Source organism: Amphiura filiformis, chromosome 4 (genome assembly GCF_039555335.1).
Source record: "Amphiura filiformis chromosome 4, Afil_fr2py, whole genome shotgun sequence".
NCBI lineage: Eukaryota > Metazoa > Echinodermata > Ophiuroidea > Amphilepidida > Amphiuridae > Amphiura > Amphiura filiformis.
The window spans coordinates 64,743,287-64,815,375 of NC_092631.1; the positions used below are offsets into that span (position 1 = coordinate 64,743,287).

The 72,089-nt window shown below is 36.2% G+C and overlaps 1 protein-coding gene across 1 annotated transcript; it reads right to left on the minus strand.

Moving 5' to 3' along the window:
• Positions 1 to 47,753: 47,753 nt before the first annotated feature.
• Positions 47,754 to 57,688, minus strand: LOC140150326 (squalene synthase-like). Its single transcript, XM_072172334.1, has 9 exons — positions 57,564 to 57,688; positions 55,574 to 55,671; positions 54,945 to 55,128; positions 53,851 to 53,979; positions 52,249 to 52,440; positions 50,139 to 50,264; positions 49,980 to 50,030; positions 48,878 to 49,030; positions 47,754 to 47,975 (listed from the first exon to the last, which is right to left on the minus strand). The coding sequence occupies exons 1-9, from the start codon at positions 57,666 to 57,668 to the stop codon at positions 47,754 to 47,756; spliced, it is 1,260 nt and encodes a 419-aa protein (XP_072028435.1). The 5' UTR covers positions 57,669 to 57,688.
• Positions 57,689 to 72,089: the final 14,401 nt, after the last annotated feature.

Consider the following 72,089-nt stretch of genomic DNA (forward strand, 5'->3'; position numbering starts at 1 on the left):
AACCAGGTTGGAATTGAAATAAATGCTAGATTCGGAATTTAATTTATTATTTAAGTCCCTTCTTAATTAAAGGGGGGGGTAACCCTATTGGTTTTGGATATGGATTGTCTTTAAAATTACATAATAATATCAAATATTGCCCCTTTATGCTGCTTTGTGAGAAAACGAGAGCATTTTCAGCGTAAATGTGAATAAATAGCCAAATTTGCAATCCAATACCTTGGTATACGTGAATTGCATTATGGGCAGGCAAGCAACAACAACAATAATACCCGTTCGTATGACGACAATGCTGTACAATGCCCGGCCCGTATTGAACGGAAAATATTTGTTTTTTTCGTTCCGTTTCAGAAAAAAAGGAAACAAAATATATTTCCCCTTGCAATATGTACATTTCAAATGAATATAAAAAAGTTTGGGTTAAAAATGGAGAGGAAAAAAAACCTTCCGATACCGGATTTTGAACCGGGTATCTCTCTGGTATAAAACACAACGCGCTAAGCGATTGAGCTAAAACGCCCACCTCGTCCATCTTGGAATTGTATAACTATATACAGCGTACCGTCTCCTCAGCAGTTAGTGTGGTTCGCTTTTTTCACAGAATGTGTATGACGCGAAACCAAAGTAGCTGTTGAGGGGACTGATGATTCGAAATTATTTCCGTCCCCAAAATTCCGACGAAGTTTTAGTATTTACAAACTGGTAACCTGTAAAAACCGCTGTGATTCATGATTTCTCCGGAAATACATCGACTTGGAGCGTCAAATTTCAGGTAGTAATGAGAAAAATAGTATCTATCATGTGATACCAAAACCTCATCAAAAATGAAAAATATCGGGGGGATGATGCTGTCGATCGGGTTACGGACCTTTAATGCGCAGTTTCTCCTTGCAACTTGAAGCAACAAACTGACAAAGAATACTTGGGATAGAGCGTGTTCGTCTTTAAAAATTCAACAATATCCCTTATCTGTAAACAAATACCATGTCAATACGCCCGCAATATGTATTGCTTTACCCACGCACTTGCGGACGCAAACCACGTATTAATGGCTTATTTATTTATTTATTTATTTATTATTAATGGCATTGTTGACACGAAACTGCAAGGAAACGTTGAAATGGTAAAATCGATTAAGTTATTGTTCTGTTTGATAATACATTAGGTTTTTGTCTAATATCACTTTGAATGTCTCAATTATCTTTCCACCTTAAATTTAGGACGTCGGAAATCCACACTGCAAACGTTAGGGAGTAACATAACCTCGTTGCTCGCGCGTTCACGTTATATAGATTTGTAACATAATAGAGCAAATGAGCTTCCTGTGGAAAATCTATTTCATGTATTTGTTTGCCCAATACAAGTGTGTTCATTGAAAGATTGTTTTGTACTTGTGATTTAATTGTGATCATTTTAAAATACTCATACCTTAGCTTATCTATCGTCTTCGGGCCCGGTTGCCCATAAGGCTAAAACCCTCCTCCTCCAGATCTCCCTGTCTATGGCTACAAGGTTGGCTTCATTTCATGACCGCCACTCCAGATTCGTCCATATTTCCATCTCCTCCTTTTTTGAAAACTAGTGCAAACAAAATAAATAATAATAATAATAATAATGGTAATAATAATAATAATAATAATAATAATAATAATAATAATAATTATTATAATTATTATTATTATTATTATTATTATTATTATTATTATTATTATTATTATTATTATTATTATTATTATTATTGACCTCAAACAAAGGATCGATCTACAGCGTCCCTGACCTAATACAACAGGAGCCAGTCTTGATACCTTCCTCGAGTCAGTAATTTAGATATTTTGCTTTTTATTCTCATCTCTAAATGTATTGATGAGAAGTATATAGAAGTATACATTTTCAGAAAGGAATCTAACTAGCAAAATATGAATAGTTTTTTAGAAAATCTCACAATTTGAAGTTACTTTACTGACTTGAGTAAGGTATACATAGACTATAGATCGGCGATGAATATTAAGTCCATAATTTTACGGTAGCGAATACGCTATCGCAAGTTAACGGAAGCATACATACGCGGTACGCATGATTTCGTAAAATTCGTCATGGCTGGCAATCGCATACGCTTTTTTATAATCCTCTATAATCCTGTAGACGTGGAAGTTTATGATTTTGAACCGAATTTCGCAAACTCTCTATTAATCTGTGCCATCAAAACTCGCCATTTGAACCGTGTACAACTTGAAACCTTTCGCCATTCACCTTTACGTGTTTAGATCATGCTTTATCTAACCTGAATATAGCCACTTGACCGGGAGGCAAATGCTTACTCTTTGGCCAGTTTTAAACTAAAATGGAATAGAGGTTGCTGTCACAGACATGTATCAAGGGGATACCCCTGGAGATATTCTCATTAAATAGCAACGTACGATTTCAAGTATAAGTTTATAACAAATGGACTTTAGCGCTTTGAATAAAGGGGCGGGGATAACAGATAGTTTTGACTTTTTCGGATATTCTCAGAGGATATTTATCTTTAAGATGCAACAGTTTGTTACATTTATTACATCATGCACTTAAATCATGACATCAACATGTCCGTGAATGCCGGTCGTAAATTTGTGTCATCAAATTTTCCCTTTTCTGCCCAATATATTAAGAATAAATATGAAAAAACATGAAAAACTTTGTTTCATTTGCTGCTGTGTGTGCAGCATTAGGTGTGAAGAGTCACTGATTGTGTGGCCGAGAAATGAAACTATTGGAACCAGTGAATGGCTCAGTTGCTGGTTTCTTTGTATGTTGTTGAAATTTGTTTATAAATGTATCGAAAAAACCCAACCCAACAACACTGAATAAGCATGAAATGAATCATTTGTGTTTGCCTGAAACGATTAACAGCTGAATTAGTCGAACTACTTGCATGGGGTGTAGAAACACATAATAAAGCAGTTGTTAAATGGCTTACATGTGACCGGTGCACTCGCGTAATAATTGTATTATACCAGGATGCTGAAAAGGTCGAAAACCTTAACAAAACAAGTGGTAAAATCCATTGCTATGAAAGTTGCTATGAAAATTGAAAACGTACTTCGTCCAGTTCGGACACTGACATTTTGAACTTATTGGCCAAAATTGGTGTAATCCAATACGTCTCACACTGGCTGGGACAATTTGATATAGTTCTGAGGAAGACTTGAAATCATGTATGGAACTTTCAAGAATTATATTATAGTGAACGGTGTTAATGAAACACTTTTGACAATGTTTGATATATCATGGTTTAAATGATGCCCAGGGAAATGATGTTATACTTTAAACCATCATGCATATCATGAATAAAAAATCTATTTACAACATGTACAAGTGAAACCAAGTATGAATCTTTATTCACAAAAATACTATAGTGCATGTATACAGTTCATTTAGGGCAAGTACGTGAAAGTAAGTACACATAAATCATTGCCAGTTTATAAATTGAGCCGAATCTCTGCAAGGCAAAGTTACCAAATTTAAATGGTAAAAAATGTTTGTTGGCTTTGGGTATGAGAGTATTGTATTTCTGTCATTACTTTGCTGTCACATCCTAAGTACCAATAACATTAATACAGATAAGAGTCAATGAACTGAGAACTCGGCAGGACCAATGAGATGCCTTGTTACATACTAAACAGAGGGTAATTGTCTCGGCTACATCTCCTAGCCTCCATGCACTTTCATGACTATTAAACCAAGCAACTTTTGACAACCTAGTGTACAAGAGACAGCATTTTACCTCTTAACAGTATCTTTCTCACACATATAATTCACGTTTCAAACAAATTCAATGGTCAATTTTGTTTTATTTCCTGTTTAGAAAATATATATCATAAGCTTTAAAATGGTATATCATTTGACTACAAACGATATCCAGAAGCGGTGTTATGGTATGTTGAACTCTGTTCCTTCAACAAAATTGTACCTTTTTCGGTTCTACGTGTGTCTCTTTTTCCACATTTCTGGTAATAAATATCAAACAGTCATAATTAGCGGTCATTTCAAATCATCCACAAGTCAACGAGGTTCAGGAATATCCTCTCATTGTTAATTGTTGGTTATACATACCTAGACAAAATACAATTGTACCCACCACATGAACAGGATTTAGCCAAAGCAAACAAAGACTAGAGCTATTTATCGATTCTATAGAAATAGGTAGAAGCTTATTATCCTCTTCAGCAATAGGATTATTGATTGGTTTAAACAGTGTTTAATGAGATGCTTGTCGCAACGAATTGAGATACCTATGAATACGACCTTCACGCACATTTTACACTGTAACTCAGAATACACTTTGTCATTCGTAGTGTCCAGTCACAAATATTGTTGTATTATTTTTTCAGTATAATTATTTTTTTAAAGCGTTCACCAGACTTTTATATAACCCGACATTTACAAAATGTTTCAACTAAGCCAAAACACATGATCATGTTTTAAAAATATTTTGGTTTTTGCTGGGTAGTACCCAAAGGCAAAACACTTTGACACCTGTTTAACGATATATAGCAATGCTGATCAACAACGTTACATGCACTATTGTTGCCCATCCAAACAGACAATTCGTTCTGCATACGGCGTAACGTCCGCTCCGAAGGACGAGTTTTAATGAACAATGGGCAGAGTGGTATATTGTTCAAACAGCAGTGAGAACCCTAACTTCTGTATGTGCCACGCTCTACCCATTCATTTTATTTTCATATAAGAATCTAAAGCACTTTTGCTTCAGGACACACTGAGTAGGGATAAATAATAATTATTATATTAAATTGCCCATCAAACCAAAAGGAAATTGGTATATAATTTTGACTACAGTGGTCCCCAGATGTCGAGAAATGTACATAAATACAATTAGCCCAAAATTGGGAGCCCCGTCATTTCCCACGGTCCCGGTATCTGGGGTTATAGGGAAGTAAGTACACGACTAGCCCATTATATCTGCTTAAACGGAAAATGTTGTAAATCTAACACATACGTTGCAAAGTCAAGTAGTTAGTAGTTTGTGTTAGCCTTGTCGGATATATTACATTTTACTATTCGTTGCTAAAGTGGGACACTTTTAGTTTAAAGAATTTCTTGAATGCCAAAGTTGTACATAAGCGTAATAAACGCATAAATTTGAGACGTCAAATTCCAACACACTTAGAATGTTATTTATGCTAACATTGGACCATATTTTTGAAGGATCACGCGATCAACCTAAAAAAGGTGTAGTCTAAGTAGTGCTATTTTAGGCACAACTCTTTTATATAGCAATAAATCCATATGAAGTACTTGTACAGAAGACGAAATCACTAGCTCCCGTGTTTATTACCTTGCGATAGCAGCGATATATTGGGTGTTATAAATAGGAATTCTTAACTTCAATGGCAAATCCATTGAAACCATGGATGTGTAATGTAACCCGACCTAAAAACCTATGCTTGAATAAAATCTTGTTAATATGTTTAAGTTATTTAAATTTGTCTTCGTTTTACTAATAATTATGCCATCAAACTTATTCATTCAATAGTAATAATTAAACAGAAATACTGTGTGTCTCTATAAGGTGCTGTAGTGTGGCACTAGACTATGTAGTTAGTTTGTTTTTCACATTTACGGGGTTGACATATACGGGGTTCAATCCAAATGTTTAAAATCTATGTTTAAACATCATCATGTAAAAGTAGACGAACTAACAAACGCCTCAGTGAATTGAATTTCTGTAGGACTTATCCCACTATCAACATTTCGGATACAAAGTTGGCGAAGTAAACATTTACCAAAAAGTAATTCCCCCTTTAAATAATGACCATTATTCCTAAACCAAAAAACTGGCAAAGAACACGTGGGCAAGAACGGGTTCATATTTAAAATACGTTTAAAAGCGTTTTATATAAGTTATATTCTGGCTTTTGGTTTAGGTAAATACGTTTTAATAACATTAAAATGTCGGGTTATATAAAGGTCATGAAAACGTAAAACGTTTTATATGAAAACACACTACAACAATATATTTAAAATGTTTTCAAAATATTATTGTAAACTATTTTGCAAACATTTTGTGCCATATATTTTGACAACACTTAAAGCCATATTATAACATTTTCATACAAAATAGATTAGCATTTCAGATTTCTTTGCCATAAAATTTTAGATTTTACTGTCAGATTTCCCCCCTTTCCTTTTTGAGCTGAACAACTAAGGCAAAGCAAAGAAAATTTGAATTTACTACCAGCGCCGATGTCGTCTTTCTTTCTTTCTTTCTTTCTTTCTTTCTTTCTTTCTTTCTTTCTTTCTTTCTTTCTTTCTTTCTTTCTTTCTTTCTTTCTTTCTTTCTTTCTTTCTTTCTTTCTTTCTTTCTTTATTTCTTTCTTTCTTTCTTTCTTTCTTTCTTGCTTGCTTTTTTTTGCCAACCTTTTATAACCTTTTGCGGATGATGTCGAAAACTTTTTTGTGTTTGCTGGGTACTTTACCTTCTATAGACTTCGGGGCCAACAGGCTCCTCCTTCAGCTCTCCCTGTCTTTGGCTACCAGGTTTGCAGCCAGACTATAGACTGAAATCATTATCGAAATCGGATCTAAAGACACTGAGATGCGACCATCTTCATATGTATGTAATAGAAAATACACAACAGAAACTTATTATTTTTTTTTTGCCATATTATCAGAATCTTGCTTGCAATATTTTGTACTTAATTAAGTTTGTATGTGCCGAGGGGGTTCAGGTGCACATATAAAACAGTAATCGAATATTCTATGGAATTAACAATGAAAGATTGCAGTGACAGTTACTTGTGCCATCTGCTTGTTACATTAATTTGTGTAGACTGACTTATAGATATTACTAGGAAAGTCAAGTATCCTAAAACGTGGCCCATAACAACTGAAAGTTTAATGTGTTAAAATGCACCTTTTATGGAATGTATGGAAAATCTGATGGTAAGTGAAACAAAAATAATGGGGAAATGATAAAAAAATGATGGGAAAAAAATTACCACAAAAACGAAATGTTCCATTTGCATAAATTTTGGATGGAGTGGTTGGTTTGAATGATATGATATGCATCATATTGGATGAATTGAATGCAGAGACAAAGTCACTATCTATAGTGAAGGCGGTATCTTACTATGAATGGCCAAGTGGACCAAAAACGTGTAAGATTATACGTGTAACCTCACACGTGTAAGATAGCATCTTACACGTGTAAGATTGCATCTTATACGTGTAAGATCGCATCTTATACGTCTTAGAATCTAGCGGGTTGCTTAAATTGACAAATATAAATAAACATAATAAAAAACCCACATTTAAACCACGAACAACCAATCATCTTACGCGTATTCATCTTCGACCAATGAAATCTCGAAAAAGTGCCTATTACTAGGGATGGACCGTATTCCAGTTTGACTAGTACATATAATACGACGAGCGTCGAATAATATCAGCCTCTCATATTTCGCAAACACGATCATTTTACTTTTACCTCTTGAATTTAATTGATATTGAGTACAAATTGACTCCCGATAACTGAGAAAAAAATAACCAGATAGTGAAATAAATCGGGCTGTGACCATGACGGTCCAACAATTTCTGACAGAGTTTTGGCATACAATACAGCACATTGTAGCACTCATACAAATTTAGAAAATGCCTTGTTTACGATGTTGGAGACGAGCTCTACGTACCCTCGGTACGCCGCCAATTATATCGCGTATCGTCCGTCACTAAATTCAAAATCTTTGTTTGTAATTTCTTACTCTGTGATTCGTCAACTTAAGAATCCCACTTCATTCTTACACGTGTAAGATGCAACCTTACACGTGTAAGATGCGATCTTACACGTGTAAGATGCGATCTTACACGTGTAATCTTACACGTTTGTCTTACACGTTTTTTGTACCACTTGGCCATTCATATCTTACTACCTATTGACGAGTAATGAGTGATGAGCTTACGTTTGTGAACAAAGCCGAAGGAACCTAAGATGCAGATGCAGTAATCCACCACTGAGTTAAAGCAAGATTCTAAGCTCCCAATCTGCAATGCAGAATAGCTTACAAACAACAGGAAAGAAAAACAGGCGGTGCTTTACATGAAAGCCAAATAAGCAGCAAATTCTACAGGTAACCTATCCACATAAAGTTTTGTCACTTGTCTGGTATATATATCACTATCTGGTAGTTCAGTTGAAAGTCAAATATAATAATTTCTTCAGTGGCTGAATAAGATATGTGGATGCAGATCGCAAGCTACCACATCCCTCAGTAAAAATATATATTGTTCAATTTGATTTTCAAACATTTCAAAACCTATGTTCGACAACATCTGGCAGTACAGAGAACAGCTACCTGATTGTACCTGATTTAATAAAGCTGCATTTACATTATGAAGAACTCCTAGCCCTGGTCCTCTACTCACGTGAACAACAAAGAGCAAGACTTAAAGTGTTTAATTGAGGCGTTTAAGCTTCTGAAAGGTACGAAAGTGGATAGTGACAAACTGTTAGCTACATGAACCAGTACTAGGGGTAATTCTTATGAAACTCTTTAGGGCAACCTCCACCACCCACTCTCATAAGCATGGATGGTGTCTGCATAAACGGCACGGGCTAAATATTACTTGGGATGTATATTATATTATAAAGAACGGCTTCTAGCCGTGGACCTCTATTCGCGAATTCAAAGAAAATCAAAATTATTTGTAGGACATTCTTCGTATACAAAATGCAATTCGATATGTCTGATGTGCTTTCAGGTCCCACGACATACGTGAAAACGTCGCTCTCCGATGTCTCATTTTAGGGCTTCTGGTACAACAATAGCCCCCTTTTCGTTCAAAACTAATTTGGACAAATATGTAATTTCAGATTCTCGAAATCACATCACATCACATCCGTGTCGAATACTGTAAAATTATTTCTGATAATTCATTATCTATACCATCACAAATCCTGGAAGGTGCCATCAAATTTCAACATTGAATCTGGCACAACTTGAAGCCATTCGCAATAATTCACACTAACGTGCTTGCTTAGATCATGCTCATCTAACCTTCACCCATTTGCTCCGGTGACAATGCTTATTCCTTAGATCGACAGTTTCAAGATATAAAGGAATAATTAAAGGGGATATTCTCCGGGGGATTTTTCATAACTAGCAACATAAAGTTACAATTTGAAACATTTCTACTATGAGTTTACATTCACATTGCCAGCACAGCCGTAATCAGCGAAATGGACTTCAGCGCTCGGTACGATTGAAGGGGTGGTGGGGCATTAGATAAGTTGGATTTGTTCGAATATTCCCAGAGGGCAAATAAATTACATCAATGGAAGCAACAGTTTCTTATATTTCTTTTAGATGTTGACTAAAACAGTCTCTGCACTCAGTACACTAACATTAGGACATCGACATCTGGGTAATTGCATTGATTTGCAAGAAGAATCTTTTATCTTGGAAAAATTTGACCCTGGATTTACTACATCAAATACTACATCATACCGTAGGGATTTATAAAGTGTTAACTGGATTGTTTAGATGCTTAGAAAAAGCAAACCATAACGAACCTACGTAGCTCTACTGTTACCTAGCTAATTCAATCTTTTTATCAGATGTTATAAACTGACGTTTTAGGTAATACTTATACTAGCGAGATACCCGCTATAGTTGAGTATTAAAAAGACAACGGTTAGTAAACGGTGGAGATAGTGATCATGTTATTTTTATTGTTAGCAGCTTATAGTGATACTGTACATGGCATATACAGCAAAACATTCCGGTGTTATATCCAAATTATAGCACAATGAAGTCATTTTTAATACTGGACCCAAGATGATATTTAACCTTTGATGACCCTCTCAGAATTTGAAGATGTTTTTTCTCATATTGAGCCCAAGTTTACGCCACTCAGAAGTATGAGATGATCGGGATAAGTTCACAATTTCACCCCATGACCTTTGACCTGATGACCTATAATCCTCTACAACCAAGATGCGCCAAATTTATCCAAACACTGAGAACTTCATGGTAATGTTTAAATGACAATAGCCAATATAAAGTAAGCCAAAGAATTAAGGTACCAGTTGTGTTCACCCCTGTATATCCTAAATAAAGACAAGTATGTCAAAATTTAAGCCTGATTTAAGACCATATTTGTTGAAATCGGTTGAGAATTAAGGAAACGGTGAGCTAAAACCTAATGAAGAAATATCAATGAAATCCTAATTCCCAAACGTACACTATAAATGTTTAGTTTGAAAATCTCACTGTTATGAGTGGCTTGGGAAACCAAATATAATTTTTCGAAATCACTCATGGGAAATCCCGCATTTTTTAATTTAACTTTGTCATCTTTGAGTGGTGTATGCGGAATTTCTGGAATATTCACATTTCTCTAATGACCCTCTAGATAGTATAAACAATGCCTGGCGTGGAGGGGCATGCTTCCAGGTTGAACTACTGATCGTAAATGATTCTTAGCTTTATCCTTTTCTTTCCGTTTCGTCTGGTTTTAGTGATTTTTGAGTACAAGAACAAAAACGCGCAAAAAAGAGGCACCAGAAAGCAATGCGCGCGAGCTACTCGAAAAAAAACTTGTTTCTTTTTGGTTTTATCATGCTAAATGTTATGCATAAGTGTTATCGCTTTAGAATTAGCAAGTTCAAATAAAATAAGTCTATTGTCAAATTAACTCAATATTCCATAAGCTGCCTGCGACACTTTGAAAATCCTTTTCAAATTAGATCTTCTTTTCCCGAGATATTGAGAGTTTCAGTTGACAGAAAACCATTAGAAATTCGTCACTTTTAAGCCATATCTTGAAGTCATTCCACATACAAGATACACTTGTTTTTCTCTCGCCCCATTTGCAAGTTAGATAACAGGAAAAATCCAACAGTGTTCACAATTAAAAAAAAAAAGAAAAACATGAAAAAGGTGATTAATTTAAAAATTAGATTTGCTTTCTCCATTTGCACCCATTTCTTGGTAAAAAAGAGAAACACCGAAAAGGCGATTAATTAAAAAAATCTTTTCCTTGCTCCACTTTATCATTGACAAATAATTCATAGAAATACAAGCAAGAATACAGAAAGAGACTAACAATAAACCAGGTACTTACCGTTAGTTAGTGTTCCTATCTGTTTTTATTTACTGTCAAAACGTTAAACGGCTGGTTATTGTTTTTCCCTTTTTTAAATGTAAGTGAAAAAACCCAGAAATTATGATATATGAAAAATGACATGTTCCGTTTTCTTAATTAAAAACGGGAAAGCGACGGGAAAAGGATAAACCAGAAAATACCCGACTTGTTACTGCTTTTCTTGTTTAGATAAAAAATAAAATGGATGTTAAGTTTCCATTCTAATCATAATTATCATAAAAGAATAAAACAAATTGTGACACAAGTTTTTACAAGAAATACAAACAGTGAAAAAACCGAACTAAAAACAAAAACAAGAAACGAACATTGTTGGCTTTTTCTTATTTCTTTGGTGCAACTGGAGAAAGAAAATCTAATTTTTTTAAATTATTCGCCTTTTCCATATTTATCTTTGTTATTGTTATACTGGTGTTAGAAAAACGAATACTTGAACATAGCCGGGTTTTTTTCTGTTATTTAACTTGGGAAATGGGACGAGAAAAAACAAAAGTATCTATCAATTGCTTTTCCACATTTCTCTTTGTTTGCGTTTCACACTTGTGGGTAAGGAAAAAGAAAAAAGTGCAAAATTCAGAATACAGAAACGACAGACTTGACAGAAACATCAAACAGAATTTTTCGAATGTCGAGGAATTTAAGTCCATTCATTTGAAGTCAATCAAAACATAATTTAGAGTGCCTTCTTTATAAGATGTTTCTCTCTTTGCCAAGATCATGGCAGAGATTGGACAAATCTACAAAGGTTTTTTGACAACACTGACCAGGTGAAAAGTTGAATTTTCTTGTTCAGATCAAATCAATCATAAGATAAGATACAGTATTATATGTATCCGCCTATAAATATTGCATTCGCTAGTCAGACTTGTCAGGTTTATTAAGAAATTTGACAAATAAAGCCATCTGACATGAAACTAAAAGCAAGGACTTCGGTGCAATATTTTTCTTAGCCATTGTTGTTACTGTTATCTATAGTCCGAATTCCTGCGAAAGACGAGGATATATAATAACAAGGTGTCGCTTCAATTTTGGTGATTTGACGACGTCATCATCTGGTCTAAGTCTATACAATAATGTGCCTCTATTATGTTTAGTGTTCAATGTCTGACGTGGCTTTACAGTGTCCACCTATGAACTATTTTGGCTACATCAGTCGTGCCACGGGGGAAGCAGTGGCAGGGGGGAGGCATTTGCCCTTCTTTCTTTGTGACCCAAAGTTTGCCAACTCCTCAGGAATAAAATCACAGAAAATCCAATGTTTTGTGCCAAATTCGCACTATCTTGGCTCATGTCAATAATGACAATAATACCCTTCTAGTCAAATAGGTGTTCATAAAATGAATCAATTCACTTCCAGACAGTGTGGTCATTGTAAAAAAAACTTTTTTTGGGAAGGTCCAAATAATTATGTTACATGTTCAGTGATATATCAGAGTCAGTTGCCTGAGAACGCAAAGGACAAACAACTACCTGTTGGGCATCATTTTAGCCCTGTGTTGTAGTGATGGTTGTGCGTGAATTGCGCTTTCTTGCCCAAAATAAATGTGAAACTTTGTGAATACCGTGCTAATTGAAATTTTATTTTTAGAGGGGGTTGAGTTGGTAATCCAACTCATTTGGGGGTTCAATCCACCCGGGCAAATGATGATTGCCTGCCTTTAGCCGGTTGGTTTTCAATTTTATATTATCATTATTTCTAGTTTGCCGCCAGAGGAATACCATATACCGGCCACAAAAATTCTTGAAGTAATAAAGCCAACAGTGTGGAAGTCATGCAGCCAAAAGTGCTCCATTTAACGATTTTGATTCAAATAGACAAATTATAATTATATAAAAATGTTCAGAATAGTCCGCTGAGGCTTTCCTGGCAATTTGCAACCCGCGAGTTACATTCCGTTTCCATGCCAATAGTTACGCTTTGCAAGGATTTCCCCATTTAGAACCTAAAAATAAATGTAGTAGAACGTTCATATTTGGTGTAGAATACATGCCACGACAGCTATGTAATATCTATGAAGATAATTGCATTCAATACATTCGTTTGTGCGGCAATTACCAAAAACTTGAAATGATAACGTGCGTAATGTGCCACTTTGTGCTTACCAAACCAAAGTGTACGTTGCCCCTAATTCTTCCTCATTGCAATTTGTTTTTAATGTGGTATCATACTGCAGCGTTTACATCATTTTTATTGATTTTGCTTATTCATGCCTTTTTTGAGGTGTTTATTTAATATATATCAACTTTTCAATTGCTAGAGGGAAGTGCCTAAATCAAACTCTAGCACCGTGTTTAAAGACGACATTAAAGCTTTAATGTACGATCTTTTTAAATTTTAGATTTTTTCGGTCTTGAAAAAATGAAGGTATATTCTGAAAAAAGATTGTACATTAAGTCTTTAATACTAAATGTAGCATATCAATTAGTGCATTCGCCGTAGAAGTGATGATGTAACCGGATTAACTACCATAGCACTAGGTTTTTTAAACATTTTTTGTTGTTGAAAATATCGCACTGCACTAAACAAAAAAACAAGCGCAGTGATTTATAGTGCGCTACGCACAGACACAACGCCTAGACGTTGATCCACAAGCCTCAGCACATGTTACAGGTTGTCGCTGACCACTATGGCCCACATCATTCCATAAACTATTTAACAACAAATCAGGGACTTTGCTGCTACAAGAGCGCACACCCTAGACATTCCACAAACAACCATCGCAACCAGGATCAGCTCCCCGAGTTTCGTACGGGTTACAACGAGACATTAGAATTAAGTTCCTTGTCGAGGAGAATTTCAACTCAATTTTCCACGAGAGCATACTAAGCACCCCCAGGGTTCGAACCCGCAACCTCTTGCACCATAGTCGAACGCCTTAACGATTGAGCTAACTTGACTGCTAGTACATCCATGCGGTACCACTGCATTGAACCATAGATGCCAAAGAACAGGGATAAAGACCTGGGTCGTAATTCTATAGAATATTCATATCATGCTGATCACTTGCACCTGTAAGATTAGTATCTTTGAAAAGAGCGGTATTGTATTCAATCTATGACTGCAGACATACGCAGGTGATGAGTGCAACCTGCTTATAGTGCAGGGCTATATCTTCAAAATTGTTTAAACCTATTGCTATGGTAGTTAATCCTGTTACATCATCACTTCTATTGCGAATTATGATTATGATAACTGAAAGTTTCGTATATTATATTGAAAGACAATATCTTAGTTTAACATCCAATACGGCCCAGCGTTTAGACGAGTTGCTTATGAATACTATACTCGTATTTTGCGTTTTCGTTCTGTAAATAGGAAATTAATAAATTAAATCCATGTGCTACATTGTAAGGCGTTTACATACCGAACGCCAAGCTGTAAAAATAAGTTTAAAATTACGTTAGTCAAGTTTAAGCATATTTCTGCAGGTAAAACATTAATGGTGAAGTAAACTGGGAATATTATCTACTAGTAAAGAATTAAAGCTAGCACTTATCCCTACAAGCAAATTCCAGCCAATAGTCTAATGTTAGAGGCTAATTTCATGAGCCAATGAGTCTGGACGTTATGAATTCCAAAAGATAAATAACTTCCCTGACTATTTATTCAGCCATTGCCATATTCGCATTGCCAGTGATCTTACATGCCGCGCGGCTCCTTTATCAAAATGTATTGATTTTAAAAGTAGCATTTCTTTCTCAAAATGAATTAAGTTGACACATTGATGATCCGTATTGAACCAAGTTGTAAACAAGATATGTAAAATCGATTATTTTTGGAGTTATTTTCATGACGTCAAAATATAAAGGAAACACAACATAGTCTCGATATTTTTATTTTAGTAAAACATTAATCTGACAAGATCAGCATATCAGTACAAGATATTTTTGAAGTAGTGGAATTGGAACCTCATAATGTAATAGCAATTTTAAGCTAAAACTAAAGGACAGAATAGGTAAACCACCAGCGTTATGAATAATATCAATTTATATGTTACATAATACACAATAAAGTAATGACTGGAGTCTGGAGCCCCATTGAAAGACATTTAGTTAACTTAAACATTATTGTGTTCGTCATTTTATTTCATTTGTTTATAATAGGGACAAGACTTACGGCGTAGTTGGAATAGGCAGATCATTACCTATTGAATACCACTGTCAAAATCCAAATGATGTTAAATTAGAAATGTAATGTTTTTATTGCATTTAGCATGGGTTATTTAAACGGGAATGAAATCATTTACAAAAAAGAAAATAACCATGGACATTGCACTGACATTAAGTGCTTAGGGTGTTAGCAGATATCACAATGTCATCACATCAGACATCCCGAGTACCTTACGGCAGAGAATGTCTATATACATTGGTACCTTGGTACCTCTAGATAACAATATCCATCAAAATTGTTATTTTATAATACCTAATACATATATAGCGGGCGACAAGTGTATTATAATCTAATAAGAACAAAGTGTAAATTAAAAGACATTATGTTTGTCTTCTGATTGTTTGTTTTATTTATTGGTTGTTGTTTTTGTCACATGAAAGTACAAAGCAGGAAGTCATGTCTCAATGTCTTAAAACTAAAAGTATACGCAGAGTACATACCGCTAAAATAGGGATTTCCTGTTAGCAATCAGGTAACACTCAATCGGTACCTATCAATTTTACATTACGTACAAGGCTATTATGTTAAAGCTTTTCCAAAGAAACTGTTAGGAGTAGTCTAGTCACAGGACAAATAATGGTGTTCACATTTTTATGGACGTTGCAATGCTTATTTCGAGTGTTTGTAGATATTAGACGTGCAAATATTGCATAACTGATTATTTAACACTGGTTAGCAAATGTTCTCAGTACAGATCCAAATAAGTAAAATTAGGTACTCACTAGAAATATTTCGATTCCTACCAGGAATCTTGTTCACTCTGGTTTGGTGAGTGGTGGTGTTTCTAGTTGTTATCGGCAATCTTTGTGACTGATCTTGAAGACGTCAAATGGGTTGCAGAGGCAACACCACCATGAACAAAGACGAGGGGGCGTACAGACTTGATCGAATCTACGATCAGATTATTAATCGGCATACGATAGATGTCGTATTGTCACTTGATGATAACAATTACTTTGAATTCCAGGTAACAACACACAAATTGTCGTCTGGAAATCGGGTCTGGAACTGATTTTGGAACAGCTTTAGACTACAGCGCCGTATCAAATCTCATAAAAACCACACGAATGGCGAGTATGTTTTTATGTTTCTCGCACGAAAGCTTGCGTCTACAATTACTATACTTCGGAAACGTTGACCATTCTTTGTATCATGCCCTGCTATGACCTTGATATGTTCGCTTAATTAGGTACGTTATAGCATCCATTTCATTGAGTTGTTTAGCACTTGTTCAGTAGATAATCCTACAGGGATACAGTAGTTTAACTATGATGTGAGCATGGTAAAAAGACGCATTATTGATTAGGCGCGGATATATTAAAGCACAGGTCCTATACGTGTATAGCAGAAAATTATAATAGAATGTTTGGAATTTGGAACTAAAATACTAACTGCATTCTGCATTATGTATTTATTTATTTATTTAGGCCTATTCCTATTTATTTATATACCGATTTATTTATTTATTTAATTATTTATTTATTTATTTATTTATTTATTTCTTTTTTTTTTTATTTATTTATTTATTTATAATTAGTAATATTCCATGATTCATCGGTTTATTATTGATTGATTGATTGTTGATAACTTGGAAACTTGATTGATTGATCGATTGATAGTCATTTCACATTATATTTTCTAGTTCACAGGCCCCTGTGGAACGTCTATTAATTTTGAACATAGTGCAGTTTTGTCCACGGTAAATTCACCGTGACCTTTTCAGCCATAAACCCGCTTAGTGAAGATTAAACCGAAATATGCAGTGCTAAACCATTACAGTAATCGATTTTCCAATGCAAATTTCTTACCACGTGATAATATTATTCCAATGAGCGATCGAATTGTCCGCTACGGTCGACTTATCCAATCTTTAATGATGCTATTGACATGTACGGGCGGAGCTTTACTGACTGAGTTTTGGGGTATTTTTCACTGGTTTGCTATACTTATCAAGGCGGTCCCTAATATAATAGAATAAGTAGTTGAAACATAGAGCAAGTACCAAAATCATAGCTTTTATACTTTTTAATATATGACGCTAACTAGTTCATCTCCTATATCTACAGCACAGCGCTACCAGTACGGGTCAACTGCCTATTGTGAGTGCCCCTGTGTTGTGTGCATACATGTAGTTAACAATAACTGCATCATGATAGCATCGTACATTACATAAATAGGCCTATCAGTATTGATTTATTCTATTCAGCAATATCAAGGATTACTATCAAACTCCTCATAGCTAATTGTCAGTTGGCTCAGTGGAAACGCATTGAGTTTTACAACACGGAGGTCCAGGGTTCGATTCCCAGCTTCCTATTTTTTCAAGGCTGTGTAAAAGATGAAATTTCTGAACTGCAAACTTATTTGGCGCGCGATCTGAGCTGGTTCTTTTCTGGTGGCTGTATCTGTTACAGGCACACTCCCTCTGGAATCCAAACCATGTTCACGCCCATTACATATCCCTTAATTTGGCAGAAATACGCAATGGGATCAAGTGCGATGCATGTATTTGCAGTTAATTCGCTGTATTGTATGGTCTTGTATCGTTAGGGTTAATTAATAAAGCGAGTATATATATATGCAAAAAGTGAGCTATGATTCACTGTGGAACCATTTTCATCCAATTGTAGTTTTCATACCTTTTATTGCACTGAAAAAAAGTGAGTGAACTACATTTCGTGGTTCTAATACCAATAAGCGAAATTAAACCTCACTGTAAATAAGTTGTACATATACAAAATGAGCAATGGTATACCGGAGGACCCTTCTTGCCTCCAGTGTTAGACCAAGGCTAGTTATTTATGACCTTTTGCAGTTGTCACGATAACAGGCTGAATTCAAGTAATCACTCGCTTCTAATCCCGGGAATGTCTTTGGTTTGGCTATATATAGAATAGGAAGACGTGACTAATTTCATTCCATTAGCAAAATCTAATTCATTCAGTATATAGCAAGGCCTCCTGTAATCGATATCGAGTCATCCTGAACTCGATATCTTTGACTAGTAAAAGCCTAGCGATACATTTGCAAGTCTTGTAAATCTTTACATGAGTAGGAATGTATACAAACACGGGTTAAGTCTTGGGTCAGAAGGTGTGGAAAGAAGCCCGCAGGAAAATTTATCTAATGCAAGCGTCTTTTGACTGTCGTGTTTCTAATCTCACATAAATCAAGTATGTGTATTTTTTAAAGGCTATCTTCTAAAATACCAGTAAAGGTTTTCGATGAAAGAAATATGTGAAAAATGGGGCATGTAGAGATGCACTTTAGGACCTTATTTTTTGGAGGCATAGGGTGGGAACATCAATAAAAAGCGCCACAGAAGCTAAGAGTATCGTATTGTTTTTTGCTTCAAATGGCTTTAGTTGTTATTAAAGAACAGGTAATAAAAGCAGTGCTGAATTGTAAAATTGCCATTCAAACATCCAGCCTTTTAGAGACCAATCTAATGAGAAATTAGGGGTCTTTGAGTTGGAGACCTTTGGTTTAATAAAAATATGGGCCTTTACAAGACAACTCCAAAATCCAAAAGAAATACTTTTCTATCCTTTGTGTACCTCATGTACCGGCCCGTCAAAGTTTGTGAAATTTATGCGACTTCTTATCTATTCTATTTGACCGGACCAAATAGGGTGTCTGGCATTATGCAGGGGAGGGGTAGATAAAGATGTTTTGTTTTTAGACTGAATCGTAGACTTTGGCAGGTAGTTAACACATGTTGAGCATTAAAAGACTCTTAAATAGCATGAAAATATTATCAATGGTCCGTTGAAAAGGGAAAATTATTTTTTCAACAGCTATGAATCCCTTTAAAATTAAAACTAATATCCATTTTTTTCTGCTGTTGCTCATTTGTGACTAGTTGACTTTTTTCTTATGACCTCGCCTAGGGACGCACACAAGGTAACCACCAACGCTCTGTAGGGTCTATTGTTCTATTGTTTCCGATTAGAGCGCTGACATATTGGAAAATGTTGCCAATCAATATTCATGAGAGTGTACATTCAACGTCCAGTTTGCGAAATTGGGTGAGTTGTGTTTGGTAGGGTGAAATATAGGGTGCACAACTTATAAGTTCCCCCTACATATTTTTTAAATTACATCGAAAACTATTTGACGAAATGCAAACCTGTAAAATGATATGGGTAGCCTTATTTGTTTTACACATGTTGACCAAATTTTAGCGTCACACGTCATTGCGTTCAGTCACAATGGTTCATTATGTAAAAAAGGAGACCGTTTTAAACAGTGTTAAAAGTTGCATCTGAGTCCATAGGACTCAATTCTCAAACAATACAGTAGGCCAGGGATATTCATGTGTTTGTAAAAGAAAACTTAATCTTTGGTATTCTTCTTCTTCTTCTTCTTCTTGAAAAGCAAAGCAGGTGTTTTATTCTTTTTTTTTTTAATGATAAATGTCTGAGATGGAAGGGATATGTACTGCAGTGAGAATAGACCACATCGCCAGTAGTTCATCACATGTGAAAAGTCCCATTTTAATAATGCCGCGTTTGCCCGAATTTCTTCGCGGTAGAGCAATAGGTTTGCTGGATGAAAATGTACCGGTGAAAGAAATTGCTCGTCGTATGGGAGTTGCGCCTAATGCAATTCGAGAACAAAATTTCAGTTGACAGGAGAGGTGAAAATCAGCCGAGAGCACCTCGTCGACGTGTCACGACTGTTCGTCAGGACATGTCTATAGTAAATCTGGCTGTTCAAACCCGTCGAAAAATGTCTGGTAAGTTATTGCGTTTCAATAAATTATGTCGTGCTCGTTTCCCAAACAAATTTGACTTACACATTACGATTTTCATAAGTTGTATCTGAAATTGTCTTTCACCACGTTATCTCTTTACAAACACATGGACAGGCCTAACATACTGTATTGTTTGACATTGACTCCTATGGACTCGGGTGCAACTTTTAAAACTCCCTCTTTTTTACATAATGAACCATTGTGGCCAAACGCAATGATGTGTGACACTACAAATTGGCCCAGATTTGTAAAACAAATAAGGTTACCCATAACTTTTTACAAATTTACATTTCGTTAAATAATTTTCGATATATTTCAAAAAGCATTAGGGGGAACTTATAAGTTGTACACTGTATACTTATACTTACATGTACATACGTATAGCGATTACCATTATAGTGTAATATAGATATATGGACTGGACATGGCAGCCTTCATACATTCTAATGTGTAATCGATCAGCAAGAGCATTCAATTTATTTAAATGTAACGCCTAACGTCAGGTGGGTGGTAAAGATGATTGCATCGACAGCTAAAGCCTCCTTATAGACTTCAGACCCACACAAGCACACATTTGGGATACGTGAGTACAATGGTACCACTTTACACATGACTGCCCTTACACATGACTGTAGTGTGGTCACTTATTGATACTCGCCTGTTGTGTAGAGCGTTAATATGATGCCGGATCAGTGACCAATTTAATGGCGGAACCCCTTTATTCGAAACAATGGTACCACTTTTATGAATAATCTAATCGGCATCAAACGAACAAAAGATTATATAATCTATTGCGACTCTATTTCTATTTAAAAGCTCTTTGGTAACCACGACCAATGGTAGACTAACATCCAAGAAGTCGGGTGTACACTCATTCTCTTTTAGCATGTAATGACCCGTTCCTGAATTTGGGCGCATCTTGGACTCAAGTACACTTTTCTTGAAGGTAAAATGAAATAGTTCCATTACATTCTAAAAGAGTAAACATGAGTTTTTAGAGATTTTAATGGATCTTTAGGATTTGTGCCGCCATCTTGGATTTAGGGAAAAAATTGAGTTTGCCCCTGAGCTTATGCTACTTCTTCCATCCAAAGTATACATGCCTGGTAGGAAAAAGCAGTAGTTTTTTTCCTGGGATGGACCTTCCTAAACTACTCTTATGTGTATATTGTTACATATTTTCCAAACAAAACATGCACAACATATCGTTTGTTGTTTATTTAATTTGAGTATTGGTCACCCATAACCCATTGAAATAAACTCCTCAACAAAAGTTTGAAAAGTTTTTTCCAGCATCTATATCTCAGATAATTTGTGACATGTTAATATCATGTTCCATATCAATGGATACCTACGTTAGTTCCACAATTACAATGACACCACATTTGAAACAATCACCGTTTTAACGGCTGAGAACACGTCTTGAGAATGTAGCGGGGTTTCAAACAGAATTTGCCAAATTGACCATTATTCTGCGCTCAAACAACACTAGTCACTAACCTCAATAGCGGGCAGAAAAACCATACGCAGCCACAACAGCCAGGCACCCCTCCTCAAGCTGCTCTCCAGCCTGGTCACACGTTGCTGTGGGATGGCATTCCATTCTTCAACCAGGGTCGTCGCAGGTCTTCAATGTGGTTGCATTGGCTACTCTAGCACGCACAGCACGACCAAGCTGGTATCACAAGTGTTCAATCGGTTTGAGGTCTGGGCTGATGGCAGGCCAATACATTCTCTCTACTCCCATATTCTGTAGGTAATCGTTGACTACCCTGGCTCTGGGGGGGGGGGGCGAACGTCGTCATCTTAAAGGATCATACTGCAGTTACTGTCCGTTTTCCTATACAAAATACACAGTGCTCTCACCATTGAGCTGTGACCTACACAAATCGTGCCATGTTAGAAGTATAGGCATTTGCCTAGTTAACGTCAATGTGTGCAAAATAACCGGCCAATATTAAAAGTACTCTTAAAAACTTCTAGCAAATATATTTCTCTAACTATGTCATGCAACATGATATGAACATATCACAAATAATCTGAGATATATATGCTTTCCACACTTTTGTTGAGGAGTTTAGTTTACGTTCATGCTTTGATATACTTTATTTGTGTTTGGTGCGTTGTTGTTTTGGCATCATTCTTGTATTCATGCCCATTTGTATCTGTCTTCTGATCGATCCTATTTGTTACACTTTTACGTCATGTCATCTGCTCTAGATTCTCAACGTTAAAATGTCAATGCAACGGCTTCTTTAATGCATAAGACCTTACCACAACCTTTACACTTTAATAATGCTAATAGACATTGGCACCAATTCAAGTAGCCTTTAAAAGTTAAGTGTCGATATGCATATTTAGTGGAAACTTGGAATGCTCTCCCAGATGACTTGACTATTTCAGAAACGTTAAAGGCATACATAATGTTTATTAATTTGTACTGTTTACATGTACTAACTATTTCCATTGACTTTTTATTTGCATATCTGTATATTGGATTAACTATATTGTGGAATAAATTCAACAGGCTACCTATTACCATGTAAATTATACAATTATACAAAGATTGGCGAAAAACACTTTTTTTCTCGGTTCGACTTGGAACTCTCGGAGAATTTTACTGGGGTACATGCTAGTATTGTGCTGAAATATCAGTAAGATCGAAGCATGTTTCACCCAGGCAGTATGATATTAGAGTTGAAAAGTCAAAATATGAGTGTCCCAAAACGCTACTAATTCAACGACGCGACTCGCGAGAGCAAAAAGTGGGGGTCTGGGCAAATTTTGACAAGCCATATCTCCAAAACCGCTAGGAGTTCAGCATTCATTTTTTCCATGTGTTCATTATGCTCATCGAGGTATGCTAGAAATGATTTTCAGCAAAATCTGACGGATGACCACTGACTTGTTGATATGGCATGGAATGACTCATAATTATGTATGAAGTATGGAGTTTTGCATGGGTAATATCTCAGCTAAAAGTATTCTAATAGGCTCAATATGGGATAAGAGTAATGTCCTACCAAAGGGCTCTGATTAGTTTTACTTTTGGAGTTCTGACCCCCCGAAGTTGGTCCTGGATGGACGAAGTTGCATTTTGAGGGCCCTATATCTTTTAAAGTAAAGGAGTTACAAGTTCCCTTTATACATTTATGGACCTCCAAACATCGTATTTCGTGTTGCGACACATTTTTTACGCTGACCCCCCTAAATTTCAAATTGATGCCACGGTAAAACGAAATAGAGTATGAAGCTCAAATTTTCAGAATTTTACTTTCTCATCAATATCTACCACCACACAGAAAAAGAAAGAAATCGAAGAGGTGCTGCGGTGCACATCCCAGGAGTTGACATGGAATGACTCAGGTGTATTCATTTCTATTAAAATCAATATTCTATTATTAACGCAGATAAAGAAAGTTGCATAGTGTCTCGATATATGCATTGTATTATAGACTTTAGATTTAATATTCTATACAGCACTTGGATCTGAGCTGAATGGGCTACACGTGTTGCTTTATATAATTGTAATTCTCACACAGTTGAATATATCACATTTTTAACGTACGATTTAAAAATCGTTACACTAAAAGTGCAGTAAAATATATCCACAGCAAATAGCAATCGCCGCTAATTAGTGTATTGAATCTATAGTTAGTGTATTTAAAACAAAACCTGGGGTTTACCTGACAACAAATCGATTTTTTTGTAATAGCAACATCATATGGGGTACTGAGCATGCGCAAATCTTAAAACGTGTAGAATAGAAACTCGGCGGTATCTCATATCGTGTAAGTGGTATGCTTAACCTGAGTCGCTCGGCCTATCTCGAACAAAATCGCCATGCGTAGATGTTGAAAAACGAGAGGATTCGCCGCACTATCACGGCAATTTTTTACACGAAGATATAGGGATGACGACGCTGTGCGATGTAAACTTTATAAATCTTATGGTAGAAAAAGCCAACCTAAAAATAGTCTAAGCGCCGGGAAGATGAAAGTCCCACGAAAGTATTTATTCTTTCTATTGTGTGACGGTCATGTATCAATTACAATGAACAATATGTTCATTATTAATAATGGTTATTTTAATATAATTCAGTGTGGCTTTTATGTAACATCTGTCGATTGTTAGCCGGTAATCCGGTTCAGTATTATTGTATCATTGGCTAACCCTGGGAGGATGATTGTTTAATATAATGGGGTAAAACTCCCGCCTTGTAAAAACTACGACTTGTTATATATTATCAAAACCAGGTTACCCTCGCGGGCTTGTTTGTGGAATGAACTAGACATTTAGATTCGCATAAAGATTCGCAAAAACAAATGTAAGCTCTAATTTTACATAATAGATCCGTTTGCAGGGACAGGTTCTAGTTATTCGGCTTGTAACGTCAAAGGATATATTTGTAGTAGCTCCGGATTTATGGGTGCATATCTAAAACTACTAGAACAGTAGGGAGACTGGGGCAAGTCCGCCCTCGGGGCAAGTCCGCCCACCCCATGTTTCTGATCTCGTGACTGCTGGAAAATTACAATTATGATGTAATTAGCTGGCACAGGTCATAGCTAAGTAACCAAGAAAACAAGACAGTTCGACACATCTCGCCACATAAATTATGGTCAAAAAACGTTTTTGAGTCAAGGAAGTTTACATTTTTAAAATTAGTAATATTGTAATAATCTCAAGACCTTGCAGAGACGGTTTTCGTTCTTATACTTATTTGGAACGGCAACGTTTTTCCCAACATATTATGCAATTAAAAGATCGACATATTGTGTTTAGTAGGCATAACAGGAGGTAAAGAAAAAAGTACTGTTGGGGCAAGTCCGCCCTGTATGTGAAGGGGCAAGTCCGCCCTGTGTTTTCCCCAGGCGGATTCCCGGGGTGGATTCGCCCCATCGGTGCATTATGCAAAATATTGATAATAATACCTTTAAGAAGGGTAAAACTACATGCAAGCATATTTTTTAAAGTTAAGTGGTATCAGTATTACTCATACCACCGTTTATGCCCTAAAACCATAATGCCGAAGTTGTAAATAAAGGTTTTGCTCATTTTGGCCTCCTACATTAATTTTATTAGCTTACATTATACACCTCCATTTAATTTAGTAGACTCTTTGGAAGAGAGTGCGTGCCTAATATACCATTTACTAAACGTTTGCATTAAATTTATAATTATTTTGCAATATTATAACCTTTTCTTTTGATCAGGGCGAACTTACCCCACCAGGGCGGACTTGCCCCAGCACGGGGCAAGTCCGCCCTGTCATCGTGATTTTTATTTTCCCTTCTCCTGCCGTTGCTGAAAGCTCAATGTCCTTACAAATGTGGTAGTATTTAGCTATAGTATACAGCTTAAAAATGTAAAAACTATAGCCTTCTAACATGAGAATTGCCCTCTCTAGGCGAGATTGAAGAAAATAGGGCGGACACGCCCCGGTATCCCCTACTATCATCTTGACCGTGGATTTCAAAGTATTGGACAAGAAGCTAAAAGAATTTACCAAAACAGATAACCTGAAGAAATAGTCTAGCCAAGTAACTTTAACAGATGCTATAAGACAGAATCTGAATTAATTTGGCTGAACCATAAACGACGGGCAAAAAAACAAACAAAACAAGACAAAACAAATTAAAACAAATAATACAAAACAAACAAACAAAAAACTTAGCACTTAATGAGGAAAAAATAGTATCGTAGTCATGGTAGAGTTAAACATCGATACCAAAGTTCACGAGGCTCTTAAAATAGTGGTCAATGCACGATAGCTTTTAAGTAGCTTGAACTTATAGACCTCCAAGTCCAATATTTGATTCACTTGACAGATGCCCATATCATAAATAAAGCCCTAAACATTTTATTTACAATGTATATTTATTCAGTCCTGTCTACTAGAATATGCCCGGCTACGAAAGCGTTATTGACCTGAGCATGATAATCATCAGGTTATTCCAGTTTTAGAGCATTGCAACCTGTAATATAATATTGTGATGGCGTTGCATAACTATTTCATATTCCTGCTCGTGTCCATGCACAGCATCGTCTTTGTGGCATAGGAGTGTTGAACAGTAAAACAAATAGTGGAACACAGATTGAGCAGGTCACAGATTTCAAGTACCTAGGGGCATGGATGAAGAGCTCAGAAACAGATTTAAAAATCACAAAAAGCAGCTGCCTTGAGAGCTTGTAATGGGATGGATCAGATCTGGAAGTCATCGCTTTCAGCAAGACTCAAGTAACCCTCATTTACAGAAACAGTGGAATCAGTACTGCTCTATGGGTGTGAGGCATGGACAGTCACTTCCAAACTGGCAAAAGAGCTGAATGGCTGCTATACCAGACTGTTGAGATCAATGCGTAATGTCCACTGGAAACAGCATATGACAAACAAAGAGCTATGACCTTCCATAGTTATCAGACAAGATCAGAGAAAAAAGGACACGGTTTGATGGTCACTGCTATAGAGGCAAGCCATCAAACGTTTTGAATAAACGTTTTAAGTACATATATTTGTTTGCTGGGATGCTTTACAGTAACAGCGGATCAACGCACTAATAGAGGCCCTGCATGCTTTTATCGATTGGCTCCAAACAAAGGATTTAAACCGGTTTCCTTCCCCGTAATCATGGCGCAGTGTAGTACACTCAATCAAATGTTGCCATCAACCTAATTGAGCGTAGTGCATTTATTATGTGTGTGAGACGAACTGTCGCGAACAAATGAATGCATTTGAGTAGTCCGCCATATTTACGGGATGATACGTCATATGCACAACCTCTATATGAAAACTCTAGGGCAGCTCCTATCTTTTCCCTTAACTTGAAGATTATACATGAAAGAATAAGCATTATTTGAACAGCCTAGGACTACTCTCCGGTCATTATAATTACCACATTAAACTGTCATTATTTCCGTCGGTAAATACTTCCATATTATTAATAGATCCTCACAGGGATTTAATGAATTATTCAATACAAACTAAACTACATTATCTATCAATCTCTTACCATTCTCTATACTGAAACAAGTAACAAGTGATAGTTATTTACATATGCTTTTCGCTAGTTATAGATTGGTACAAATTGAAGTACCATTCTCCAATCAAATGCATTATTTATAATCAAGATTAAATAGACCTGATTCTGCTCAATCTGGAAAGGTGTATTCGATTTGCTTTAATTTTCATTGGACATAAATGAAGCAAAAGGCAGATACAAGAAGATAAAATGAATCAAGGGCTACCATTGCTAATGATATAAAAAAGACCAACCCTCTGACATTGACAACATGTCCATATTTTGTAGTTAAGGTCCCCGCAAATAATCAATAATAGTTACACCTAAGCTTTATTAGGTTACTTGTCTTTGAGATTTATCGCAAGCAAAATCCACAGGGGGAAAGAGGTATATGGTCGAATCCAACGAAAAGTGTACACGGCATGTTCAGGGCCATAACTTAAAAGTATTACTCAATTGGCATTCATTTTTGTATTGTGTTTATTCGCCTTGATCATACGCTTCGCGCCATATATAATAAGACCCCTTCTGTGAAAAACTTAGACACAGAGACCCCAAAACATGCTATTTTTACCCATTTTTTCAAAATATTTCTTAAAGTATTTTTAAAACGTCTAAATCAGTTATGAAAAGAAGTCATTGGATTGAATCTAAATTGATTTCCTGAAAGGTGTGTATTCAAAGATTACCTGCTCAATTTTTCACATATTTGTACATAATTATGAATTTTTTGTGATCATTTTTTGAGTGGTATTTTTTACATTACCTACGAATACAATTTTTCATAGCACTAGATATATCTTTAAAAATGGAAATCACTAATAAATGCGCAATTGATACAAGCTTTGATATGTCCAATACTGAAATGCATTGCATTCAGGCATCTTTATTATTGTGTTTAGCTGCCAGAAATTCTAAATGGCACAAAGGTAGGTTTGGTAAAAAATATGCATTACCTCCGAATACATGTTAAAAGCTGTGTCATTTCCACAAAGTGAGAGAATAGTAAACAATAGTTAAGCAATAGGTGCAGGGTAATACACTCTTTATTTCTACCAAGTTTCAATAGCCTGCGTTTAAATATTTCTGAGATGTCAACAATAAAAGCAAGTATTCGTAGGTAAATTTCGGTAACCGAATGTTACCTACGAATACAATTTGTTTATCATGACAGTATTGTGAAACACCGCCATTCATGCCAATGCCCATATTGGTACATAACGAAGGCCTGTATGTTTGCTATCAAATCATATGTCAATGAAAGTTGCGAATTCACATACATGCCCACCATGCAAAACTGAATACGGCTTAATTGTTGAAAAATAAGTACTGAAATAGACGACGGTCTGCTCATTTGAAAGAAAAATCAGATTCAAAGAAGATTAGAAGGGATAAATACTTGGATTTGTCAACTGTCATGTGTGCTTCATTTTAAATGTTTACCGACCTTCTGGTGTCTGAGTAATTTGTGTCCAAATTGATTTATTCGAAGGTAACTTTTGACGTTTTCGCTAAGGTTACCTACGAATACCATGGAAAAACGACTGTTCTCATTGTCTCATGATCTAGACAACATAATGATGGACCCTGGTATAAATCTAATTGTAGTTGCCCTCAAACGAAAGGCCACAAGACGTAACTGACTCCAAGATGGACTTCACAAGTCTGCAATAACGGTTTTAAGCGAGTTGTGTGCAATTAAGCAAATTAAAGTCACTTTAGTGCCTTTGTTTCTTACTTCAATACTCTTTCAACCGCTGTGAACCGACATTATTAATACATGATAGGGTCTAAAGTATCAATAAACGCACATAAAGAAAATGATACATTCAAAGTGCTTTATAAAATGAAGTTTTGATTGGGATATCCACCAAAAGTCTAATTCTTACCTACAAATACTGAAATGTTACTTACGAATACAGCATAATAAATGACATGTGTAATGAAGTGTCGCTACCAATGGAAATTAATTGTCAAAAACTTTAAGCGGTACCCCAGGACACTATTATTAACCATATGCGGATTCATTCAACAATTATTTATTATGTAAAATTGCTGATTAACTACTTGTATGTCAAAATGAAGTGGTCAAAATCTTGCAAAAAGCATCAAAAAATGTTTGATCTAAGGTAATAGCATTTATTCATTTGGACGTACCATCTGAAAGAGATATAAAAACTGCCATTTTATTAATTCATTACCATAATAGCAAACTTTAAACCTCTAAACTCAATATAGATATTGTTAAATCGCTCATGTTACCTACGAATACCCGGGTTTGTTCACCTTTTCATTGTATAAAGCGTTAGGTGTATGCTTATAATTCCTAATATTCTTGAAAACATATATCCTACTCGTTCTTATACAATGTGTAAATTGATTCATACTCATTTGATAAATAAAATACAGAAACTGACCTAAACTTCATTTTCAAAAATAAACTAGCATAAATTGACTAAGATCATATTGATCGCGTTATAAAAATAAAAACAAATATTTTCTGGTTGAGCTAGCATTTTCCTGACACCCTGTGGTCTACATTACACGAAAAAAGCGTTAATGGGAATATTCCATTTGTTTTAGGTTGATTAGTATTGCGATAGTGAAAGCATCCTAGTGGTATTCGTAGGTAACATTGGGTTTGATATCACATTTACTATCACACGTCCTGGATTTATTTTTCAAGATTAGTAATGGCACTTTTGGTTCCTATAAGGCCAATATGTCATCAATCAATGGGCAAAAGGAAAAAATTGTGGAGACATTTTTATTTCGGACTTTTATTTTTGGCCCGTGGACACTTTTGGTGGGATTCGACCATATATGGACGGTCAATAGTCAGTGGCGGCGCTACGGGGGGGGTAAGGGGGCATTTGCCCCCTCCCCTTAAATATTTTTCTTGCCCCCAGTTTTGAGACAAAACCCCCAAAATTACGTAAATTTCCGCTTTTTGCGGCAGTTTTGCGCAAAATTTGTCGATTTTGCCCCCCCCCCCGAAATTCACTTTGCCCCCCCAATGCCCCCCCCCCAGAAAAAATTCCTGGTGCTGCCACTGTCAATAGTAATCTCGCTTTCGTCGCTATGTAAAATAACGATCATTGGAATTAAGTCTATACACAGGAAGCTAGACTTTAAGGGTCATCCTGGCAATTCGGCATTTTGGTGTGTGTCTATGTTTATATTCGTGTGTAACTTTTCATTGTGTTTAAATTAAAATTTATTTATGTTTGATTGTACGATTTTGTGTCGACTTTTGCCAAATAAATATCAATGAATGAATGAATGAATGAATGAATGAATGAATGAATGAATGAATGAATGAATGAATGAATGTACGAAAGTACTGTTAATACATATGATTAGTACTTTATACATCCAATACATATTTTACTGTCGGATATTATATTGATTCATTATAAATCAGTTTAAACAGCTTGTGAGTATTGTCTTCTGTATATCACTTTAGAAATTTGATTGCTCATCAAGTTAGAAGATGATTAAGTAGTACGACGGCAACTTAGCTCACTTCCGGATACAAAATGTTGAAAATAAGCCGGCAAATGTGTTTTTTGGAAAACGCTCAAAATGGAATATACAATATACTATTGAGCCCATAGATAAAATTTGAAATATGAGTATAAAGTAAACATGCCATGTAACAGTTAAATGGTTATATCACACTGTCAGCAAACGCCGGTTCTATGTAATGATAGAAATTAACGAACTTCAGCTTGTATTAAAATTTCAGCGAAAATTATTGGTTTGGATAATCCAGTGGTTGCTTTCAAAGAAGTTTCATGTCGTAATCGTGCGTGACCATTGTCACTAGGAAAATTTAAAAAAAAAGAAAAAAAAGAAGGTTTTATTTCAAACTCTAATGGTGACCCGCAGGTCAAATTGCTAGAATTGTACATTAAACACACCTAAACAGACACAATGCAATTTGCAGGCAGCAGCTTAATCAGCTGTACAAACATCCAATCCAACCCAACCACATCCCCCAGTAGGCAAGGACCCCGGCCAAGGACACAACACGTTGGCACGAGCAGGGCTCGAACTCACAACCTATGGATTATGAGTCGGGCGCCTTATCCACTCGGCCACACGGGCTCCCACAATTAGCAGCTGACCCTGTCCATATATCGATTAAAATCTTCAGACTCGTCCAGTGATGTTTGTTTATTCATGCAAGGTACTCACCTTGGTCTGGGGCGGACATTTTAAAAATGAATTTAGAAGAGCAGCAATGACATCACTTGCATTACATTCCAGATGTTAAATCTACATCATATGCAAAATTTGAGGAAATTCGTACGAGTCCGTTTTATTTTAGGGCCATTTGTCTATAACTGGTCTTTACATGTAACCCTATGGAGAGAGTGCCCGTTGAGGGCGCTATAACCCCCATTTTAGGAACAAAAATGTGATTTAAAGAAAACGGACTCTTGCGAATTTTATAAAATTTTCAGAGTATGTAGTATGAACATGTAGAAATATAATCAAGTAGTTGCCTTACCTGCTCTTCTCCTAAAAAATAAAAAGTCCTATACCTCAATGATAATGAAACCTAGGTGTACTGCTTTGTCTTATATTATAAATATCGAAGTTAATATAAAATGTAATATCACATCAGGCCAAAAAAGGTGTTTGTTTGCCCAGACAGGGGTAGAAAGGAGTGGGTTGATAGGTCGATTTCCTTTTTTTTTTTCGGTACACGAAATATACGACATGTACTTGTGTCAAACTGGATGTATTTCAACCTTGAACAAAATCGTGAAGATTCAGTATAAATTCAGTATAAATGCATGCTTGTTGAAAGGGTGACGGGCTGGAAGCCTGTAGTATAAAATCCCAGGCCATACTTGTCATGCTTAGTTCTCTATATTGATGTGGATTGTTGGGGAGGGCTAACTGGAAAGCGTCATTTGGCATATTTATGGAGAAAAAACAATATTTTCTTAATTTTTTTATATCATTGTAAAAAGAAAAAAAAAAAAAGAAATAAGTGTCTGATGTTTTTTGATTTTTGGGTCGGTCGTGTCTGGGCAAACAAACACTTTCTTGGCCTCATTTGACTGAAGTACAAACGGTTTTAAAAATATTATTGTTGAGTGAGACACTGAATGAGAAATAAGATTGCAAAAAGTACGAGTTTGAAATAATGTTGCGATGGTAAAGTAGTTAACGATTTGGATTTTAGTGCAAGCGGTTGAAGGTTCTAACCCTTGGCGTAGCGGTTTGAATGTTTTCTATTTTGTTCTGTTATGAGGGTGCGTATGCCGGTTATTTGTAATTATTAAATATCTATGCAACAAATTTGTTTTGCCACGGTCTTTCCTGCAATGTTTTTCTTTATGCGTACATATCAAATCATGAGAGAGATTGAGATAAATGCAGTAACGATTTTTTTTTCAAACCTGATTTTTTGGCATAATAACTTTTACACATGTCTCAACTTACATCTAGCACAACACCTAATTGGAATCAGGGAAATTCATTGCCCAGAGCAACTTTGATGTCTCATTAAGACATTAAATCCCCCATGGAATACCACAGTTAATAGGTCAAGATAATAAGTGTTTCCTATCATTTTTACCTCAAAAGTTTGGGCGTCCAAATATTTATCACTAAGCCATTCGAGTGGTCTGATAGATTTGGTGTTATAGCAATGTTATTACCACTCAGTTGATCACTCGAGTATGCTATTTCTGGAATGCATAGGCTTAGGAACCGGGGGGCTTGAGGGGGCTCAGCCCCCTCAATAATTTTGGTGCGGGGTTGGAATACCTTTCAGCCCCCCCCCCCATAATCCTAGTTGAACTTAAATAATTGTGATAAAATAGAGGGAAAAGGGTCTTTGTGACCTATATTTTGCAACAAAAAAACCCCCGCCCCCCCCCCCCGTTTGGCCCCACAAGTTTCAGCCACCCCCCCCCCCCCCATGTTGAAAATCTTCATAAGTCTATGGAATGGATCAACATCATCATAATAAATGAACATTATTTTCAAGGTCAATAATCAACAATGGACAATTGACGTTTATAGGAAAAAATCAGCCGAAGCTGCTATCACACACAAAGATTGTTCCATGTTCAATATACGACTAGGAATTTACCCCCAACTAGCTTACTCAAACTGTCGTCGCTTCAGGGATGAGCACAAATGATGGTTGGACAATTATATCGAGTCGTGTAGTGGTTTGTTTGCTCAATTACGACGACAGCAAAAATCATCTGGGGTTGCATAATTTATATAATATATTGCTTCAATGGTAGGCCTCAATGTGGGATATAAAACAGAACATAAAGGACAATGCTAGGATATCACGACAAGCAAATCCCAGCAGTGTAATGTTAGATGCTAGTTTCATGAGCCAATGAGTCTAGAGTTCCAAAAGATAATTTTCCCTGACTATTTATTCAGGCATTGCAATATTCATATTGCCCGTGATCTTACATAACCCGCGGTTGCTTTAGGGATGAAATCAAAACTCGACCGCCGGTTGCCCGCCGGTTCCGGGCGGTTCCGTCCGGTTCTAAAATATACACAGTAATGAGGTCAGTCGTCACACCCTTGTTCATATGGCCGGTTGGTATCATCGAGTGAGTGAGTGGAGTGATTTCAAGTGGTTTCTTTTCAAATTTAGTACAATAGGAATAATCGATTTTCCTTCCCGGAGTTCTTCTCAATCAATGTAGCTACTTTTAGAATTTTATTTTGATAAAATATAAGCAGAGGCTTGGTCTATTCATTTCTAATTATTTTACATCGTGGCAGGTTAGACAAGGCCTATATTAAAGTTTCATTTCCGAAGGAATAATCGCGATCTCGGAATTCTGTATGTTTTAAAACGCAAGGGTAATACATTTCTCATAAACTTAGTTTATAATCGAAAGAAAGAAAGCAAAACAGAATCAAAGAAAAAAAGAAAGAAAGAAAGAAAGCAAGAAAGAAAGAAAGAAAGGGGGAAAGAGAGAAAAAAAGAAGAGAGAAGGGAAGAAAGAAGGTGAAGAGAGAGTGGGAGAGGAAGAGGGAGGATGGGGGAGAGGTGGAAAAGGGGTGAGAGTATGAGATGTGTCTCTTGCATCACATGAGAGAGAGGGGGATACAAAACTACGGTACACTATTCGTAATATAGGCCATATTAGGCCGGTATATTAGGCCTATAATTATGTTGGCCAGGCTCGTTGAGGTGATGTGCAAAAAGAACTAATGATTTTGCAAGATGCATAAAATATATGCCAATCCCATCACCCATCGGCACCGCGCCCTTCATCAGCACCAATGGAGATTAGCCATGGGGCAGTGTGGCAAGTCAGTCCCCTCCCCTGCTCAGTCGACAGAAATGTTGTGACAAAATCTTCCCTTTGGTCTATTTTAGACCCAAAATCAACCCCATTTTGGGATATCATTTTCTTGGGAAGAGGGGGAGGTGTCCCAAATATACGGGGGGAGGGGGTCATATATTCTTGGAAAGAAAAATGGGGGGGGGGGGGGGCATAAAAATTTTGATAACCAAAATGTAGGGAGTCATAAGATGACCACAGATAGTGTGTTTGTTTTATTCAAAAAGACTGATTTTAGCCTGTTTAGGGGTGTGTCGGTGGTGGGATCATAGAATTGTTGTTGCCGAAATAGAGTCAATCAATATCACTTCAACTGGGGATTTCTTTTGTGATTTATGCAGCATCATCACGGGGGTGACACTAAATTCACGGTTATTCTATTACGCACGCAAACCTATGACAAATCCCGCTGGTTTGCTTGGTAGAAAATGAGTCCAGTTATCGATCGGTTATGGATATTAGCATGTTCGACCCCTTGATTATGTTAATTACGGTTGACAAATAAAGCCGCCATTCAGTTTGCGAACTTTGTCTGTTCAATGCGAGTACCAAGCTTGAAAGTGCGCCCCCTCTGAGAGCTGAGACCACTGACCTCCACTGACCTCGTTTGTTTTTGTTTCCTCGTGTGATGATAAATATCATTCAATCTATAGTTATCGGACGTAAACGTTGTATTACCGCCCTAACCAGTTTGTTTTTAAAAACAAGTAAATAATCATTACTCGCCGTTCTATTTGATCTTGTGCATTTCCAAAATCACGTAATAAATTGAAACGCCCTCAATTGAGCTGAGGCCACTGATTATGTAATCACCCGAGTGTTTTGAATTTTGATTTATACACTACAGCGTGTGAGCCGGTTAGTAATATTAATGAAGTGACACACTGATGCACGGCGTTTATAGCACTTGTACATGTCACTTGCTGAATACGTATAGGCCTACTCATAGTATTTAAAATCTATGGCCTACTAGAAGAGTTTAGGTCTATCAAAAGAATGATTGAATGATTTTGGAGATTATCAAGGGCTGTGTAATAATTCTGAGCCGGGGGGGAGGTTTTTATTGCACATAGGCCCTATTCATGGTAGGCCTACGCCTATTAAATAAAATGCTCTAAATAGGCTTAGGATAACAGTACGTTACCGGGGTAAAATTTCCGAATGGCCCGCCAAAATTCTTAGCCCCCCCTCTTGCACATGCCAATGATTTGCGGGTATCATGCGGTATGGCTTATTATGTTGCGAGCGCGGCGAGCAGGAAAATTTGCATATTAAAGCGTTTCCGTACTGTTTTTCGAAGCCTTTTTAGAGCGTTTTATTTAAAACGCACCCCATGGGTGTATGCCAAAAATCGCTTTCCCCCCTCTCGGCTGGCCAAAAATTGCTTGTCCCCCCTTGTGGCTCGCCAAAAATTTCTTGCCCCCCCCCAATTTTACCCTCCCCAGGGATCATAACTATTGCACAGCCCTAATGATTTCAAAAGAGAAATAGGCCTACAGCAATTTTATGAAAACAAAACAAATATACAGATAGATAGCCGTAAACGAAATGGGACATCTATTGCATTGATTTTTCTTGCACAACTTTTATTTATTCATCTAATAATTAATTAGTTAATTAATGAATGAATGTATGAATTAATTACTTAATAAATTAATAAATTAATAAATAAATTAATAAATTAATAAATTAATAAATTAATAAATTAATAAATAAATAAATAAATAAATAAATAAATAAATAAATAAATAAATAAATAAATAAATAAATAAATAAATAAATAAATAAATTAATTAATTAATTAATTAATTAATTAATTAATTCATTAATTAATTTATTCATTTATTCATTTATTCATTTATTCATTTATTCATTTATTCATTTATTCATTTATTCATTTATTCATTTATTTATTTGCTTGTTTATTTATTTATTTAATTTAGGCCTATTGAAGTAACTCAGCTCTTAAACATTTCACGTACTCACTTGCAACGGCTCAACGAATTAATTGATACATCAATTCTTCAAGTTATCAATCAAACAAACAATAACAATATTAATAATTATATAATAGTCAATTTCGATCAATAGACTTATCAAACCATCAAACAATGAAACAATGAACTGATCGACCAATCAAGTTGTCGATCAATTTTAATTTTATGACTTGTGATTGACTGATTGATATGTTGATGTATGGGTTGATTGATGAATTGATTGATTGATTGATTGATTGATTGATTGATTGATTGATTGATTGATTGATTGATGATTGATTGTTGGAATAAAGTGTGAAGGTATAACAGGTAAATGAATGAATGCAAGAGTAATTGAGAGGAGGGAGTTGATTTGTTGATTGATTTACTGACCATTATTTCACACAATATTATTTTGTAAGATGGATGATTACTGAATCTGTCATTATGGTAAAATAGACAGTGGTGACGGTAGATTTCTTGGCATTGGTGGATGAATTAATTTTTCTGAAATAAATGCGAGCAATAAATTGCCATTTTGAAATTAAAGTGAGACAGGTACAGGTGTCAAGAGAAATCAAAAAATCATCATTATATCAATGTGTTTTTCATTATTAGACACATTAACATAATGCACTTTTGATAATACATTAAACAAACTTTCAAAAGTTATGCAAATCGGATAAAAACAATTTAAAAACAACGTTTTTTTTAATTTTCAAACGCGTTTTTTACACATTTCATTTTTTCACCATATTTCGACCTGAAATAAAATGTAGCTCCAAAAGTATACCCACCATAAAAGGCCTTAAACTTTGCATATATTGTCTTTAGACTATTTTCTACTGCATGCACCTACAATCAAATTAATCTTTCTGGGACAATTATAAAAATATTTGGTCAAATTTACAAAATTTTAATAATTTAAATAATATTGTTCATTATATAATTAATTGGGTTGTTTTGTCATCAGAATGAGATTAATTTTAAGTGAGTGAGTGATGAAGTGAGTATAAATGTTAGTGATTAAATAATAAATAAATTAAGTAAGTAAGTAAGTAAGTAAGTAAGTAAGTAATTAATAATAAATAAATAATAAATTATAGTACACACAAGTTATTGTAATATTTTTTTTCCAATAGAGGCATAACATTCTGTTTCAAAATATTTATTTAAATTTATTTGATTATTTTCTACTTAAATATTTTCTTTAGAGCAAAGACAAATATTTTCCCTTTTCTCTAGTAGAGCTGTCTCCAATTTGAGCCCAAAATAAAACTCTGCTTCTTTTATTATTGATTTAATTTCACGATTTATTCCATTGAGCAATATCAAGGATTAAAATCACACGTCTCACAGCAGATAGTTACTTGGCGTAGTGGTCGTACGCTGTGCCTTTCAACCGAGAGGTACCGAGATCGATTCCGCCTCCGCCTACTATTTTGTTCAAGACTGGAAAGAATGAAGCTTATTTGACTTTACAACACTAAATTATTCATGGCTTACCCTACCTGGTGGTGTAAAGTGCTACTGGTAAACATGAATATGAATTTATAACACAATGGCTAATTTAAATAAGAATGCGGCCTCATGCTAATTAGGGAGTGCCTCTTCCTATCAATTATTCCATGGCATCATGTCTTCTGGAGGAAGATTTGAACTAATGACCTTTCGTGAAATCGCCCTACAGTAATTTATAAATGATAATTGTCCATCACCAACACAGGCCTATGTGATTCACAAAATAATAATTCACAACTTCTAAATTACTTAACCTATAGAAATCATTGAAACACTGTTCTGAACTGAAATTAAATGATCTAAACAATGGTGATATATTCAAGCAATTTTAACTATAAACAAGAAATCATTTCCAAAATTAATTTGCTTTGGTGACAAGCCAATAGATACACGACTAAGAACAATCGATCATCGTGTAGTACTTTCAAGTATGGGCTATTGTGACCGTGAAATTTCAAGTATGCGCTATTGTGATCGCGAAATAAACATATCGACATTTTGTTATAATCTCTCCGGTTATGTGCTTAAACCAACCGGCGGTTGCTACTCATGCATTCTTGAATATTCATATACCAATGACCTCTGCCAACCGGACGGAACCGCCCGGAACCGGCGGGCAACCGGCGGTCGAGTTTTGATTTGATCCCTTACCAAAATGCATTGATTGGACTATTAGCAGTTCTTCCTCAGAATTAATTTAATTGATCTGTATTCAATACTGTTGGAAACAAGATAATCACTTATTTCCGAATTGGAGTTGAAATATTACTTTCTATAATAATTTTAAGTTCATGTTAACGCAAAACTGAAAGACAAAACGTGTAAGCCAAAGCATTAACAATAACTATACATCAATGTATAATCTAGATTTCATATAATAATAACAACTAGAAGGGTTCTTGGGTTTTCGGCATACGCTGTTGGTGGGTAAGGTTGTTCGGTGATAGTAAAAACCACGTGTTGTCGTGTTTATATGTGATGTTCTGTTCAGAATCCCGTATGGTCGCAGAGAGGATGGTCACTGGGGAGAGTGGGATGAGATGGAAAATAAGCGTACATTATGGCTTTAAGACAGACGTGAACTCTCAGAAATGCATGTAGCTGTAGCTGTCGTTGATATGAAACTTTTTAAAAATATATAAATTCCGGATGTGCAGTGCATTCAGAGTTGTTCATAATATTAATCACAAAATGAATGAAATCCAACAAAATTTGGTTTAACATCCTGCCTATTACATGTAAAAATATTCTGCGGGGTATCAATTCACTGATGCATGCAATATACTATCCCAATCAGGCGATAGTAGGTTTGTTGTTCGTAGCTATGGACATTGCGTGCAGGTGGCTCCATCGTAAACAAAGGGTCCTTTCATCTTTTCTGTTTCTGTTTCGGTTTCCGGTTTCGGTTTCGGATCTCATTGTTATTTTGAAGTGTTAGTATGGTACGTGTGAACAATCCTTTTATTCTAGTCTTTTGTTGACTACAGAAAAGTTGAACGAAGATAACTTCTGTTTCGGTTTCGGGAGTTATGTTAATTTCTGACATGAAAAACGTGAGATGAGAGGGTTGATGCTAATCTAGACAAAAGAAGTGTCTAAATTTTACGGTCGTAAATTCGTGATAAATTGTACGGCTTCAATTGACTTGCGTTGGGTGTATATGTACTCCAGCCTAAGCGGGAGTAGATTGTGAAAAAAGCCCAGCGTAGAAATATACATTAACATGATTAATAGAAATTAATCAATAATAATCAGTGTTGCCAAGAATTACATATACTTGTTCGTGCAATCGCGCACAAAAATCGGTCATATGATTATAAACGGGGAATTATTTTCGTCCCAAATACACCTTAAAACTTGGTAATATGCAACACCAGAGAAGTGCGTTGAAGTGAAACTAATAGGATTTCTTTCATTGGAATTGGTAATATGATAATTGCTTCAGGCAAAATTGCCAGACTCAAATCTATTTTAAATGTATATTATTTGAGAGAGTGGGGATGATGAGACGAGGAGAGGAGAGGAGAGGAGAGGAGATCGAGAGGAGAGGAGATCGAGAGGAGAGGAGATCGAGAGAAGAGAGGGGACGAGCAGAGCAGGGAGGAGTTTATTCCGTTTATTTTGATTTTTCCACGTTGATCATAGGCCTGCTGCTAAAACAGTGAGAGGGGGAGAAGGGTAAAGGAAATACAACATCCAATATAATTCAGATATCCACATAATTCAAAAGATGGCACAGATTAGAGTTGGGAAGGGGGAGAGACAGACAGACTAGAAAGAGAAGAAAGCGAGAGGAGAAGAGGCAGGGGTCCTTTTTCTTTTAAATGTCATAGTAATATGGACCATAATGACACCAAATTTGAGTTCGGATCTGATGTAGGCCTATCCTGAGTAAGATTGCCCACTTGAGACGCCAGTGTTGCATAATAATTGACTTACTTATCCAACCTTTATTGACAGACATAAGTGTGATTGACAGCACCTATTATTACCTCTTCAAATGAGAAGCATGATGCCCGAAACGTAACAATGAAGTCAACTTACACACCATCCTACTTAATCCCTTGCGTTTTCGTTTCTGAACAATAGAGCTCCCGAAACAGAAAAGATGAAACGAGGGTAAGGACATTCTTTTATTTGGATATGTTGTACTATAGGGCACGGCTTCAAAGTTACATGCATGTAGTCGTGTGTTGCCATAATATTAATGTACTACATTATATTGATGTATTTAAAAAAAAAATAATGTTCCTCCAAACGTGATGCAATTATGATATGAAATAGTATTATTTAAAACCATTTTTCTCTCTAAAACCCAATGCGTACCTGCCCTAGGTCAATGTCATTGAACTTTCTTCATCCACACATGTATATCTCACTCAGAGCTCATTACTATCAAATAGACTTAAGACTGTGATATGAAACTAGAACCATTTTGTGACAAGGATTGCTTAAATATATTAACCCTTAATAAATGAATAAAGAAAGAGTTTTAAATAAATAAATAAATAAATAAATAAATAAATAGGAATAAATAAATAAATAAATATTATAGTAAGAAATTATAATGAAACCATCACTAGATACAGTGATAAATAAATAAATAAATAAATAAATAAATAAATAAATAAATAAATAAATAAATAAATAAATACGTAAGAAGATTGGTCGTTTGGGATTTCTTATCATGTGATTTAAGCATCCCGCTGGATACTAATACGTATAAGATGAAATCGTACACGTATAAGATACACGCTTACACGTGTAAGGCTGACACGTTTTTCGGTCCATTTGGTCATTCATAGGTTTGGCATTTACCGGTATTAGACCATATTTTACCCAAAACTCCTTATCCCTTTTTTCACATGTCAACTTTTGAAATCTCAATAATATGCGACCGTACACCCCGAATGAGCCGTTAAAACAATCAATAATCCTATTATTAAAGAGGATAATAAGAGTCTACCTATGTCTATAGAATTTTTAAATGGCTCTAGTCTTTGTTTGCTTTGGCTAAATCCTGTTCAAGTGGTGTGTTACAAAGCATTGTATTCTGTCTAGGTATGTATAACCAACAATTAACAATGAGAGGACATTCGTGAACATCGATGACTTAGGGATGACTTGAAATGACCGCCAATTATGACTGTTTGATATTTATTACCAGCAATGTGGAAAAAGAGACACACGTAGAACCGAAAATGGTACCATTTTGTTGAAGGAACAAAGTTAAACAAACCATAACCCCGCTTCTGGACATCGTTTGAAGTCAAATGATATACCATTTTAAAGCTTATGATATGTATTTTCTAAACACGAAATAAAACAAAATTGTCCGGCGCCGAATTTACGGCTCATTTGTGGTGTACGGTCACATATGAGGGTAGCGAGCAGGAATTCGGCATGTTTGAACGTATTGTTTTCCCAAGCCTTTTTTGAACGTTTTATGTATGTCCCATAACAAAAATCGATTGCACAACCACTAATAGACTTTGACACTCCTCTGCATTTTTCACGAAGTTACAAGGATGACATAATCTAAACAATCTGTTAGTCTAGTAATATGTAGCTTTAGCAGAAATAGAGCAAAGAATTACCGCAACCTATTTAATTTGATTATCACAAGTGGTATTTCTTTCACAGTATTCAAAATAGATCAACATACACCTTGATGTTATTATAACTGACAAAAGTGGACCAAGTTATTTTAGGATAGGTTTGTAACGTGTTAAGAATTAACAACAACTTCATAAGAACTCGACGCTTCATATTACACTTAACACTGTAGTGTGCTGTATTTCGTAGTTCTATTCTACCAATAAGCAAGAGATACGAGGTTAAACCTGCTGTAAATATATTGTACAAACATTGAAGACAATACATAGAGGAACCTTTCCTGTAATGTTAGACAACTTACTTATGACCTTTTTCAGTTGTCACGACAATATACTAAATTCAAGTGATCACTCGTCTCTAATCATATATAGGAAAGCCTTTAGAGCAACAACTGTTGGGGATTTGCCATTTGGTCTAATACCATTTTGGTCTAATATCCATTTCGTCTACATTCATTTCGTCTAAGCCCATTAGGTCTATATCCACTACGTCCAATAATCATTTGGTCCTTTAACCATTTGGTCCGATAACCATTTGGTCCGATAATCATTTAGTCTAATAACTAATAAGTCTAAAACCATTTAGTCTAACAACCATTTAGTCTAACACCCATTTGGTCTATAACCAATAGGTCTAATAGCCATTTGGTCTAATACTCATTTGGTCTACACACCATTTAGTCTTACAAGCATCATTTAGTTTATTAATAAATAGACGAAATGGTATTAGACTAACTGGGTATTAGACCATACGAGTATTAGACCTAACGGTTATTAGACCAAATGGTTATTAGACCAAATGGTTATTAAAGAAATATTAGACCAATTGGTTGTTAGACTATATGGTTAGTAGACATACCGGTTATTGGACCAAACAATATTAGACTAAATGGATATTAGACTTTAAGATTATTAGACCAAGTGACAATTAGCCTTTCTGGTAATAGACCAATTGAATATAGACTAAAGAATTAGACGAAATGGTATTAGACCAAGTGGCAATAGACTCAACTGTTGAGGACCATTTGCACTGCTGTGTGACGAGTCCCCTTCCCAATCATTTAGGGATATAGAAATTATTTGATGTTTGATGAAACTTTCAATAACCTTCAAAAGGGAAGGGCTTAAGGGAGATTTTTTTTAGTATTACATTTTAAATGATAAGGAATACTTTGAGGAATATTTTCATTCTTTAACCCACAAATGTGCCTTTTCCACACACTTTCTGAGGTCAGTTAGTAACATGCATTTTTTTTAAAGAGTACGATATTGCTGTGTGGTTTTAAATTATTGTTGGGACAGTGCACCGATTTTGGCTAGTTCTCAAATTAGATAATCGTTTTCATAGTGTCAATTAACAATTGTTAAATTTTACCAGAAATAAAATGCACAATTAACATATTTCCATAGAGTATTTATTGTATTGTTTTAGGGATCGGATAGCGACGTTTCCACGTATTTTTGTGGGACCTGGGAGCACACCAGACATATCGAATTGCATTTTGAATACGAGGAATGTCCTTCTGTTATCAAATAATTTTGATTTTTTCGCGATATAATACACATTTTATGGCAAATGATTAAAAATTGATATTTTCAGAATTTAACAGTCTTCGAAGTAAATTGTACAGGTCTAATATGCCACCTATGGGTCAGAATCCTGGGCGTGACGTGAATCCGATCGACACAGACTGGATGTTATTGAAATGCGATGCCTTAGGGCAATGCTTAGAGTTTCCCTACTTGACAAAATCCGCAACAATTCCATCAGAGTCTCAACATCACTAGCTTTGAAATGGGCTGGGCATATCTTCAGGATGCCTCTACATCGGCTTCCCCACCAAGCCTACATTAATGACTTCAGCAAGAAAAGACCACCAGGTCGTCCACCAACCAGATGGAGAGGGCAAATGGCCACAACGGCCTGAGCATATAAGTCAAGAAGTAAGTCAAGTCAATATGATATGTACTTAAAGTGTATGTAGCTGGAAAGGAAAGTCGTCCATCATATAAAAATTTTGACCTTTGGTATTGAAGATATAGATTTCACGACTTACACTTACGTTGAAACAACCAACTCACCTTGTTTAAAAGACACCAGCGTTATTTCAGATTTAATGTCTTACGTGTATAAAGTGACCAAAAGCCACAAAAAGCTACAAGAGCAATTATTCCAGGTGATTCCTTCCTTCCCTTCCGCCAAAAAGCCTCAGCGGAGTTAGGGCTATGACATTAAATCCCCACAGAGTTCCGATACCACTAATCGGCTTTCTTTCCTTTACATTTTACTAATATTATTCCATAATATTGTTTGACAAAAGAATTAACATTCGATTCCAAAAAATGTCTAATTGCCAAAGAGGGCGCTTTTTACTTGCACAGGCCGTATATTGTGGCTTTATTTAGTAAAACATAAGTTTGATATGTGGCTCGTTTTATTTCTCAAAATTCCACGACCATATTTCTCGACAGTAGAATTCTTTCAGACTCAACGTGTACAGGGTGGTTCAATTACAAGTGCACCCATGTTTGACAGCAATATTTTACTACCAAAGTTATTTTAAACTTTCAATTACGTATTATATTAGTCAAGTATGCTTCATTTACGTATTATACCATATTTCACCATTTCACTCTGATATGGCAGTGACGTCAACCCATTGAGGCAGCTGTTTCACACGCGCATCTATGCGGCGTGTGTGTACGTCAGCGCTTTGAGCGAACACTCGTGATTTAAAGCTGCGCCCAATGTAATGCGCACTGACGTCACTGCCACATCACCTGGAAAAATGGTATAGTCAAGCTCCTTTAACTTAATCATATGTTGTGAAAAACCTAAGAAAAAATCTCAATAAGAAATTAATTATGCTATAAAAGTAACGAAAATTTACTTTGTCCAAGTAAATCTACATTTAAACTGCCACGTGACATCGCATAATTGAAAAATAATAAAGTATGAAATGTTGATGTCTTTTACACACACGTTTCATACACTAGCATCGTATCAGTGTGAAAATTGATAGAGAGTGTAAACAAATCGTCGGGTGTATTACATAGTGACGGATGTTAAACTTCGCCAGAAAAAAAGTTTTTGAGTTAGACGCGATCAAAGAGTACGCCGATTTGTGATCAACCATAGCAGAACACTGTCAAGTAAAATTCTCCAAAAGTTGTTGTATTTTAAAACACTAGTATCTAAAGTATCTTGAAACATCTATCACATGAAGAATTATTCGCTATTAAATCAGTAAAATGATTACAAAGTTATACGTCAGTATGTAAAAACGTGAAAACGTTGCACCCTAACATCCGTCACACATCCGTCACTATGTCTTGCGCCAATATCGCGCACGCTAATCTGGTCTCTCGTGTTGATCTATGGACATCCGTCACACATCCGTCACTATGTCTTGCGCATAAAAGTCGGATCAAGGAAGGACTTCGAAGCATCCGTCGGTTCTTTACGCTTATTATTAAACGCTTTTTTCATGATAAAACCGACTCGTCACGAGTGCCCACGACATACATGGCATATTGTATTTGAGTATTTACTCCTGATCTTACCAGTACTCACTCTCATGATATAGCTAATCGCACAAGCTGTAACTTCTTTTTACAAAACGCCAATGATTGTATTCAGTTTTTACCAATTTACACTGTATTATCTGTAAATTTGGAGCCGCCTCTAAACGCCTCTGAACATATTTTGATCATCTGTCAATAACCTACTCATTAAAGAGGATCATATTTTCATTTTTTATTACTTAATCATCCCTTTTATATTGTAAAGCTTTGAAATAATGTCTCTAAATAATTGTCGAATCAACTCGAACCATTAAAAATTTATTAAAAGTGATATTTTACTAAAATAATGAATATCTGCTCTACGTAGTTTATACCCAGTTATCAACATCCGTCAATAAATCATGTAGGTTTCAATGAACAATGTTGAATTACGTACGTTCAAATTGAAAAATAATGTTTTTACATAGTGACGGATGTGACAGATACGCCATACAATTTAGTTGTTTTTCCGAGTAAACGGCGTTTTACATAGTGACGGATGTTTAGATACGCCACTATGTAAAACGTCGGGTAATGTAATATATCAACATCCGTCATTTGCATAATTAATTAACTAATTAATTATGCAAACTTGAGCTTCAAATCTTGGTAATATTATACTACTCACTATTTAAAATACATTGGCCAATTTTCATAAAAATGACAAAAATCAACATACGTCACTATGTAATACACCCGACGAAATGGGGAAACGCAATAAGTAGCTGAAAGCGCGTCGCGGAAATTAAAGAGGTGACGCGTGTGCAAGCGTTCGAAGACAACCTCTAATTGAATGTGACTAATCAAAGATGCATAATAATAGCTACAGTTGATTCACCAACTGCCAAATATCATCTGCTAATAAGAACCTATAAAGTGCGACATACGGGACTTCTACGCACATACCATGCATTGTTCGCGTAAACGAGAAGGCATGCAACGCTCTATTGCGTGAACACAAAGGCGCGCAACGCGTCCGTGATTTGTTAGACATGTTCGATGGAACGATTGGCACTCGTGAATATGCGATAATTCGTATTGCATACAGTGACGGGGTCTTAGCCCGATGGTACACTATGTAGTCCTTGATTCTACATGATCTATGGTCACAGCGGGTACATATATTGCCATTCTCTGTACATGCTCCTGGCGATTTACTATTATGAAAGTTCCATACGAGGTCTTATTGGGCTATTATAAATGAACTAGGCGGTTACCCGTATTTCGCGGTTTTCGGCTATCATGGTTATTGGCTTTTGCCGATCTCAAAATCAGGGTGTGTCCTTTGGCTGGGATCACTTTCCTCACAGCTGAGCTCAATTGCAGCTTTTTGCAATTTGACCTCACTTTCGCCCTCAATTTGAAATTTGACCTGATCTTTGACCACGGATGACCTAACAAACGCAAACCTGAGCTTCCTTGGTCAAAGTTACACCCACCCACAAAGCTTGAGCTCCATTATATGAGCAATTTGAAATTTTTACGTTTTTTGACCTTTGACCTCTTAACCGTATGTCTGACAAAAAGGTCACCGTGGAAACCTTTGTTTGTTAGTCCAAGGTCCACTCACCCACCAAGTTTGAGCTCTATAGGGGCAATTTGAAATGTCTACATTTTTTAACCTATAACCTCTTAACCGTAGATCTGACGAAAGGGTCACCGTGGAAATGTTTGTTTGTTAGTCCAAGGTCCACCCACCCACCATAGAGGCAATTTGAAATGTCTACTTTTTTTACCTATGACCTCTTAACCGTAGGTCAAACAAAAAGGTCACCGTGGAAACTTTTGTTTTGTAGTCCAATATCCACCCACCCACCAGGTTTGAGATCCATGAGGGGCAATTTGAAATTTCTACCTTTTTGACCTATGACCTCTTAACCGTAGGTCTGACGAAATGGTCACTGTGGAAACTTGTTTGTTAATCCAAGGTCAATACACCCACCAAGTTTGAGCTCCATAGAAGCAATTTGAATTTAGACTTCAATTGGACTTGACCCGGTCGTTGACCTTTGACCTTAAAAAATATAAACTCGTTCTTCCTCATATCAAGCTGCCCTAGTCTCCGAGAAATGATGCGGACACACAGACAGACAGATTCCGGTGAATTATAGTAAGATTATTACCACTTAAAAAGTGAGTACAGCGCTGCAATACTGTCCCAATACGTATAAATGGTCATTGCCACCAGAACCATGTTACATGCAACAGAGCCGTATATAGTATATGAATACTTGTGTGTAGTGACTGCGCTATTTCCCATAGTACAAAGACTCTTGATGTGGTTGGTGATCTTCAAGGTTTTTTCCGCTGATGGGTCTGTCTTTGGTGTAGTTTGTTGAATCTGCAGATAGACAAAAATGTAATGAGAAAAATCAAGCAAAAATTATATAATGTAGGTTGTCTTTTCTTAATGAGAGCTTGTTTTTATTAATGAAACATATTAAAGGCCACCTCGTCATCCAATTTAATCTAATTAAAGTTTCATACTATCAAAATGCTAGGACTATACTATATATAATGTTATGTGCATTTAACAAGACATTGTCCACGTGTCGTATATTACACGTACAACACAATGATTTATGCTTAAGTCCCCAATTCCGATGTCCGAAACGACTGAAACTAAGTTTTCTTTGTAGATATCTAATGAACAAAACCCAAAAAGGATGCTTAAATCATGAAATACCCTTTAAAGTAGTTAAGGGGGTACTACACCCCTGCCCAATTTTGTGCCTATTTTTGCATTTTTCTCGCATTTTATAGCGCATTGGTGACAAGTAAGATATGTATATTATAGGGGCAAGGACTACAACTACTGTACTGGAAATTTTATTTCAGCACAGACAACAGTTGTGGAGTTACAGTCAAAAATGAGGGAAAACCAATATTTGATCAATAAATCAATAACTACTTGCCTTGAGTTGCTGAATTTTCAGTACAGTAGTCGTAGTCCTTGCCCCTATAATATACATATCTTACTTGTCACCAATGCACTATAATTTTTGAGAAAAATGCAAAAATAGGCACAAAATTGGCCAGGGGTGTAGTACCCCCTTAAGCGAAACAACATGTACCATGCAAGTGGAATATTGTTTTGGTTCAGAGATTATCTTTAACAGGTTCTATTTTAATGGTGCCGCATCTGCACATCACTTTCGTATTGTTCCATTCAAAAATAAATATTTTGATTCCAGTAAAAACTGTTACATGATTATTATGACCTCTGACATTTTAAAGACCTACTTGCGATGCAAACTGGTACATAATGCTCTTAATACTGCTCATGTTAGTGGCTTTCAGTGTCAAACTAACCGCTTGACCTTTTCGTATCTTGACTACTCCTGAGAAGACATTAGGATTGTTGTAACACGCAGCTAATGTTGTTATTCCCATCACCTGTATTAAAAATGAAGATGATCAAAGAGGTTAAAGCCATGTTATAATATTTCCATAAAAAATTGAAAAGTATTTCTCTTACATAAAATGTTAGCTTTTACTGTCAGATATGTCCCTTTTTAATTTTAAGCTGAACAACTGAGAAAAAGCAAAGAAAAATTGGAATTTACTACCAGAGCCGATGTCGTCAATGCGTGACACTCCATTCGATTATGATACGACACGATCCTTTAAGTGTGTCGTCATGTACATGTACGTACTGTGTTACGAACACCGAGTACGCGTTCGACTAATATTTCCATCGTTATAATCTCGTATTGTGACTAAACTACAGCACCTAGAGACTTGGTATTTGCAGGGTATGTTAGTTTAAAAAGTACATTATAATTATGTAAAAAACAGAATTTTGATATAGCTTTAACATATGTATGGATAAGTAGAATAGAATAATTGCTTCAAGTTGACTTATAGTTTTAAAATTCGGACTAGTGAACCTTTTTAAAGATTCTAACTAGAACCTTATTTTATATTCGGACTAGAGAACCTTCGGACTAGAAATGCTGCTGGATGTTAGAAAGCCAGCAGAAGTCACTTAGCTTGTCTACATGCTTTGACCATGTCTATACAAATACAAAATCACAAATGAAAGTACACAAATGAGATTCCTGACATGTACTTCAGGACATCTGGTACATGATGCAAGGCGTTAGTGATGAGGTCATTTACTCACCTCATTTATTGCAAAGAAGGTGAAGACACTTTGGTTTTTGATTCTTGACATGTACTCGAGGACATCTGGTACATGATGCAAGGCGTTAGTAATGAGGTCATTTACTCACCTCATTTATTGCAAAGAAGTTGAAGACACTTTGGTTTTTGATTCTTGACATGTACTCGAGGACTTCTGGTACATGATGCAAGGCGTTTAGTGATGAGGTCATTTACTCACCTCATTTATTGCAAAGAAGTTGAAGACACTTTGGTTTTTGATTCTTGACATGTACTCGAGGACATCTGGTACATGATGCAAGGCGTTAGTAATGAAGTCATTTACTCACATCATTTATTGCAAAGAAGTTGAAGACACGTTGGTTTTGATTCTTGACATGTACTCGAGGACATCTGGTACATGATGCAAGGCGTTAGTGATGAGGTCATTTAGACATGATACTGCTGGATGGATGTTAGAATGCTTCTGGAAGTCACTTAGCGTGTCTGCATACTTTGACCATGTCTATACAAATACAAAATCAGTGTACACAGATAAGATACGTCATTAATACATGTAAATTGACTTTCCAATCGGGCAACTTATTGGTTTCAAATCCCTCCACTACCAAGCCCTTCAATATATCTTCTTCTGCACTTTAATTTGCTTGAACTTCGCACGCAACACTCAATATCTGCCGACTAGTTATTTTCATGCCATGCTCCTCGCATTTGGGACTAACTTCTAGATCACATCAAACTTGCTGGGTCTTCGTACATAATTTACTTAAGAAACTGTTGAAAAATCATCTTTTCATAATTGTTTACAACTAATGAGTTTGCTTTTAATGCATGTATCACCTTCTCTGCTTTGGAATTAGCGCCTTTATTTATCGATCATCAAACATTCGTTAGCGCCTCCAAACCATCAAACCCCAAAATCAAAAATTGCAGTTTTAATGATTCAATTGTGCCTGTTACATTGTGTGCTTTATTGATTGGCCTGTGTTTCTTGTATGCAATACAACGATGCCTTCCCATTGAAAATTGCAACCTTTGGTTTTGGGGTTTGATGGTTTGGAGGCCCATATCTTGTTCAATTCTTGTTCGATTTTACCGAACAGGGTGTCAAATGAAAAAACATAAATTAACAAATTAATGTATATTTTAGAATAATCCAAAATTATCAGCTGACGGGTTTCTTTTTGTGTCTGGTGTAGATTAAAAAACGCATGTAGCATAGAATAATTGTAACTATGTCGAATAAAAACTATACTGCGTGCCTTACTGTGAGGTCGAACAGATGGGCGTGTATGTGCGAGAGAGGGAAAGAGAGACATAGAGTGGGAGAGAGAAAGAAATATTGTAAGAACACAAACATTGCAAATTTTAGAACAATTGTAGACTTGTGAGATGCATAGTTTTAAAACCATATTATAACATTTCCTGAGGAGAACGCCCTCAATATTTTTCAAAATTCTGTTTTTTACACGATTGTAATATAAAACTAAAATGCCCTGCAAAAATCAAGACTTAAGGTGCTGTAGTTTTGTCAAAATTCGCGATATTAAATAAGACGCAGGAACCGTCGTTTTATAATTACGATGGAAATATTAGTCGAACGCGTACACGGTACATCACAGTATGCACACAGCGTGCGGGATGGTATACACACATCAAAGGCCCGTGCAGTAGCACAACCGAAGGAGTGACATGCATTGGCGACATCTGCGCTGATAGAAAATTTCAGCTTTGTTTGCTTTATCTCAGTTTTCCGGCTCAAAATTAAAAGGGGTCATATCTGACAGTAAAAGGTAACATTTTATGGAAAAGAAATACTAATCTATTTTTATGGAAATGTCATAACATGGCTTTAAGCTACTACTAGTACAAAGCAAGGCAAGATGGGTAAACTACATCAAGCACAATAAACTCGTCAGTTATAGCCATCATTGCTGTTCAACAACCTGATAATTTTTTTCTGAAATATATATTTTGTTAATTGGACTTTGTTTTTTTATTTGATACCGTGGTCGTGAAATTCGAACAAGAATTGACCAAGATATGCGCCTCCAAACCATCAAACCCCAAAGGAAAAAAAAAGTTGCAATTTCAATGATTTTCAATGGGAATGCATCGTTGTATTGCACACAACCACCACGGACCAATCAATAAAACACACAATGTAACAGGCACAATAATTATTAAATCGTTGAAATTGGACAGGGTGTCAAATGAGAAGGTAAAGTCCAGTTAACAAAATGTTTATTTCAGAAGAATCCAAAATTATCAGGTTGTTGAACAGCAAGGATGGCTATAACTGACGAGTTTCTTTTTGTGCCTGGTGTAGAAGAAAAATCATACCCCACTCGTATAAAGTATTTCCTCTCGGTGCCAACTCGTCAATATTAAAATTATAAGAACATTCTGACACTCCATATGCATGGGCTATTGTTGGGGTATAAAAACATATAATTATTGCAGTCGATAACAGTATCTAAAAATAATACCTCTTTTGGCCAAAATTCTCTTCCTTCCACCATATCTTCCCAGTAATCTCTTATAATATTGGTCTTCTGCAGAAATAGTCCAACGGAATTAACCAACTCAGTGTCTTCGTCGACAATTGTATCCTCTAACTCTGACGCGGAGAAGAGACGCGAGAGACCAATAGCAACAAGACCAGCTACGTAGTGACAATACTGAAAACGAAAGTTCAAAATTTTGTTGAAAAGCTTATAAGATTAATGTCATTGTAACATATTTCTAGCTAGTTTGGTCTTTGTGGAAAGAGACATAAAAAGGTTGTTAAAAGGCAGTAAGAGGCCATGCAAACAAGTGTTTTGATAATGGTTTACGGCAAGAATACGGCACCCCAAATTGAGGCGACCCGGGACAAAAAACATAACAAAAAGCCAAGTCAGTGTTGTTTCTCGAGCCCAACAGTGTTGTCTTACAATTACACAACCCGGGTCGGGTTTCAACTTGTAATCCAGAATGGGGTCACGATTCACACCTACTGGTTGGAACTTAGTGTCAAAGCTGTCACATGTTCCACCTAGCTACGAACTCGCTATCCCACGTTTCGCAAACCCGGTGAGGTCGCTGTATACCAACACTTGATGTAAGTTATGAGAACACAAATCGGCCCTCTCAAATATGGTATAGATATGTAGGATGTACCTTACGGTAACTCCAAAAGTGATATTAGGTGGTGACCAGGGTAACAAAGGATGTGCTATCTGACATACAGAAGCCGCTTGGGGACACCAACAATATAAAAAAAACATATGTTATTGCTTCACTAGGCCCTTGAAATTCGATTTCCTGGTTCCCGTCACTTTTTTCAACTCATAATAAGGCAACATTTTAATTATTCATTATTCATTATTTTGGCGAATTCCATTTGTCCAAAAAATTAACCTCTTTGGCGCCATCCATACATACACTAGCGAAATTGACAAGGGATCACCGAATACTGTATTGTTTAGTCCCTGTTTCCGAAGTGATTTTGCGTGACATTTTTACAAAATAATGTAACGTACAACTTTACTGTCAAATGTTGTTGGCCAGACAGGGAACAGTTGCACTTCTGTTCTGCGAAGTGCCGCCCTACAGATATACTGTCTTAAAAATGGGTGTCCTCACAAAACAATCATATTATTTAGTTTGACACTTTTAACCTTTTATTACTCAGGTCACTAATAGTTAAACATACCAGATTCCAATCATCTACATGTATTGGGATTACATCTCTATTTATGTATTCAAGCATCCCTTGTAAAACATTCGTAAGTGCAATTTGAACGTCAAATAATGTAAAATAATATTTTTTTTAATACTTGGTTAACAAACGTGGGCAAAATTTCATAACGCGCGCGGATGACGGGAAACAGGACATCGAGTTTCAAGGGCATGATATGGATCTTGGCCAAACAGAGAACTGTTGCACTTCTGTTCTGCAAAGTGCCGCCCTACAGATACACTGTCTTTACAATGGGTATCCTCACAAAACAAAATTGGGACAAACTGGCTTTAAATCATATTTCGATTTTAGTTTCGCACTTTTAACCTTTTTATTAGTCACCATTAGCCACTATATTTATGCATACCAGATTCCAATCATCTATTGTGATAACATCTCTGTGCAAGAATTCAAACATCCCTTGACCCATCTTCTGACAAATGTCTGAGATCACAACTCTATATTCTGATGCTAGACCACGGTACTCCTTTGAAATCTGTTAATATTATTGCAAATGAGAACAAATAAAGATTTTTTTCTAATTTTCATTTTATATCGAAGATGTGTGAACTTTGTTATTTGAACATTTCTATACTCTGCTTGGCCAAGCTATTCTTTTGGAAAAATTTACGTGTTTTTTATGAGAGGAAGAAACCTTTTCAATGGTATTTTTCTAGGACCTTTTGGTTCTTTTTAACATCAGAAAATGGAGAAGGGAGGTGTAGTGGTCTTCTCACTCGCTTCTCACCGCTGCAGCCCGGGTTCAAGTCCTCGCGTTGCCCTACATATGAGCGCCCGGAGAAAAACCTGCAAGGACGACATGGATCGGCAACCAAACTCATAAAAAACACGTAAATATCTTCCACTCATAAAAACACATACATTTTCCACAGGGCAAAATAATACACAATATCTATGGCAGAACACATAAAATTCTGGTAATAATTTTGGTTTTACTTTACTTTGAAACCAAAAGTTAATGCAAAAACAATATAAACTTTCACCATGTAAAGTATACTGTCGTTTGCCTGGAATACGGTACGTATCGCTACGTTCATAATTAAAAAACGAAATACGCATGCATGTATGAAATGTTCTTGTTCCTTGTTGCCGAATAGGCCTTCTATAGAAATAAAAATCAAATGACGTATTGTTGTTTAAGAATAATAAACTTTTTTTTATATCGAATTTGACAAACTAATATTTTTAGTCTAACAACCCCAAGAACATAGATAGATTATTATAATTGTGATCCTACAAGGATCTTTGAAGACCCTTAATGACGAATGATCTGTTTATTATTCTGAAATTATTACCATCACTGTCTAACTTTTAAAATGTGTCTTAGGGTCTTCGCATAACAATGAAACATAATGAGTGCAATCATTGCTTAAATCAGAATATCTGATTTGCAATTATTGCTTTTCGCATACAATATACAATCCTTGATGGCAAACTTACACTTGTAAAATCTTCTAATACTATCCTATGCTTCTCCTGACTCTTATTATATGTCCACTCAGGTTCCTCAAGTTTGGTATAAAACCGAACTAATAAATCTGACTTTTCGTCCACTGGTATGGTCATATCGTCTTCTACTGTATCCAGAGCTCGTAGTACAAGATAAAATATGCGTACAGCATGCCTGGGGAAAATTTATATTGGCTTTCATCATTCAATTCAGTTTATCAAATTGGGTATAAACTAGAGTATCAATATCATCCTATCATTAATCAAGCTAGGTATGGTCTTGCTATCTACTATAAAGATATAATATGTGTTGGGTGAACTTAAATGAAATTAAAATGAACTTTACAAAGTGATACAATTATGGAACTAACAAGATTCTTCACAAGACCTTATCAATCATATGGTCATGACAACATCAAGTTTGGTGCAGGACGGGTTACATAAGTTGCGGACTTTTTTAAATTTTATTTGAGGTGTTTATAACAGCAATATGACGTTTATAATAGAAACTTAAGGTTGTACCTCCACCCCCTCTTCGTAGTCCGAGTTACAACATATGGCTTAGTAGGACGATGGTAATCTTTCAAATATCTTGTTCTACAATCTCCCCTCGTATGTACCTGAGATCGCCATCCAAGGAATTTACAACGGCTGCAAAACTTCTACCTGTTTGGTTGAGGTATTCATAGCATCGCTTGGCAGCGACTGACATGTGTTTCTGTGTGTTAAAAAGTGAAACAAACACAAAGGTTACAGGGCAGTCCATCTACATTAAAAGAATTATATATGTCTGATTATTTGATTTCGTCCTCTGGAAACGGGCAATATTAAAATGTGACCAGAGTATTCTAGGTGATCAGAATAAGGATATAGCAAATGCTTTATTGGATTATTAAAGCATCATTGAATCTTTTTCTAAATCATCGAAAATCATACAGTTTTATTTTTGTAAAGAGTAATATAATCATACTTTTTAAAAATATTAAGGATCAATCTTTCATGAAAAACAGTGGCTTTTTTGACGTGAATAAGCAAACTATGATGCAATTTTATCAGTTTCGCCGTCGAGCAATGATTAAAGGAGGAAAATAGGAAAATGATCTCGCCCGGGAATTGAACCCATGACCTCTATGTTCCTCTACAGTGAGGACGGCTCTATTTACGCTTATCAAGCCCGAGTCACATTGGGATGTCTTACACGAAGTAGGTAGGGTTAAGTGACCGCTTATAGGTTGAATTCCCAGTCTGCCTAATCATGAAGCTCCCTTGGCCAAATTGTTAAGGCACTGGTCTCGTAAACCAGAGGTCCTGGGTTAAATTCCCCGGCGGCATCATTTTTCCTATTTTCATAGTTTGCTTTATGAATGAAGCGGAGAGGTAGATTGTTGATTCACCACGCCTTTGTGCTTTCACTCGGTATGATATAAAGATGGGTTCAAAAGAGGCTTTATTGCGAGGTCAAACAGACGTGGACTGTGTCCTGCAGCGCACCTTCATGTCAAGTTAGCACCAAACAATATGTGATGTGATCAAGTAAAATCAGTTTTCAGATTTTCAAATAGGCAAACAAACACAATAATTTCTTTTGTTGCATATAGAAACAATTTTTATGTCCATATCTTTGGAACTAAATGTTCAATTTCAATGGGGTTTAATGAAAACTGAAAATTGAATATGGCCGACTTCAGCCTGCTTTGCCTGATCACACCACACATAAGTCGTAATTGCTCATTCGTGCGTTTAACCCTAGAACTACGAAGGGAGAGTACAACCCCCTAAGATTTTTTATTCGTCATTAAAAAACCCACACACATTTACCACCAAACGACCTTAGCTAATCGTAGATCCATCCTTTGCGCTCATTTTAGTGATTAAATTGTTACCCCAACACCTTATCCGGGGGTGGGACCGGCCATCAAATATGACCATATGACGTTAGTTATGTGAAAATAGTCCTTTTTGAAAATTGCATTTTAAGCCGAAAATCAATCTTGCCTATACTTTTGTACATAGAAATAATTTCCCAAATTTGCATGAGCGCTCTCACATTATGACGTCATAGCGACATTATATGGGGAATGTTTGTACTTATTTTGGTATCACTTAGTGGGGACCCATAACTATACATTAGTACCAAATATTATATAACGATATATGACGTTTATAATTTACAATTAGGGGGAGGGTGCAACAACGCCCCCACCCCTTCGTAGTCCGTGTTACAAAATATGGCTCAGTAGTTTTAGGGTTAGGAGCCCCAGTCAGCTGAATTCTGAAACACATGACTAAAAAGAAGTAAAAAGTGGTGACATGTATTGTATAACATCAAAATGACCATATTTCACTGTCTTTGCAGAATAATCTTGGTGGTAAAGACTTGTGATACTACTATTCGAAGACAGTGACTGAAGTTGAAGTTGCCAGAGCTCATCAAAATAATGGTTGAAGATTGGATGACTCAATGGCAAGTGGCAAAAGGAATGAGAGAGGGTCAAAGCGTCATTAGCGTGCGTTTCTTTTGTGACCATAACCTAAACACTCACCCATAACCCCGGTTACACATAATTAAATACACACCCATACGACTCAACACATTATGTAATAGCTTACTGTGTCTTGTTTACGAGTGACTGCATTCCATCCTAACTGATATTTAAACAATGCTACAATCTCATCCGGGTGCGTGATTGATTTCAAAACATTCATGGTGATCATTTGTTAAGTTCCTCAAGATTAGTCTCAAAAATAAATCTGAAAATAACATGAAAAATACAGTAATGTTGTTAAGCAACTTCTGATATAATACTTCTGTGATGTTTGGCAATTCTCGCTATTCGCAATAAGGGCGCCGCCAGCGGTTTGCGATGTAATCGTGACGTATCATGGGAAAACGCCGACATCCAAGTCCGCGCAATACGAATATTACCATGCTATTACATAGGAACACGTGACAATATTTTTTAGTTTGTCAAAATAAAGGTGTTACACGCGAATCGATACTCAATAATACTTAATAATGTGATTTGAAATGTGCACAATTAATTTTTTCTCTATCGATTTGCGTGTAATACCGTTATATTGACAAACTAAAAATATTGTCACGTGTTCCTATGTAAAAGCATGGTAATATTCATATTGCGCGGACTTGGATGTCGACCTTTTCCCATGATACATCACGATTTTCCCATGATACATCACGATTACATCGCAAACCGCTGGCGGCGCCCTTATTGCGAATAGCGAGAATTGGAAGGGCATTGTCAGAATAGATATCGCTTCTTTTTCCTTGACTTCTTTTAACTTGACACAGCTGCTGAGTTTGTTGATATTATTTTGTAGTAATTCGTTTCTACCTGGACGTTTCAATAATCATATGGCTCTATCATTCGGTGATAAATATGTCAAATTTGCAGCAAGCTCAAGACGGATCAAATCAAAGTCAAATTAAGCAAACTAACCAAAATAACCACTGAGTCCATATTAATGGTCACACACCAGTGAGTTAACAGTTGTGGCAGGGCAAGATGTTGATTCAGCTATTAATTGAAGCACTTTGAGTGAAATTTTCCAAACTGTTTGCTTTATTTTGATACGCACTGGTTGAAATCAACAAATGATTATGCAAGATTAGTAGCATGCGTGGGCTGTCCCTACATATCGGGGGCAGAGACAAAATTTAACACTTGTGATTAGCATTTGGTCAATTTTTCACCGGAAATTAACCCCATTTGTGGTCCATTTTAGTATTAAAATACGATTTTCTCGCGCCTATCACACCTCAGATGATAACCTCATTGTGCCACGGTGTGGGTGTAATAAGTCACTGTTAAGGGTAGATGTGGTATTGTTGGTCGAAGCAGCCAAAAAAGCGATTTTTATTGTCTAAATCAATATATTATTGAAAAATAACACTTTGATGTTTTGCAAAAGTTCATTCTACAAATCATATACTTTGAAAACTTGCTTAATTTATTGTTGTTAATGAGTTATGTACATTTTACAAAAGTGTTGTTGTTTCAGCCCTCTTTACAACATAACTCAAGAGCCACAGGACCTAAAAAAGTATTTCTGTGATATTTGAATTCTTCTACACGTTCGCAAGGAAATGCAATTTTGCCAAAGCTCACTACCATTCGCAAGATGCTGTGAACTACCAAATCGCAACACTTTAAAATAGTGTATCACCTTAAAGTGTTTGCCTTTGTGTATTTGGCCTCATGACCTCATATTATGACTATACATTGCTGTTGATTTTGGACATCACTGATAACTTAATGAAAATACTACCTGACACACCATTACGTGGAAACCCATTAAAGGCGAGGGTGTCCTACACACTTCACACACACCCATATAAAGCGAGGAACGCTTATAATGTGTTTTTCATACACCACATACCGAGTGAGGTCTGCCTATATAATGCAATACTCGTTCCTCGCTTTGTCATTTTTCCTCGGTTTGTATAGTATGCCATAGATATTTCATAATTAGAACCAGCAGGCAGTAGCTGCGTCTTTTAGCTCGGATTTAAGACCTCGTTCATTGAAATAGCCACGAAATAAAGACACCATGGATGATCCAAAACCAAAAGGAAGAAGACACAAATTCAAAAGTTGCAGTTTGCTCCATTTGTATACAAAGCGTTACCGTGTTTCCATTGATTAGCACATTAAACCTATAGCGCCGTGCTTTCCATTGATTAGAACCTAAACGTGCAACTCTTGATTTCGTTACTTCCTTTGGGGTTTCTTTCGACCAATTTCAACAAATGAGGTTTTAAATCAGAGCTAGAGGATACAGGTACTCGATGCTTGTTTTAATTTTGATCATTTGTTTTTGTTTAGGATATACAGAACATGAACATGGTACTTGATTCTTTTGTGTAGCACAATTGTTCCCGGATTTTCCGCTCCAAAGAATACCAAACATGAAACCCAGTACAAAAGGTATTTCGCCACGTTTCAAGTTGAGGTCAAAGTTCAAAGTGAAACTAGTGATCTATACCTGTGTGACTGTACCATTTCTTTACAGTAACGAGTAAAATTACTGATTGCACAATAAAACCAGTGGCGGCGGAAGCAATAAAATTTATGTTATATGGGAACGGGCAATCATATTTTGTGCCGGTTTTACTGAGACATTTTGGGACAAATTGCCACTTTCAATAGACGTAGGTCAAACAGCCTTTTGAAATGGTGACGTTTTAAATTTCCTAGGGAACCAGCGTACTTGATGCGGTATGACTTCCTGAGCATTTGGACACCACGACAAACATGACAAGTCCAACTTTCCAAAATAGAAATCTAGACATCAATTTTTAACAGAATCAGGCATATAATTATGATTGTTGATGAAAATATTGTCATTCAGACCCCAACAGACCCCCTGTCCAAACACTTGTTTTGGCCGGCGCTACTCGGGTTTATTTTTGCCAATTTGGATGAAAAAGATGTCAAAATGCTCAGAAGATCATATTAAATAAGACAAATTTAGGCAAGCTATATTCGATATAATGATGTGTATTTTGGCGAAAATTGTCGTTGATGTTGCAATTTGGCAAATATAATTTTGTAAAAAAAACATTTAAAATAGTCAGGTTATAACTTAGGGGTGGTGCAATAATTATGTGTACCGGGGGGGGGGGGAATTATAGGGGGGGCAAAGATTTTTTGGCAGGCCAGAAGGGGGGGCAAGCATTTTTTGGCAGGTCAAAAGGGGAGTCAAGCGATTTTTGGCAGGTCGAAAGGGGGGGCAAGCAATTTTTGGCACAGATATTTTGGGTACTGTTTCTATATTACGCCCAAAAAGGCGTAGGAAAACGTTAGGAACACATTCAAATATGCAAAATTTCCTGCTCGCTGCGCTCGCATTATATGATAAGACAATTTCAGGTTTTAAATTCGGGTTCCCCAAAATCTTGCATGTGTAAGGGGGGGCAAAGATTTTTTGGCACGTCAAAGGGGGGCGCAAAGGTTTTTGGCACGTCGAAGGGGGCAAAGATTTTTGGCATGGCCAAAGGGGGGGCAAGCGTTTTTGGCAGACCATTTTGAGAATTCACCCCCAGGGGTACACATAATTATTGCACCACCCCTTACCTCACTTACCTTAACTCATAAAGATCTAGACCAATAATCTGCCAAGTGAGTCAAGTAAAAATCATTTGGAGCATTATGTAATTGCTCAGCACCTTGCAGCCGCCGTATTATGCTTTTGCTTACGGTTTAAAAATGTGAAATATTCAAAGGTTTGAATCTGATTATCTGTGGCCTGGTCTCAGTACACAGGGTTGTGCATATACGTACTTAGGCCAAATACAACAAAGGTTCATAATAGTGCGTCATACGGATGACCATATCAAAGATCACAAAGGTCACAAATGACACAGGCCCGAAACGTGATGTTGGAAGCACAACAGCGCATTTTCCGTTCAATTAATCATGTTAATTAGCGAAGCGTAATGAAGTATGATTTGGTTCACCTTAAGTTGGTGACGTCAATGCTTTTTCGCGTTTACGACGCAAGCGTGCCAACAAACTGTCTCTGCACGCGTGCGTATACACTCAGCGCGTTTAATGTTCGTGCGCGATTCATACTGCGACGACCAACATTCGTCAAATACGTATTAAAACCCCCTGAAGGCACTACCTTGTGGAATCCGCTAAATGGTAAGACGCAGGCAAGGACCATGATAGAACCCGTAAATGGAAATAACCACGGAATTGCATGGGCCTACACATATGTTATAATAATACTATGGCTATAGTTTCTAATTTCTCGACCTAAAGGTGGCGTCGCTCACTGGTATGTTTTCCGGGGGCTGTATGGGTTGGGGCCCAAGCCCACCAAACAAAAATGGGGGTAGGTGCGGGTGGTGCGACGCACCCTATCGAAAAAAGCTTACTTTTAGAGTAAAAATATCAAAGAAAAACACAAAATCAATACATTTAGATTTTAAAGTGGCCCGAAAGGGAAAATGGCAAACCGAATTATTACTTTTTCAAAGAAATTGCGCGCTCCGCGAAAAAAGAAATTGCTTTTTTTGGTTTTGGCTAAAATTCTTACTAATTTCGTTGCTAAAGGGCGCTTCGCCCCGCTAAATATTTTAAATTTCAGGCAATTTTAGCCCAAAATGAAGGTGAATTTTGCTAGGGAAAATGTTTTTGCAATGTTACTATATTTTGGTTCATAGTATGATCAAAATATGACACAGCTACCCTAACACCCAAAAAAATTGCATCAGAAGGTTTTTTGGTATTTTCTTGCAGTATAAGTTCTAATATATAACATATCAAAAGTTTACAAAAATTGAACTTGGGCCAGGGGTCCAACTGTGACGTAATCAAAATGGCCGCCAAATGCACTGTAATGGAAAGTAGTGCCAGCTGAACTTAGGCACATGGAAATTAAAAAGCCGCATTTTAGTATTGTAATTGTGAATTTCAGAAATTTCTCTCAAAAAACTGGCACAAGTAGGGGGCACTAGACCCATAAATAAATTTTGTGCACATGACATAATTCTAAAAATTGTACCCTACATTCAAAACATTTTGACCACCGAGTTCGGTTTTACCAATATCATATATATCATGTGTCCGGGGATCTAAGTTCAAAATGTAGCGCACCATTTTATTTTGTGCGATTTAAGGTGTTTTTTGAGTCGTTGACTATGACCTGAATACCGTAACGATGAATAAGACGAATAATCAAAGTGTTATTAAATTAAAGCCGAACACATAATTTTGCTACCGTTTTGGTTGAGACAGCTTCCATTGCGATACATAAATTTCATCCTGGCCTTTGATAATCTAACCGGTTCCTGCAGTCTTGCCGAGATGTAAAGAAAGTTTGTTGTCTACCAGCCAATTGCTGCAAGACTCAAGAACTTCCTAATTTTTGTGATATGACACTAGGATCTTTATGAGAAAATAGGATTGTACTGTCGTCTGCATACAACATCAATTTACAGTCTGGGTTTATACATATGATCATATCATTTATGTAACATAAAATTAAAGTGGCCCATTATGCTACCCTGGGGCACACCATAACAGTATTTAAATTGGTAAAAATGATTATAAATTTCGAAATGTTTTTACATGTATTATTAAATTTTGGATTTTTACAGCGACAATTTGTGACGTAAAACTATAGCAAACTAGCTTTGTTTTATTTATCAAACCTTCCCAATGATGATATTTATGTGTGGGAAGATTGTGACTACTTACAGGTGAAAATATCCTTGGAGAGATTCATATGTGCGAATATACTGACGCTTTTCTAACTTAACAACATAACAACTTAACAACTTAACATCTGGTAACTTTAATCTCACCATTATACCTACCAAAATAAATATTAATCTATTTTAATGGCAATGTTACAACATGACTTCAACAGTTTTTATATAATATTATGGCAATAATTTCTAATAATATTTCTCGATCCAAAGGTTTGACCTAACATACGCTCCGTGTATCATGCCATAGGGCCCAGTTGCTTCTGAAAGTAAGATTTTCCCCAAATATTCCCAGTATACTATCTAATGAAAAATCCCGCGAATTGTGTCATTGCATTTAATATTCTTAACAATAATCGAAAAGCAATCTTACATTTTAATGGAATAAATATAACTATTTTAGAAGTATGTACTTAATAAAATGACCTGTCGTGTCAAATGCAATTTTTAAATCAAGCACAATGCGATTGTTGTTCGTCACATTGAGGAATAGTTCTTTTGAGTGGAGCTCAGTACTATGGCCTTTGCTATTGCAGTGGATCATCAAGATCGTGAAGGGTAAAATAATACCGTATTTAAATATTTCAAATTACAACGTCCCCTTTATTGTATTTTCACTTACCATGTAGGTTTGCCTACAAGGTATTTTTTACATTATTGTAAAGTTAAATGATGTTAGGGCCAGATACATGACTTTGTTATTAATAATATAAAAGTCTACGGCGTTTTAATTTGACAAGCAGATGGCACCAGTGCTCTATATAATGTTTCATTGCTTATTCCCCACAATATTCTATTACTATTTTATAATGTGCACCTGATCACCCATGGTACATACAAACTTTGTCAAGTGCAAACTTGTGTACACGCTACTTTCCGCTGAATTGATTCTTCTGATATTGCAAAACATTTCTATTGTGTTCTTTCTGTTCTTTCAGCGAGTAAAATGAAATGGTTACATCTGTTGGCCAATTTTTGATTGCAGCATATTTTAGCCTGCTACTCTAATTTCAATTAATGTAAAATATTTCGCGCCAAGTGACTTATATTGTTTAAAGGAGCATTTCGTGATCCATAGCATCATGCCCCGCTTTTCTCAAAAAAGGTTGAGATTTTTATATTACCACTGGAAACTTCTGGTTATGGTACAAAAGATCTTCTTGCAGATTAATTCGTTTAGTAAAAATATCGTCAAATTTGAAATTACAACACAGTGGCCCATACAGCAGGTTAGTAGACAACAAAAATGCCGAGTCCAACCAACCAGCTGTCATGTCCATCAATTACATATCCTATGTTAATATTTAAGGAAAATCAAAGAAAAAACAAAACAAAACCAAAATGCACATATCAAAATCTAATTATTGAAAGTAAATTAATGAAATTAGTGACCAAAAGTATTGATAAGGTACACATGATTGAAAGACTGTATGCATTGCTAAAAAAAACAATTAAGAATAGCTTTGCATAAGATGTTGTTTATACTTTTTCCGGAACTGCTAAACATAATCAGTAATTCCGGAATTGAAGAACATAATCAGTAATAACTCGGTTCGCGGTTCTTGTGTGTAGGAGAGAAGATAATATGCCAAATGCGGCAGTGGTTGTAAATGGTGTTCGATTGTCTTGTCAACTCAAAGAAGTGACAGACTGGAATATCTCCATCAACGAACTGTGGTATTTTGCAGGACTAACATAGTGTGTTATCTGACTGTCAAGTGGAGCGAGCAGTTTACGGTCAACATAGAAGACCATTTGGAAAACACTAACATAACAGCTAGGATAGTGAAAACATATAGTCTTCGGGACTTGGACCGAGACTGTGGTAGATCAGGGGTTTCCCTTGGGTAGACAGATTTTGGACATTGCCGGATCTTGAATCAAGAACTGAGACCATCAAATCAATCTCACCAGAAAGTGAGCCAATCAAGATATCCAGGCTTAGTTAAGTAACCATAGTAGAAACAAATCTTTGTAGTAATATTAAGCTTAATTCTTGAATGATCTTATATTGTAATTTGATTGACAGCCATACTGCACTTATTAATAAATAATTATAAGTTGTTCTATATATTAAACAGTGTGTTTGTGTGTTTGGTGTTAAGTAGGTGATTTTGGCCTGGGTCATTTCAATACACACACACTACTTCCATATTATGGGCATGTGAAGATAATGGCAACCTTGATGTCCTTTGTGTGACAACGATGAGAACCAAATCCTAAGCGGGGAGTCAGAGTTGAGGAAATCCATACGAATTCACTGCGGTTGGATGAACAATAGACAGTGTACTTCGGTTATATTTATAAATGCGCTTTTATAAATACGCACGTGACCACCTCCGCGCTGCCATAACAGCTTATAGACAGTAAGTCTCGAAGTGATCTTCTACATAGCGAGTGGACTTCCTATACATTTGAATGCAAAGGCGGAACAACATGAGACTGCTGTGCAGCAAAATTGTCTCTTTGTTCAACTTTGTGATTATATTGTAAACGTTTCCGTCGTTGAATATTATTTTCCGTCGTCAAATACTTTCAAAATGTTGTTTTTGATAACATATTACAAATTCTGAATTGCAAAATGTGTAAAAATTTTGCAATTCAATTAATACTTTAATTGGATGCTATTTATCTACGGAGTTCTTATCCTTTTCTGTATAGTTGTCAATGCATAAGGATTTGGTCACGCTTGCTGGTCTTGGTATGTCGTGCCCATAAGTCACGTGCTTATTAAAAGCGCATTTATAAATATAACCAAAGTACACTGATAGAAATAGAAAATAAAGCAATATACGATATCTTATATTAATTTCATTACTTTATGAGATCACTGGCTAATGAAACCATTTTAGGTGCGTATTTCCCATAGTAATTGAAGAACGAAGTTTCCTCAAAATTCCTCGTAAATTAATATGAGCTTGTTTTTTTCTGAGTCCTGCTTTTCACTCCTCAATTCATTCTGTTTCTCGAGCTTCATATGGATCTAAATCATAATTTCTTGCATTATTGATTTCGTATTCTCGCATCGTTTATTTCCTATCTTTCGTTCATTATGATGCGCCTAAGGTACATTACTGCGCGAAATTCTTCATTTGATTAAAGGAAAATATTGCTTGTACGAATTGATTCCTTAGTAGAAATACCCTTTAGTTGGCTACAAAGTTGGAACCTGGGTAACTGTCGGGAAATATGATCCGGAGTTCTATTCAATCTATCCAAAGAAGTATAGTATCAATATCAAACTAAAGAATTATTGAATAAACTTAACAATTCTAAAAGATAATAATTGCATCACATCACATTCATTCATCACATCCATTCCTTTATATCCCGTTTCTTTGATCAACTCAGCTGAGATATCATCATATCTTGGTGCTTTACCCGTTCTCATTTTCTTCTTTCTTCATTGCCATCACCATTTCTGATGTTAGTATATCAGGTTTGTCTCCATCAACCTGAATTGGTTCTGTTGTAATTCCTAGACAATATTTACTTGCATACAGACCTTTACAGTACTGTTGCCACCTCTGCTTTCACCATCCTCATCTTTGATTACATCCAGCTTTGGTGTTCTCATCCCTGTGATTTCTGTCACTGCTCTATAGAGATCCCTGGAGTGGTTGGTAGAAGAATGTGATTTAACCTCTTTGTATTTCATTTCAAGAAAATCCTGTTTATCTTATCTGGTTCTGCGCTGAATTCTCCAACTAAAATCTTTACACAGGCTAATGTGCTTCTCCGTTTGTATACATTGTAACCCTGTTGATTTTACCTCGTCATTCTTCTGCCATTGTAGGCCATATCCATGGCGATCGATTTTCATTGGTTTCGGTAAGTTGTTCAGCGCTGCTGTAGAGATTGCTTTCTTTGTTTGTTCCCATAATTCATTAGGTGTCCAAAATTCCTCCTGTCCGAGGAGTATCTGAAAAGAATTCCTGACTTCAACTCGATATTGGTCATTAATTCGACTGACCTCATATCTGCGTGGAGGAGTGTCCCGTTTTATTGGCTTGAGCTTTGATCGAATTTCAGCAACCAGAAGCTGGTGATCTGAGCCACAATCTGTTCCTGGGTATATTATTGCATTATTCACACTTGACCTCCATCTTCGTTTAATTAAAATGTAATATATCTGATATCTGGTCCTCCAATCTGAAGATATCAAGATGTAAAGCAGTCTTGGATGTTGTAGGAATAACGCATTTTTTACGATCAGCTCATAATAATGTACATTATATCATTCGAGCGTTCGACTCGTGGTTTATCCACTCAGTATGGATATCGCGAGGGTCTTTGGCAAAGACTAGTGATCGGAATACATAATTCAGTAAGCTAACAAGTTTGTGAATAGTCTACATTCAGTTTTCTTGATAAGACTTTATTGTCACCCGTCAGTCTGTTGACTGTCAAGCTTTCAATTCCACTGGTCTGACAGAATTTTTATCAGTCTGAACGTTGGCTTGTCTCCAGAAGCATAGCCGCAAGTACATTAGGTGTGGTAGTTTGATCGCATTATTAATCAATCCGTAGTGGTCGTTGAAAAACATGTCGTTGGAAAACTGGAAGCCGATTCTTATTAACTTGTCCGATTATTTTCGTAACTATTTTGGTCGATAATTTCAATTATAAACGTCACAAACCTCTAAGTAAAAAGTCAGTAGGTCTTGGAATAATTTGACTAGAGTAAAGTGAAATGCATTGGTTTTACTGTAGAAACCAATCTTTGACGGCCGGTCCTACCCCCGGGTAAGGCGCTGGAATAAAAAATATCATTAAAATGAGCGCAACGGATAGATCTCCGATTAACTTTTTTTTGTGATGGATACAAAATCTTGGGTGGTGGTGGTACAACAATACAGTTTGGTGCGCCGGGGACCCAGTATTGCCCGAATGAATTCTAACCATCACGTGGATCGTTAGATTCGTCTATAACACAAAAGCAGAGCACAACTATATGTCCGAAAGGATAAAGAGAAATACAGTCGGGTCAAACAAATGTGAAATCAACGAAGTTGTGATGCACCCTGCAAGCAGTTGTACGTAAAAACGAACAAAAAACCTTCACACAAATTTGACTTCTACACTACGTCAATACGGAAATATTGACCTCACGCGAGCGAACTCACAAGTAAACGTCACACTATAAGAAAATTAAAGTAAGAAAAAGGAAACATTATTTGATAAAAGGAAACGTGTTCTTATCTTACTTATCAAATCAATACAAAGGGCGCTTCGTATTTCTATTTAGAGATGACATTTAGATGACGGGTACACTGTTTTCAACTTAAATTTGAATGCCTCGTCCGTCAACTCGAAAATATATATGAAATACGCATCACCATAAGCATTTCTTAAGTAAATTAAAGATGCATTCTAAATGTCTCCACGAAGATTATCAATTTCATATTATACATGTACGTGTCAATGTTTGCAATCAATCATGCATTTACATATTTTATATTTACTTTAAATCAACTAGACAACGTATAGCCTAAACGAAATCCCAAATGAAAAATAGTGAATGTGAAACAAAAGTAAATTTGCCCCGATTTGATTCAAACCCACCTTCCATTTAAGAGTCGAACGCCCTATCCATTAGGCCACCAGCTGATGAGCGGTACAGTGTGAAACTGGATACTAATGCAGGCAGTTGGGGTACACAATTCACAAAACGGCTATTACGCAAAGAGGTCAATGACTTATGCTTGATCGTTATCCAGCATTATTCATTTACATGTTTAATGGGGAATATTGGAATGTCATCTTTCCCTGGGTAAGATCTGACAGCACTCCAAACCATGGCTAGAGGGTAACATGAGTAGGTTTCTTTTACCTTCAAGGCTTGCAAATATGGGCTAACTTTCCCCTAGGCCATCCAATATGATGAATTAGTAGGTATCTACTGGTCAGTTTATACTCTTATTTCCACATCTGTTATTTTTATATGCGCCTTTAAGGTAATGGGGTCACTCATCTTGCGCATGAAGATCATAATATGCCCAATAAGAAACGATTGCACGGCCCAAGAGGTAACTGAAAATACCGAAATTTATACCGGAATTTATACAAAAGAATGAGCAGGTAACCAACCCAAATTGTTACAATTCAAGTGTTTAGAACCAGAACACACCATGATCAGCCCTCACACAATGAGCATAAAGCTGGCTCCTTGATTTGTTCTTCAAAAATCAATATTTCCTCCACAATGTCTTTTGTTTTCTATAAAATTTTGGCATGATTATGAACTGTGTCTTCTATAATGCCCTGGCGACTTTATGCTCATTTTGTGGGAGCAGGTAATTGTGAGTTGAGGTTTTCGAGCCCTTAACAAACCTTATGAATAATTCATACCAGGGATTAATAATCTGTCCCGGTGTGCGGACATTTCATCACTCGCAAACCTTCGGGATTCAATATAGGTTTGCGTTGAAAATGAAATCGTGAATAAGAATGTCATACCCTTGCCCGAAACCACAACATTCAGTCGCAAACCCTATGAATTACTGTGTAACTGGATACGGTACTAATGTAGGCATTTGGTGTATCCAATACAAAAAAACACGTATTTTACAAAAAGACACAAAGACAGCAGATTAATGGCTTCATCCCGGGGGCTTCATGCTTAATATAGTTGTCTATAAAGTTGGTAATCGTTCCAATTGTGTTTATATTGAATGATCAATAGTTAGCCGAAGTACAAGGTACACGTGTTTAAAACTTTAAATAACGTGTTTGCTAGGTCGTTTTGCTTTGTTTGCTTTATATGCTTTAATTACCAAGTGTTCTTTGGTAAAATATAACTTGCTGAAATAACAATTCATTAAAAATTCATTAAAACTTTTATAAATTTTTCAATTACTAATTGTTTACCACAACTTACAAAATCGTATAATAAAGCTAATTTTTAGACAGGATAAAGAATTGAAGAGACTGCATTATCATAAATTTGTCATAAATTGCGTCTGTTTTGCATTCAAGCGTTCCCTCATTTCATAATTTTTGGAAGCTTATTTGTTTAACTAGTCCACTTGTTTTTTAAAACATATTCAATTTCAATAATCAAAAATCAGGAAAAAGCATTAAGCGCAGAGAGAAAAAAGGGTGGATGGAGTGAAAAGGAGAAAGCGGGGCACTAATTAATGTCCAAACGAATACGGTTCCGGGGGAGGCTATTGCAGATAGAGCACACAATTTGAAATCAACAAAGTTGTGATGCACAGACTCCAGCAAGTTCTTAAACTCCAAGTTTGTTTGTTTTTCTACCAATGAATTTCTATGTCTCCTCTAATCAGTGATATCTGAATAAGTACATACAGACCCTTCGTAATGACGAATATTATTGTGACATCCTACAAAATTTCGTCAACTCCATTCGGTGTCAAAATTTTGAATCCTGTGTTTGTCGAATAATACAATTATACATTCTGTCTCAACAAAACATTGTGCAAGTGAAAAGCGCCCTCTTTGTCAATTAGAAAATATTGTTGTGAAGTATTCATTTGTTTGCAGCAGCAACAGTTTGATTTCAATTGTGCACGCAGGAAATCGAACTAGATTTTAAATTGGAATAAGCAAAAATATAACAGCTGTTGTAACAAATTTTAATTTTGTATAAACCTTGGTAACAGGTTGAAAATGAAATGACATAATTTACTTGATTCACAAGTACATCTATACTTAATTTGTCACCATCGTTCGGTTCGTTTGTTGTTGTTGTTTTTCTCTTCTTTTTTTTTTTATTTTAAAACAATTTTAGCAATAATTGACAAAAACCCGATTTCCTATATTTTTAAAATTGTTTTTAATGTGTGTGTTTTGTCTACAGGGGTGAGTAAGTAAATATAAAATTATTAAAACAGAAATAATGTATATAGACCAATAAATTAGACCCAAGGGAACCGACTCATATTACCCCGTGGATGACGCACACCGACATCGCCTGGTAAATAATTACATTGTACATCAGAGAAACTAAATTCAATACCAGGGATCGATACACGTGTATGTGCTATGCACGACTGATATTCAGACGACAAATCTTTGGATACCGGGTAGAAAATGATGAATATCTCCCGTAATTGTTTGATTCTAAAGAGGCCAATTTCAAGGCTTGCACTTGAATATATGTGTTGAAAGAATATGATAGTCGTTAGCTTGCGTATTGAGAAAGAACCGTGCGTTTTGAACTAAAAAACTGACAAAAATTCTGATTTTATATGTGCCGACTAAAAAGAAAATGACAGCTGCCCTCATTCATAAACACTCGGGTCACGGAAGATACACGGTTCTATAGCGCAGCGTAGGCCACTGGTAGAGGCAGTCTAAAAGCACATGACGTCATGACGTACACCATGCTCACTGACATCTACAGAGGTTACTCACCAGGCTATTGTCAAAAGCCTTAGTCGGATGTCCTTCGGCCCATTATGCGTCTCAAAACTATTAAACAGGTTGGAACAAAATGGCCATGCGTGGCTGTGGATTCAACCTACCATCATGGCGATTTTTGCAATGAAGATATCGGGGCGATGACACTGTGTGTGTGACGCTATGGTATATCCGCCATGGATACCAAAATTCTGTCGGTCGGACATCCGGGCTATCTCTAGTCTTGGGCCCAAACTGCATGTGGCTCACGGTTTGTTATGAACAACAGAAACCGACTGTGAAGGAGGCTACATAGCGATGTTGTTGGAGTGATATTCAATTTTGGAAAAAACAACACTCGACCATGGAATTTAATTTTAAGTTTGTCAGTATATAAACGGTAAATCAAGTAAGTTTCTTCCACTCTGAAGACTTAGAAACGCTTGTGTGATTCCACTGACTATTTGCGGTCGAAATTTACATAACACCAATGACAGAAATCATCAACAAAAATCAAATCAGGGACTTATTTT

What these genes read in the sequence shown, in the direction of transcription:
- LOC140150326 (XM_072172334.1), bottom strand. Translation starts at nt 57,668, where the DNA reads ATGATCACCATGAATGTTTTGAAATCAATCACGCACCCGGATGAGATT. An exon ending in TCCTTGGATGGCGATCTCAG is followed by an intron (nt 55,129 to 55,573) that starts GTACATACGAGG and finishes AATTTTCCCCAG; the next exon opens with GCATGCTGTACGCATATTTT. An exon ending in TACCAGATGTCCTCGAGTAC is followed by an intron (nt 50,031 to 50,138) that starts ATGTCAAGAATC and finishes GTCCTCGAGTAC; the next exon opens with ATGTCAAGAATCAAAAACCA.